This window comes from Zosterops lateralis, assembly GCF_965231275.1.
Source record: "Zosterops lateralis genome assembly, contig: HAP1_HAP1_SCAFFOLD_52, whole genome shotgun sequence".
Taxonomy (NCBI): domain Eukaryota; kingdom Metazoa; phylum Chordata; class Aves; order Passeriformes; family Zosteropidae; genus Zosterops; species Zosterops lateralis.
This window is the reverse complement of record NW_028154612.1, coordinates 683,712-755,566: the sequence shown is the minus strand read 5'-3', so window position 1 is coordinate 755,566 and position 71,855 is coordinate 683,712. Positions and strand designations below refer to the sequence as shown.

The window sequence follows — 71,855 nt, the reverse complement described above, 5'->3', positions numbered from 1 at the left end:
ATTGTTGGTGCTGAAAAATGGAAACCTTTGCTCCTGTGGGAACTTAATTAATGAAGATTAAAAAAAAATAAAACAAAACAACAAAACCCTCCTAATTTGACAGCTCTCTGGCAGGCTTTGCAGGGCTGACTATGTAAAAACTCTTTGACCTCGTAAACTCATCAGATTCAAAACACATCTGAGAGACAGGGTAGGTACCAAGCTTCATTCTCACACTTGCTTAAAACCTATCTGTTCAAACTTACATCTCCAAGTACATAGAAACCTTTATTAAAAAAAAAAAATTGAAGTAGATTTTGGCCAAATTAACTTTTTTACTGAATGGTATCCAAAATACCCATTTTGTGTCAGTATCTTTCTGTAACTACATCTATGTAGTTTAGTTTTCATTTAGATGAAATCATCTATGCATGATTTCAGTTCCTTTAAGGCAAGAATTGTTCTCCTATAGACATTTTGACTTAAGGCATGCAGTAGCCTTCCTTAAACCAGGAAAGTAGGATCAACTCCTAAGTACTTTGTAGCTTTACATTTCAGCAGTGAGATGTCAAAGCAGCTTTGCTTGGCACATCGATTAACTCCTGTGTCAGGGAACAACAAGAACAGACCACAAAAGCTTTAGATAAATACAAGAAGAAAGCTGTTTAATGTGTTCAGTGGATATTTATTTACCTGTGTCAGGGTACTACAAGGCAAGACATACACAACTGTTAAGATCAGCAGCTCTGATAGATAAGTAGCGTGTCACTGCATGTCACAGAATCAGAGATGTTTTGGAGAAGGGTGAACACATCTCATTTATTTTGGAGGAGAGTCTAAAACTGAAATGCTGAAATGTCCCAAAAGCATTAATCATCAGCAAAGGTTTAGGATCCAAAGTGCTTCTCATCTAAACTCATTCTTGCTAATTAAGCTAAGAAAGGGGGCAGAATCCATGAGGCAAGCACCTAATGCTCTTGTGGCAAAAGAAAGGAGTTATTAATTTTCTGCTAGTAATACACAAAGGAATATGTTTCTGTGCTCCAAACTATCAAATCAATCATGTACAAAAAGAGGCCAACAATTCTTTTTCTTTGGGATTTATTCTCTTCTGAGGCTGTCATCCAGGCCTTGGCAGGAACTCAGAGTGAACTAGGACAACCCATCACCTCCCAGGGACATAGATGAGAAAAATACCATCCAACTTTCTTTCCAGTATGGCAGCAGATACTGCAGCAGTTCAGTCACACAAATGGCCCATTTGTAAGCTGCTGATCAATATGAGTTAATGGCAATTATGGGAGAGTGTTTCCTCTAAAACCCAGGGGGAGAACAGTCTGTACCTGCAGATGAAAAATATTTATAGTAAGAGCAATAAAAATACATGGGTTTTGTAGGAAGAATGAGTTGCCCTTATACAGATACCTAATTTTCATACACATAAAGAATTTTTGTATACATTTTTTACCATATCAGAAGTTGACACTGTACATGAAACCAAGCAGTGAGGTTGCTGACATTTGCAGAAGACAGTTTTTTTATGTTTGTTCCACATTATATATGTCCTAGAGAAGGTACAGCGTCACCCCTGCATTTCTTGCTTTCAAGTGTTTGAGTCTTTGCAGCAGCTTCTAATGCTGCTTCATGTAAACAATATGTATTCTTAGAATTTATCTGTATGTTTTGCATTCTTGTTCTCTGAGAGAGAACTTGACTGATGGTCATATTGACCAATGGAGTCAGGAGATTGTAGCTTCTTTGGGCCAATCTTGGCTCTCTGTACAAAATGTATATAAGCCTTTGGAGTCAGATAATAAAGAGCCTTCCATGTTTCACCCTGCTACTGCCTGCTGTCCTCTGTGAGGGTCCACACCACGTCGCAACGTGTTGCCCCTCTAAGGGCAGGGGTAACAGTACAGAACAGCACCATTGTGCAGTTTCCTTCAGGTTTCTGCAGAAAATCTCTCTTGCAGCTTCGGAAAGTACTTATTTTACAACATTGCTGTGGCCTTTGCTATTGCAGCTGACGATCTACTGATTAATTTTAAATTAGTAGAATTTTAAAGCAAGAAGTTCTTCTCCTGTTAAACATGGCAGTTAATAATATGGTATGTGATGACAAATATGTAAGGGTAATTTTGGGTGAAAGATAACAACTTTCCCTCTGATGATAAAAATTATTTTTTCTTTGCATTCTAATTGAATAATTTCCAGTGGTATCTTGTGCATAAGAATCCTCCAGTGTTTCTCTGCCCTTGTTTACTAGTTTCTTCAGGAAAAAGACGATCCTGTTTTGCATCTCTGGGAAGTCCCTAACTGTTCCTTATAAACAGTCTGCAAATATTTCACTTACAACACACTTCCCTTTCATTTATTTCCATTTACCATTTGTTGGATATTGGCAGTGCTGGATGTGGGTGTGGGATGTGTTAGCTTCAGACTACTTTCATAAGAGTAGTCTGTCTCTCCCATGACTTCTCAGGTCCAAAAGCAGTTTGCAATATCAAGATACAGTGGAAGCTGAAAGGGTGGGTGTGCATGCATTGGCTTCCTCTAACAAACACTCTGTTGTGCAAGTATAGCAAAAGGTCTCTGGGTTTAAAATTCTTGGCAACCTGTGCAGCTAAATACACACTGAGAACAGCTGTTCAGGAGAGACTGACTAATTGTTGTGGCTGGTGCCTGCAAAGCAGAGGAGAAATGGGATATGGAGATGGGTATGATAACCTGAGCTCTGTGTGGGCAAGTCCCACTCATTTCCAGGTTTTGTTGTGGGGCTGTGTATCCCGGTGAGTGCAAAGATGTGCTGGGTAGTTTTCCATATGTTTCTCTGACACAGTTCTCTTGCACTGACCTTGTGCTCTCCTGTGGGTGCTTTACCTGTAAATATGAGTTAAGAAAATGGGAGTCTAGACACTGAGGTCAAAGGTAGCATGAACAAGAGAGAAAAGTCAGCAGTGAAACTATGACAGGTTGTAGCAGTGGCGATTTGAGTCACAGACATTCAGGTTGTCCAGCCCACAGATTTAGGAAAGACTGTAGATTGTCCTCCCTGCACTGTGCAAAAGTGACAGGTCTCACACAGGGTCAGCACGGGCTTTTGGGCAAAGCTGGAGCAAAGCTTGCAAAGAAGCAAGAGTATGGAGCTGTACCCAGAGTGGTAGCCTCCAAGGATCCTGGAGCCAGGGGCAGCATGAACAGAAGCAAGAGACCAAACACTTCACTTTCCTGCACACTCCCTTTTCCCTCTGCCTCCTTTATCACAGATAAAGGCAAGTGGCTGCTGGCTGCATAGCTTCATTGTGGAAACCAATAGTAGTAAAAGTTGGGGGTGAAAAAAATGTGTTTGTGAAAATACTCCAATTAGTAAATACTTTAGGAAAGTATTTACTAATTTAAAAGATGGATGATCGTATTTCAGGAAATTAGCAGGGGAGTCTACAAGACCTAAAAGCTACTATGATTTCCTTTAATAGTCTTAACATTTTCTCCTTGCTGGCTAAGAATTGCATTAAGAACTATTGCAGAGCTTGTATATTCAGTATACGGTAATTTAAACTAGTATACACTTTCTTTTGAATTTTGTGATGATACACTACAATATTTTGCAGCTACACTAGAAAAAAGGTGCATTTTTTGAACTAATAGGCTACTTCTGCAGTACCAGCAAAATGGAGAAAGATTAAAAGTTGTTAACTCTCAATAGTTACTATGGTTTCATGCGTATGTTCTTTATGGTTATTGTGCAATGTAACACAATTTTATTATTATGCTTGCAGTACACAACATGTAGTCGATATAGCTATCACAAATTCCTCCGTGTTATTCAGGATCAGTGCCTGCAGGCTGACCTGTCAGGATGAACTCTGGGCAAGTCAGCAGTTAAATATCTGGGAACATCTATCCAGTCAGCAGTAGTTCAATCAAATCAGTAGGACTTTTGCCATGTCCTGCTGATTCTTTGGTAATACCCATAGGCTCTGAAAGACATTTCATCAGTTCTGAGAAACCATGAGGCATATCCAACCCAACGGCTCATTCCTCTGCCTGCTGTAGCCCCTTCATTGCTATGTTAATCTAACAAAAAATTGTGTTGAATCTGTTTCCTGGTCACACACAAAGACTTTGAGTTATTTGGCTTCAGCCAGAGTTAATATTATCCTCTTAGGGGCTGTGTGAATTTGGTATGAGTCATAGTTTGCTGACATATGGCATTGGAAAGAAAATCACTAAGCATCTAGCCAGATTTGCTGGTTATCAGGGAAAGTTTGTAAACCTGTGAGCATTGTTTGGAAGTTATCTTCCCATTTTATACTATGTCACTGTAGCTATGTAAAAAGAGATGCATGATGTACACAAAGTACTATGAAATCCTATACCTGCTCTTTGTAAAGATCAGCTGAACAAGTTAAGTTATGAATAGAGAAAAGAATTTTGATATTGTTCAGGAAAAAAACTCAAGAAACTGCATTTCCAGCTACCTTTCATCTATTTTTCATTCAGGGTAAAATGCCTGTCACTGCAACACTGCAATGTAGTGGGAAGCACAAAACATTTTTGAAGCAAAGACATAATTCACAGGACTGTTTTTTATGTGGTGATCAATCCCCCTCAAAATGGAGGATCAGCAGATCTGAGGCAGCAGACATCACTGTGTAGGGTTGATGTGATCCCTTCTGCTGTCATTAAACTCAAGCCTTCTTCTGAATGTCATAAATCCTAAAAAAACAACCAAAGGGAAGAGGTTTTCCCATTTCCAGAGAAGTGAGCTTAGGCTTTCTGTACTTCTATATGAAGTAAGAAGCCTTGCTTTACTTTTTTAGGAATTGTCATTTGTTTTGCCAAATTTTCATTGTCCTATGTGCCCTCCAAGACACTCATGTTCCATGGCCAACACATGTGACTAGGAACTCTCAGTGGAACCACAACAGTGAAGATTAAACAATTAAATTATACTTTCAGTTATAAATAATCCTCATCTTGTCTACCAAGAGTTCTTATGGAAAAAAGAAATACTTGAATTACCTAATCTAGTTTTCCTACTTCGTCTTCTTGTCCTTCAATTTGATTAGAAATAGGTTATAAACTTCTCTTTCCCTTTAGTTTATAGGCTTTTACTTGCAACACTGCATTTTAAAAACAGATCCACATAAATCTTCAATTTCTAGAGTCAAGTGATTTATCCAAGATTCTCAGTTTATGAGTTTGTAGGCTTTGTGACTGTGATGAAAATCAGAGCACATTGACATGTAATTCAAAGCCTAAAGAGATATATAAGTAAAACAAAAGGATTAGAAATGTTTTTCAAGAGCCCTGATCCATGATTAGTGAATAGGCAGTGTTTGGTTGCGATACAACAAAACAATCACATCATAAAAACTGTGGTTGATAAAGCTCCATTTTCCTAAAAGTGTAATGTTTTTTCAAAGTCTTAAATTCTGGGGTTGTTAAATCTAGAAATGTCCTTTGAAATGTAACATTTATTCCTTATGAAGAATCTTCTTTTTTGGAGTTTTCATTGAAACATCTGAAGACAAGAAGAGTTCTTTTATGCATCACGTCTCTAAGAGTCATCAGGGACCCAAGGATGACAGAAAGACATATAGGGACACAAAGATTGTTGGAATAGGTAAGGTTGGACCTAAGAATTCTACTGACACTTTCAAAGTCTCAGGAGAGCAGATAATGAGAGATCCATTTACATTTATTAAAAATATTACTGAATTACTGGTCTTCTAGAGTAGATAGAAAATAGAAACACTTAGTTTTTATATTTCACAGTTCTTCAGTAAGTTCTGAAGTGCTAATCAGAGGTAATAACTTTAGAAGTAATAATGTAAATATTAATCATTTTAATACCTACCAAGAATATTATTTACAGAAGCCTGAAACTAAGTTGTCACAGGCCACAGAAGTTCAGGTAGTAGCAGAAAGACAAATAGTTGTATCACTGAAATAATTAAAAAGCATTTATTTTTATATATGAGTGAGCATGTCAGGTCCTGAGTATTGCCACTGGTCACCCAGGCAAGGAATGCTGGCACTTAGCAGTTCTGCATGGAAGTAATAACAGGGCAAGTCAGAGCAGATGACAGAGAAAAGTGGGGAAAACAGTTACTCAGGGTGTGTGTTAGTCTGTTTCAAATTTTACACTGAAAATGTTCACAGCCTTCAGCATCCATCTTCATCTAATGGATGAAGACTTCATTAACACATACATCATACATACTGCTGCTGCTCATGAAGGATAATAAATGCTGAATATGGCAGGACCTGTTTCCAGTAAAGCAATAAATTGTATTTTTTGTTGATCACTCTATTGCAGACTGGCACCAGGAAGACCAAAAAGACAGAAGCTGGCAGAATAGGATAAAAATTTTATGAGATAAAACCTCTAATTCTTTACTTTCAAGTCCCTCTAACACCTGTATTTGTACATCTTGACCTAGCTTGAGTGGGGACCTTGGACATGGTGACCTCCAGAGGTCCCTTCCAACCTCAACTGTCATCTCAGAGCTTTTTACTTCAGGGACAAGGGTCAGGCACTTCTACCTCCAGTGAAGCCCTTGGAAGAGCTAAGTTGGGGTGCTCCTTCCATTGGCTCACCAGGGCTCCCCCACTGTAGTGTGGGGTGCCTATTTTCTGGGTCTCCATCTTTAGTACACTGGACCCACATGACACATAGACCCCGAGGTTCAAACCCACTTCCAGCACTTCTTGCTCCTCTATTCAGCTGTGTAGGCCTGTGTAGAATCCTTGTTGCCTGCCCTGGGACCAGACATACCACGAGAGCACCAGGGATTTCAGCCATGCCAAACATTGCCCAGATTTTCTGACCACCTCCTGAAGGCACACGCCCTGTGCTAATCCAGCTGGTGTCTGGTGAAGAGCACGGTGCTCTGGGGGCTTGGAGGCTCCAGCTCTCCCCTCATGTCCCCCCAACAGCTCTCCACAGTTTGCCCCAGGCATCTTGCCTGAGGGGGCTTGAAAGCTGAGGAATTGCTGAGGAGATCCATCTGGGTGTCCTCCACAGCTCTCTGGGCTTTTATCTGCTCCTCTTTTCTCAGCACCAGAAAAGCTCCAGCACTTTGCATGTCTCTCTTGGCAGGACATGACATTGGGCACCATTGAGCCAGACCTGCAGGAGCAAAGAACAGCAGCATGAGGCAGGTGCCACAGGCAGGCCTGGAGGAGCCCATCAATGCCCCCTCTCCCTGGAAGATGTCAAGGACTCGGCCTGTGTGCCCTTCTGCCTCCACGGGCTCTGCTCTGCCTGCATCCAGCACTGGGCCAGACAGAGTGCGATGTGCTCGCTCTGCAGGCAGCTGTTCCAGCTGCTCGTGTGCTCGGTGCCAGCAGATGGCCACTCTAAAGAGTACACGGTCCCCTCACATGACCTCTGCCACAGCACCAGGCCCAGAGGGGAGCCCCAGTGCCCAGCTGGAAGCTGCACTGGCAGAGCACATTGGCAGAGTGCTGCAGCCAGCTTGGCGTTTTGCTGGCTCCCGCCCTCAATAAACACTCAAATGCCTTCCAAGAGTTGTTTTTTGTTTTATTTTCAACACCAGAGACCTACCTATTCTAGGCAATGCTTTCCAACACAGTGAGCTGCCCCAGGGTGTGTATTTTGCAAATGGAGAGCAAGCATTAGGAGCAGAAAGGTTGCACTCCTCCCTGCCACCAGTAGACACATATTAGGGCAGAGCACAGTACATAGGTCTGACTAAACTTATCTGGCTCCTTGAATTCCTGGAAGATGTCATCCCCATAACTGTGGGTGCTCTGGGGCCCTCTGCATCCAAAAAGATATAGCATTCCATTGGGTTCTTCACTTCTTAGCTTAGCTCCACTTTGGGGAATGGACTATTCTTGCAATATTTTTATATTGTGTCTAAATAGCTGTGGACACAGAAAGCCATGGAGCTAAAACTGCCACTAAGACAAGAATCAGATTTATTCAGATATTGTAGAAATACTATGGCATTTTAATTCTATCCTTAGAATCACTCTGAAATGAATGTGTAGTCCAAAGCAGCCACAGTACAACCTCTCTTTCTGCCACCACTCACCATAAGTCAGAAGATGACTATAATGCTTTTTACAGCTTGAAGGAATGACCCAAAGCCACATTTAGATTTTGTTGTGACAGACCAGGAGAGACAAAGAGCATGTCTCCAGCATCTTACTGCAACTGGCTCTTTTCTGATGTCGTTTTCTGACACTTGTTTTATAGCTGTTCAGCACTTTTGTTGCCCTCCAGTTCACAGAAAGGCTATTCCCTGTTGCTTGCTCTAAATGCTGTAGGAAAGGGTGAGATGCTGGAGAAAGGCTATTTACAAAGCTCCAGGGGATCTTCTGCTGCCCAGCAGGACATCTACATGGATATGACCCAGCAGCATGGGGCATGGTCACCCAGAGGTGCTTGGGTGCCCCAAGGCATTTGGTCTGTGCAAAGCAGACAAGTGCAATCATCACTTTTTTATTTATTGGAAAAGTTTACCTGGATTTTCATGAGAATAAAAGGGCAGATTTCTGCTGCACAAACTGTCTGCAGGCAAGTCCAAATCCCTACTTCAAATCTGAGGTTGCTGGAGCTGATAGAAGGTCTTGGTACTTTACATCAGGCAGAGGAAAAGCAGTGACATATTTTTTCCTCAGCCTTGGCCCCAAAAATGGGCAAACTATCTTGACTGAAGCTTTTGGAGTACGGGGGAAAATCAACTGATAACAGATGCTCATTGTGTAAAATTTAATTCCAAGTTGTTAAGCAACTGTAAGCACAACTTTTTCAGCTTTTATAGCTGGCGCTATTACTTTGTATTCATCAAACAATAATTGCTAATTCTGTTTGCCTTCTGTTCTCTCTGTATGCTTTTTGTTCTATTCCAATTTCTAACAACACACAATGCCATCAAATTTGAAGTGCAGCAGCTGGAGACAAAGAGAGTGTCGTTAATGGAACGATTTTCATACAAATACCATGCTCAGGAGCTAATTGGGAAGTTCACTTACCTGAAAGATGGAAAACTGCTTGGCAAACAAATGTCTTCACCAGACATATCTCCCTGCTCACAATAGTTTGACTTCCTCATCTGTCACTTACAAGAAGAGATAGACTATACTGAAGAAAAGCATTAAATCAAAGTGACTGAGGTCCATAACTCCTGCTCATGGGCAACCCACAGATCCTTCTCCAGGCTCCTTTTTCACAATACCTCAGAGTCCCCAGGTGCTGCTGGCCTCTGGCACTGCCAGCAATGCTACATGTGAAGGAAGATGGGGAGGAAGAAGAAGCGCTATCGGCCCAGGGCGACTGCCTACTTGGCTGGCTGTGCTTGTGACTTTTGTTGGACCACAGCTGTAAAGGGCTTTTTTGTCCAGTGCTAATACTTCTGAGACACCTGCTGACTCACTTACAGAGCTAATGTTTTACAAAGAGAAGCCAGAGCCTACCAAAATCAGCTTCATGAACAGGAGATATAAATATTGTGACTGGAAAATGCCATGATGCCCTGAGTCCACCCCACGGCTTTTCTGACTAAACTACCTGTCCTACACTGTGGCTGGGCTGCATCTGATACTGGAGAATCTCAGAGAGGTTTTAGAGATAATGATTGGTGTCTGAGAAGGTCTGGACAGCCAGGGAATTACAGACAACTAAAACCAGTTTCCCTGCTGAATAGGAGCTAATCTGTTTACACTTGGCAAGTTTGCATAAAAATGAGTAGCTCCTGTGAAGGTAAATATCATATATGATATTTATATCATATATGATATATGTGTTATATAAGAATACTCTTATATAACACATTTTTCTATGCAAACTCCAGGCACAATTATAGTAAAATTCAAATTTTAACAGAAGCATAAAAAATATGTGCCATATGAACATACAGTTGCATGTGCTCATGCAGTTGCCTCTGTTGAGTAGCAGTGTATGTGGAAATATTTGTAGAATCCATTAAATAGGACAAAAATTAATATATATTTGTTTAGCATTGCACACTATCGTGACACTCTTCCCAGTAATGTATTTGTTATTTGGCTTCTCAGGGCTGCACTGGAAATGCAGCCCCAGGAAATTAAAGATGTGAATTGAAAAGTCAAGAATTAAACCTCATTTAAAAACATAACACAGACGCTCCTACCCAGAATTTCAGTTTCCTTAATACAATCTGCTTTAGTTCTCCTTGGAAATTAAATAAATTAAATTAGGGCCGCTTTAGGATTTTTTTTTTAAATTCTGAATGAGCATATCCAGATAAAAGTGTAAAGAAATTAAACTAATACACCTTAAAAGACTCATTCACATGCATTTTCTTGAGGTTGCTTGAAGCAACCTTACCTGATTCACATGTGGAACTCAGGGAAGATTTTAAAGACTGACACCTACAGCTCCTTTCTTATCATTTATTTTTCTCTGTGTGTTTTTGCCCACAGTCAGCAGATGTTAAATGAGTGCCCATTTCTCAACTCACTGACTTAATTAAAACTGCAATAATTTGCCACTGAGGTACTGATTTTGGGAAAGTGTGATATAAGGCTGGATACCTAGCAGGGAAAATGTTGCTTAATATGTAATATCATGGGGTTTTTTCTTCCCTCAAAGACACAAAAATGAGGTGTTGTTTTATATTCACAGTGTATATATACTCGTGTATATATACACTTGAGTAATTTCACAGGCAAAGAAATGAAGGAACAAAATGCCAAAAAGGTCTCCCCAACAACAGAAGTGTTTTCTAGTTGGTGAATAAAGTAGAGGGAAGCAAAGGCTTAAGAGGGGATGGAGCTTCAGTGTCCAACATGGCAGTGAGCGGCTTAGCCACTGGACTGTCCAGAGAATCATAGGGAGGATTGCTGGAGTCCAGGGCATCCCCTTGGATGACCTGGGATCCGAGGAAAGGAGCTTGAACCCTGGACAGGAGGGTGTGGAGCCAGTCCAGAGGGGTTGGAGACCTTGGCACAGAGCCCAGGAAGACACTGGCTTTGATTTTAGTCCATGGGAGAGGCTTCCAACACTGAGAGAGGAATTACAAACCACAAAAGTGTGAAAACAATAATTTAGCACATCACAAGATGAAAAATTTAGTAGTTTTGGGGTTCTTAGAATAGAGGTAAGTGGAGGGACAAAATGGAGGAATTAGGGTGGTTCCTTGAGTTCCTCTCCTTCTTCCTCTTCCTCCATCTTCTGAGGTGATGATGACAAAAAGTAGTCTGAGACGATTGGGTCAAAGTAGAAATGACCCTTCTAGTATAGGCACTAGGCATTGGTATGAAATTGTAAATAACCAACATGTAGTTATCTGTATAAAAGCAAAGCGACACTCCATCAGCAGTCAGTCGCCTGGTGTCCCAGTCACTGTTCAGATCTTGGCTGGTGTGGAGAAAAATTTTGAGATATCAAATAATAAACAACACGAGAAACCTGAAAACGAGACCTTGAAGACTCCGCTTTTTTCCTTGTGACGCGACTCGGGGCTTTTAGAGGGCCAAGGACTTTTAATCATTTAATCACCTGAATCACCCAAACTGAGAGAGGATGGTGATGTGCCACCCAGAATTTTGTGACAACGTACTAGGGAGCACCTTCTGGGACTTCCTCATACAGTGCTGATGGGAAGCACCAAGCCAATTACCAAGCACACAGACCTCTAGCTTGTTTTCAGGGATCAATATGTGAGAATTTTGCAAAACAGGTCATGTCATGGTGGGTATTTGCAGCTTCTGGGTCACAAGATAAGGAGCTCAGTGTAGAAGGAGGTTTTGCAGGGGGTGACTGTAAGGTAATTTTGTGATTAAGCTTATTCTTGGGTAGCTGATCCTGGTCATACCCCATGCAAGTGAGGACATGCTGGGGAAACACACAGAAAGGGAAAATTGAATAATGAATTTTTAAAAAAATCTACATGCTTTGCATGAATGTTCTTTGAGGTATGGGTTTGTCTTTGACACCACAGCAGGTCAGTTACCCATGTGTCTGTCACCTTTACCATTTTTCTTACCAACTCCTCGGATTATGGAAGAAAATATTTATATTTTGTACTATGAGGCTACAGACTACCATTGTCAATCCTGTTTTTCAATGAGACATCAAAACTCTCTCCTTAACAGCTATTTATCATGAACTGCAGAAAAGAAGTTGAAATTTGTTGTCTGTGAATGTTGAGTGAAAATACCATGTTCACATCAAGCATTCACAAGCTCATTTTTAAACGTTAAAACACACTATATTCAGCATAAAATACAGTTTACATTAGAAACTTCAGTTTTCATTACTTGGAAACAAAAGCGATGGGCCCTGAAATTATGACAGCATAGAGCCGCAGCTATAGGGCCATAAATGAAGTGCTACAGGGAGCACTGGTCTGTGGGATGGTTTCTGAAAACTGATGAACTGCAAAAGTTGATGAGGACAGAGGATGCTATCTTGTTAAAAAGGTCTAATAATTAAAACAGATATGGAAATAACCACTGTGGGTTTGCCTCACACTCTGAGGGTCCAGCCTGGCAGAAAAGTGCCTGTAATTAATTTCAGTGAGACTGCTTCTCGAAGGTGTTTTGTAAACCAAAAGGTTTAATAAAGAAAAAATAACAAAATAACAAACTTTGCAGAAAACAAATAATAAGTTGTGCATAGGCACCTGAGAAACCTCAGACACCCTGCTAACACACCTTGAAAAGCCTAGAGTTCCCTTTTGTGCTCTTTCTTAAATTCTTAATATTTTAGGAGGGATAACCTGGCTTAGAGCCAATAGAGAGGGATAGAGGGTTTGAAGAACAGTGACAAGATCCAATAGATGCTTCTTTCTTGGCCCTCAGCCAACCCTTGTCAGAAGGGTAGGGAACAATCTGGGCTCTTTACCTTAAGGGGTGAGCCTTAAACTTTCCCTGTATGGAAAACACTTGCTGGGTGTGAGAAATGCTTTACTACAAACTACCTTTCTTTGCACTTTCCTTTTTGTTCTAAGGCTTTCAAGCCAAATGTTCTGGCAGTGCAAAGCTGCAATTCTTTGGTGTCTAGGAAGGTGGTGCTAAACTACAAATTATGGAAAAAGCTGAGGGAGCTGCATACCCTGCAGCTAAAGGACTTAGTGATGGTTGTTGCCGTTTCTTAAAATCCAGAAAGATTGCAGAAGGAATGCTGTAGGAAGTAAAAAAAAAAAAAAAAAAAAAAGGAGAAGGTGAATAAGCTTAGGATACTATTATTTATTATCTCCTGATAAGTTCCCAGTCCAGTGTCAGGAAAGCTCAATCCTTCCTGCAGCATCTCTTACTTTTATTATGTGAGAATCAAGATCTGCTTTCAACTTTGTGGCTTTTAGGCTGTTTATAATGTAGAGTGATGTATGTGCACATAGGACTGTGCCTGCTGTTTGCATCATAAGCAAGCTGCATCCAGCTCAGGATAAAATATATTTTATTCTTCATATGCATAAAGAATTTCATTCTGTCCTCAAGTGATGAGTTTTGTTCTGCTATGCATAAAATTCTTCTGTTTGCTGTTTTTAACCTGAGTTTAAAACTGAGCTTCTGCTTCTGGTCACGTTCTTTTTCAAGTCTGAAGATGTTTTCACTAAAACCAGAGATTAATTGCAGTGCAGGCATGTGGGATGTCCAGGAATACCAGGCTTGGGCTACTGGACACTTCCACCCTTCATCATCAGTGCTAATATTCTCAGTTTACTATGAAACTTCCTACATAACAATGGATTTTTTGGAGGAATGGCTTGAGATAAAGGTCAATAGTGTTTGTTTCCCTAATGTTGTGACACGTTATCAAACAATTTCTTTACTCATCATTTTGATAGACAGAAGTGATGAAATCTTCTTCCTGGAAAAATGGTTTCAGGTACTGACTTGAAATGTGTTTAGAAATCAAGGGTTTCTGAAAATTGATCCTTCTGGGGTCCTCAGACTCATTGTTTTCTCCTGCTTACCTGACCAGGCTGTCTGCAGCTTCAGTTCCTTACCTGATTCTCACAACATTTGCAAGAAGTGATTATTATAGCAGAGAAAAAGACAACAATACTCACTCCTGGTCCACAGAAGAGAAGGGTGATAGAATTTATCATACAATCAGTATTTTCTGAGTGCCATCTGTGCTCACTACCTATCTGTGTGACGAAAAAAAAATAAATCTGTATCATTACTAATATGTCCTTATTTCTACTAAGTAAATTATTTCAGTGTGAAAGTGTGATTTGCACATAACCCTGTATGAAGCAGTGGTAATGTACAGGCTGTTCCAAAAATACCCATGTTATTTCTGGTCTTTAAAATCCAGTGACATCTGCATGGAATTGCTTCAGAAAGCATGGCCTGAGGGACATGTGTGGTATGCAGAGGTCTGAAAGACCTGCCTGCAGTTGGTCGCTTAATAAGAGGCCAACCAGCAAACGGCTTCTTATGCCTTAAGAAGAGATGAATTAGAGAAGAATTAGACAAGAACCATTCCTGGGGCTCCAAGGGTGAGGAGAATGTATTTTTAGAAAGCATCAGATGTCTGCCATTTGAAAGCTGGAGACTCCCATGAGCAGGACACCAGCTGGCACAGCAGCAAAACCCTTTATAAAAACCATCACAATCACCTCAACATGGATATGTATGTGCTGGTTGCTCCTGAACTCTGTGACAAGGGACAGCAATGTAACCACATCCAAATGGGCACATAGCAGAGTATTTAATCCTCTCACAGAGCAAGATTGCTCACTGATTACAGCATTACCTGGTAATGTTCACAGAAGTGTGCTAAATGTAAAAACATTGATTTCAGTCCATGGAATCCATATTGTTTTCTTCATGTTTCATTTTTTAAAGCATTAGTTTTCCCTTGATTTTGTGTATGCATTGGTATTTATGTTGAGGTGTACAGTTATTTTAGAGGCATTATGCAGGAACACTGTTTAGGACGCACAGAGCTTGTCCTCTGGGAAAAGGAAGTCCCTATGTCACATCCCTTGTGGGAGCAGTACAGCATGACAGCTATAGCCTGTGGATAAATGGGGCTGACTGTGACATTGATGGTTGCTTTAGGATACTTCCCACACGAAAAATGCATGTTTTTACAAAAGCACAAAAGCCATGTTCACATACTTCCACTTCTAATCCCATCCCAAAGGCTGACAAGCTGACAACTACCAGCAAGGCAGGACAACTTTACTGGCCTTTACCATTATAATGCAGGATGGCTTATCAAGAAGGAATTGCCATCATGATTCACTCAGTACAGAAGAGATTAGAATTGACTGGCTCTAATCTTAGCACAACTCACATCCTTTTGCTTATCTAATTTCTTCATAACTCACCTTGAAGTATTTGCCACTGAGAGATACCTGGAGCTTTTGTAGCTGTCAGTCATCCAACGCTTGGATGGGGTGCGGGATATCGGCTAAAAATGAAGGTGTCAATCGGACCCACCACCCAGAATTCAAGAGTTGTTTGTTCCAGTTCCATTCCTATGAGGATCACAGTGCTCTCAGGACCATCTCTGGAGACCAGCTCTGCAACATGACTTGGTCAGTAATGGGAAGTGTCTGTTTTGGAATGGCCCTAGAAGCTGGTTTATTTTGATGTTACCTGAAAAGCTTTCAAGATGAAGTCAGGAACATAAATATATACATATATGGAGATATGTATTTTTTTAAATCTGTGTAATATATATTATGCAACATATATGCTCTACATTATATATTTATAATGTTTTTATGCATGGGTCTATATATGTATAAGGGCAATGAAGCTGACAAAGGGTCTAGAAAATATCTTACGATGAGAAGTTGAGGGAGATTAGCTTTTATTCTGCTAAATTAAATATAGGTAAAGGAGAGACATGCAGACACACAAGTTAAACACAGTAATTTGAAGGAAAAGAGAAATACATGCAGATGCTGGAAGGAGTCCCCACAAAAAAAGGTGTTAAAAGAGAAATTCAAGGAAAATAAGTGTGAAAAATACAAAAAAGTTAGCACAGCAGGACACTTTGCATAGATGTTTTCAGGGAAAAATAGTTGTAGATTATGAGGCTTTTATGCTCAAGGCAGTTGATAGAAAGCTGCTGTTTTAAATCTTGAGATGTCTCAGTTATTTCTCCCCAACACTATTATCCTAACTCCAGTGTCAGACCTCTGAATGTGGTTCTTTGCAGCCACACAGAGGAGACAAGGGCATCTGTACCTCACCAGGTATCACACCAAAAAGCAACTGGTGGCATTTTGCAAATCTGCACTCCGACACTGGGATTTGTCTCTGTTTTATTAAAACACAGGAAAATGCATGGTCCCAGACAGCATACAAGATAGCAATTCACTTCCAGCTCCTCTACAGAGGTTGTAGCACTAATGAAGCAAATCACATCTCAGGGAATATAGCCATGATTTAGTACGTGTATAACTGTAATAAAATGTTGTTATGGCTGAGATTGTTATGTTTTTAATGGAAAAAAAGAAGAATTAGGATTGAAATTGAAAAACAACCCAGTTCCCATAAAGGGTAAAAATGTGCTTGGATAAAAGGTTAATAGAGTTAATTGTGGGGAGTAATACAAGACAGCAACTCGTGCTAGAGAAGATAATTGTGATTCTGATAAAGGGGAATTGTAATTAAATAGAGGTTGGATAAACACGATTATCCTGAAAAGGTTTCTCAGCACAGTACGGGAAGGTTTTAAGATGTGGAGGCAGACGCCTGTACGTGATCTGGAAGTCGAGACACCACTGCTGCCAGCCCTGCTAAGTGCTCACCACAGCGGCACACTGCCCACGCTGCTGCTCTGGCCAGCAAAAGGCAATAAATTGAGCTCATTTTGAAGTTTAGTTCACCTGCAACACTTAACTGGCAAGTGATGTCCCTGTCTTGCTCACAACCCCCAAGATTTCTCATTTCTGCTGGTCCCCATTTCCACCCCCATCCTGCTGTGGGGGGAGCAGCTCTGGGTGCTGGCCAAGGTTGATCTGCTGCAGGGTGGCTGCGGGCTGGAGCAGGTGAGGGCATCCCTCCCATACTACGCTTTTTCCAGAACTGACAGAATTTTTTTACATGGATATTAAAACGAAATGCAGTAGTTTGATACTGAACCCTGAGAGGCAAACAGAAGCTTTCCACACTGATTTCTTTTACTGAAATGGGTATTTGTGATAAATATTTTTGATTAGCTGAGTTACAAATGTTCTACAATAACCTATATAGAGGAAGGGAATCAAATACAGCATATTTCTCCCAAGAAGAACAAAATTCCAAAAAGCTTTTTTGTTTCCTTTGTTTCCTTTAAATTGCAAAACATTTTCGCTACATTTTCAACTTTTAAGTATATATCATTAAAAAATATAAATAGACTGAATTTGAATACAGGATGGTATTAATTCACATTTTTCTAGAATTCCTATACATTATTTTACAGAACACATACACAATAAAAAACCCTGAGAATTTACTAAGAAAAACTATCAAATACTTCTGCTGTTCAATTATTTATTGTACTGTTTGGAATCACTGTATACCATAACAACATACATTCCCAGATGCCTAAGGAAAATTTCTACTGGAGTTCTATTATTTCCTATTTGGAGCAAGTGAACATCTCTCTAGGGACTCTCTAGGGCCTTTTTTCCCCCTCCCAAAAAAAGAGGGTGAAGATCTTTTTGCTTTCAAATTTTTTGGCTTTGCTTTCAAACTTTTGTTTTTCCAGTGCCAACTGTACCCCAGATCTTCAGACAGACTTCACAACCCCATATGCAGAGACCAGTTGTGAGCCCTGTCACCTTTAAGCTTGACTTCTATCAGTTTACAAGCTGGAGTGAATCATAAAAGTGGGCTTGGGTTCAAAATGTGTCCTTGATGATTTTTGGGCATAATCTGCAATGTTTGGTTGCTGACAATATACACAGTGGAATAATCCTGTAAGTATTAGGGTGGATAGCATCTGTTGTGATAGTGAATGAGACTGAGAGCAAAGTGAAAGCTGAAAGCAAACTCCCAGCACATTTTCTTTGGCTTTTTATCTCTGCATCTGGCACGTGATACAGTAATTGTCTTACTCACATTCCTGTCTTGTTTGTTTCTTCGCTTGTTAAATGAGTTTGTTGAAGTTTCTTGTATCAGATATGCATTTATTCACAACCATTTCTAAGATCATGACTCCATTGCCTAAATCAGTTGCTGAAACTTGAATTCTGTGCAAGAAATATTTAGGTAACAAGGTTATTTTTAAACTCAGTCATGCACAACAACACCTTTGCTTCCCAATCTACATTCATTTTTTTTTACAAGAGCTTCTGTTTATCAAAGCTTATTGAGTGTTTTTTTTTGTTATTGGTTTTTTTAATTCATTTATTTATTTAATTTTCTTATTTATTTATTTATTTATTGTTTGCTGCTGTTGTTGCTGTTTGGATTTTTTTTAATATATATATTTTAAAGTTTCCACTCAGTTCATTTCCTAGAGGGATTTTCTTTTTGTTGCTATACAGCAAGTATACACAGGATCTAGAATCAAACACAGGTCATAGAGATGACACAGTAACATTATTCCCATAAACCACCTCTAAGGATATTGGCTGCCTATGAAGCATACATAGGGTTTGGCATCCACAAAAATGAATGCAGAGATGGGAAACTTAAGACCAAGTTGTACACCTACTTAAAAGACATTTTGAATAGTCTGCCACACAGTGTTTCTGGAAAAACAACCTTTCACTGGTGAGTAACATATTTCCGATTCCTAAAGGAGGGGTTTTAAGAATACTACTTTTATTTATTCTGCAACAATCAAAACTGAACTCTGAAAAATGTGTTTAATTTCTATGAAAACTTAATTTCTTTGGCTCTGACTTGCTAGCAGTGATTTTTTCCCCAATACTTGAGTAACAATAACATGACACATTTACTTCAGAAAGTAACTGGCAGATGCTGTAATTTTGTTTTCCCAAGGGAAAAAGAAGTGAGAGCTTTAAAAAGGAAATAGTGAAATGGTTACTGCTTGTGTTTACCGACAACTGAAGGTGAATCTTTCAGTTATTTTGCTGTCTCCCCAGCCTAACAGCCTCCAGTGAGAGGATGGAACACTGAGCTCTGCCATGGAGAAGGATCTCTGCACGACTTTCTGGTAGTACAATGATCCAGTGAAGCAGGGGCAGCTCCATATGGAAAACTGAGGCTAACACTCTTTGGAATTACCAAAGCGGTGTTCTAAAACATTGTTTAAACTCAGTGAACACAGCTATTCCCCTCCAGTGCAAACTACCACCAGGAAAGATGATACTGCACAAGAGATCAATGTTCAGTATTCCAAATGTCTTGTTCAACTAATCTTCACCTAATTTTGATTACAGTGTCTCCATAGATGCATTTGTATGAAACAGAATTTAAGAAAGCTTTGTAAGCATGGGTGCCAGCCAAGTCCACAAAGAGAACTTCAGCCTCAGGAGAAATATGGAAAGAAGTAATCAGTTCACATAAGACTTCTGTTAGCAAAAAATGTTTGACTTTTATTTCTGCAGACAATCTATATTTCTAAAAAGCTTTAACACTCCTGAAGTTTCAAGAGGCTTAAATAATCTTGCTGGTGATAGGTATCCAGCTAATAGAAAGTTGACAAACAAAGCTATGAAGTGGTTTTTTTTTTCTTCACTGATGAGATGTTCCTAGAAAAAAGATTACAAAAAGCTTCCTGCAATGAGATTGGAAAGCATTTGAGCCTTGTATTTGTAATTCATTCAAATTAAGAACATTAAGGTCAGATAAAGGTGGATTTCTTCTGCTACTTTTTCTGTCTTAATTTTATCAAGAATATTCTCAGCTTTTTCACAACACAGGAGAAATTATGTTCTTCACAGCTGTGTCCCTCATTCATGAAATATAAAGAAGCATCCTGGTAAATCTCAGCTAGCAAGGTGATGCAGGCAGTAAAAGAAAATAATGTGGAACATTTTACAGATCAAAGATGCCATGATAAACACCACAGGTGTTTATCAGATGTAGATACAGACAAGGTGGCAAAGAGAAGTTTAAATTAAATATTGTGGTTTTCAAAACATTTTGAAGGTGATGTCCAACCCAAATCTCCCCTGACAGAGGTTGAGGCCATGTCCTCTTGTCCTGTCACTAGTTGCCTGGGAGAAAAGGCCAACCCCCACCTTGCTACAACCATGCAGAGCAGCATGGCAAACACCGGAAAGAGCAGATGGTAGTGATGTTCTGCTTGCTGGTAATTTATTTAGAAGACACCAATATTAAAGTGTTTATCTTCAGTTGTTTGCCATGGGTGTGTGTGCCTCCACCATTCCTACCCTTACATGCCTAGATCTCTTTTGCATCACTAACATTCTTACTTTACCTTTTTACTACAAAGGTATCCAAAATGAAAACAGTAGAGTTCTGTCTACAGTTAAACTACCTCTTTCTTTATTGCAGTGGTAGTGGGAAATCCAAGCCAAGGAAGACAAAAAACTCCCCATCCAAACCTAAATCCTTGAAAAACTCAGGTTTTGGGTGTGCAGAAGTATTATCGATCATTAGACTGTTCATTAGGAGGCATTATTTTCCTATGTCAAGAATATCTTCCATGATAGTTCTGCTATATTTCATTGGTTTCACTTTAAATCCCTTATCTGTTATTATCAAAAGTCCTTAGTGGAGGTCCTGAGAGGCTACTTCCCATAACACAGCCCTGAAGCTGTGAGACACAATTGGCAACACCACACAATTCATGTGTAGCCTGGCTACAACATCATTATCCAATGTGAGATAAGGCAGCAGCTTTGACCGTTGGCTATCTGTTGTCTTCTATAACAATGGTTCTTCTTGGATAGGTCTCAACGTCCACAATAATATAGTGAACCTTGAATTTTCCTGTTTCAAGATTCTGCAAAGAAAAAAATTCAGAGTGTTTTTTTCTCTTTGGTAGTTTAAATTCATGACTTGTCAGGTTGTCAGGTGTATCAAGCAATTGTACATACCTCTTTGACTTCCACATGGACCGTTCCCTGTTTCCCTGATTCAATGCCCTCAATATAGAACTTCAAACGCATATGTTTCAGTCCGTCCTTTACGTATTCAATGTGACTAAAAACAGCAACAGAAAACAAAAACCCAACCACCCAGCAAGAATACAGATTATATGCTAGTTAAGACTTCAAATTTAAACTTACTTAGAGGAGTTGCTTACTTATTTTGTAAGAAAGTGTATTCCAGTGGTGTCCTTACTCTACCTTGGGTTCCTTCTCTACTGCTCCTCTCAAGCTTTACTGTCAGTGCCTAAGGACTAGTGGAGTTAGAAGAGCTAATTAGCTGCTGAGGATTAAGAGATGAAATGCTTAAATGTCCTCACCCCAGTCCTCCCCTCAAAACTGAAAAGCAATCCAGTGCTGAAGACTATGGAAATGCCTTGTATTAATTCTAAAAAAACCCAGATTTGAAGCCTGACATCTAGAAAGGGACCCCACATCACCAAGAATTCCAGAGTTATTTTAGGCACCTAAACTAAGTTATCAAACCGAAACACACAGAGCATATTTTTTCAAATTAATTATTAGGTTGGTTAAACCACATCAAAACAAACAGTTTACTATGTGCAAAGTTACTTTGGCAATAATTTTGTTCTGCTGAAATTGTGTAACTTTGGCACTGATATGAGATCTCCAACCTAAATGCTGGTATTCAGACTGGAGTTGGGTTGCGCTCAAGTATTAAATAAATAGCACATCACTTTCAAAGTGACCACTTTGGGAAACTAATGACCCCATTAGAGTTCTGGTTTATGTTTCCTACTGAAAATATTAACTGCTGCTTAGCACCAATCTCTTATTTCCATCAGTCATGCCCAGGTACACACTGTGAAATAAACTTCCAATATAGTTTAAAGTGACATGATGGTAGAGAGAACAAATATGAAAGAAGAGCCTTACTGCAGTAAATTTACATTCAGGGTATTCATACACAAAAAAAACCTGTAGATTTTTGAGACATTTAAGATCATTCTTATACTGCAGATGCAAACTCTACAATCTTACACAGTTCTCATCTCAAAAATTTATTTAAGATACTAGTCATTCAAAATAATGGAAATTAAATACTAGGAAAGCTGATTCATAGTACATTTACTTATTTACAGACAGGTGCTCAAGATGTTTGTGCACGTTGATTTCATTTAGCAGCTTTACTTTAAACATTTTTTCACTGAGTCTGGTGAAGAGATAGAGCTTCAATGATTAAAAGCCACTTTCCTCAGACCTTACAAGGAATCTCAATTTCACGGTTCAACCTCTGTCTGGGCTTATGTGTCTCATCCTATATGAAACCTCATTGAATATATTCCTGCCAAATAACCCAATAAAGGCAAAGCAGGGAGGACTTACGTTTTGTAAGAAATAGTTTTCTTGTTTCTTTTAAAAGGAAAGTAATAAAAAGACACACTCATGAGAGGTTAAGGTGATAGACGTTCTGTTAAATATGCAGTAGAGATGCTGCTTCAAGTACCAAAAAGCATCCTGTGTATCAGCTCAGTATAGTTTCAGACTGTAAACTTCTGTCAGATTACTGCTCTCCTCATGCAAGCCTAGGCCTCTGCACTACTGTTTTCAGGCTCATCCCATTTTCTGGAGAGCTCTATGTTTACCGTGATGACCATTGCTTGTTCTGAGGCATTCAGAATTGGCATTTTATATTATATGTACACTGTACTTAGTGATATATGGCACACAAGAGGCACTGCAAAAAAACTTCTATGTTTGATCAAAAGTGACAGGATATGTTACGTACAGTTCATCACTCTAGAACTAACTTGTGATCCAAAAATATCTTTGCTGTGCAGAAACTGATGTCTTTATGGGGCAAACACCAAGGGGTATCTGACATGCTGTCGTCTTCCTCTTCTTGTTGCCTCTCCGTAACCTTTGATAGATTCACCAAAAACACCAATTATCTACAAGAGAAAAGAGGTTTGAGCTGTCAGAAGGGATAACATACAAACAGGTATTCCAGTATCAGCTCACGCCTCTGCTGTGAATACACCCTCTTTTAACAAAATGCCCCTGGAGAATCTAACATGTCAAGAATAGGAGTGTTTATGAAAAAAAAAGAGTTTAAGAAAAATGCCTCTGTATTCCAGTCTTTTTTTTACAGTTCTGTATTAAATGCCTAAAATAAATCCTATTGATATCTTCTATTTGTACTGTTCTCTGAGATGAAGATGTGGAAATTGACATTTTGTGTAAAAAGAAAAAAAAAAAAAGCACAAAATATTTGCCTATGTCTCCTCCAAGAGAATGTTTCAAAGTTTAAAATGCAAATGCATTCCCCTTCCTATTATCTAAAAACCACGACTGAATAAGAAATTCAGTAATTTTTTTTTTCAGATCTATAAAATCAGAGTAGATCAACATAGTCTTAAACTTACTTTAAATTTGGTTAGAAGAAGAGAAGTTTTACTGTGCAAGTACTGGAAAGAAGTATTAATTCTACAAACTTGTTCCAAAGCAGTCTTTTTATTGTTACTAGAGCAACGACTTGTCACTTCATTTCTAGGTTACCTTCAAAGGCATCTGCTACAATCTTTTCTGAAGGATGTTTTGTCTGAAGTAGTGTTTTTTAAAATCTAGTTTCACACTGATTTTTTTGTTTACACCTAGCTATGATGACTGTGTGATCCCATGACTGTTCTCTGCCTGTTTTCCTGTTAGCCAAAGGAATGCTAACTGTGCTTCAAATGAAGAATTTCAATTCCTGGGTATCAGTGCAGTGCTTCACAGAATGACAGAACCATAGGGAAGTGTCACAATAGAGTAAGAGTGTTGAGAAAAGGCAGCAGGTTAGATCTACACAACTTAGTGGGACTAGTTGCCTCTCTGACATGGAGAATTCAAGTTCTATATTTAGCAGGCACTTAGGTAAGTCCCTAAGAGTTTCTGTATGGTGACACAAGCCCAGGCTCTGAAAGACAGACTGTATTTCCATCAGTTTTTATGCTGTGGCACACTCACTTGGCTTCTAGCAGGCTAGTTCAATGCTTGCACTGACATGTCCTGATGAAGGCTCTGCTCTGGAGCTGACCCACCCCATCCCAGCTAAAAGCACTGGCAGAACTGCTAAAGCACCACACGGGTCTTCAAGTAGCTTGTGAGATTCCTAGTGTGAAGTTTTGACTTGAAGAAAGGCAGTAACTACTGAGAAACACAAACTGATGACTGAAGTTCAAAAACCAACCTCGGGGTGAGATCTGCATTTCTCCAAGGCATCTCCATAGATCTTATTTGGACTAGAAGAAGAGAATAGCTCTTTAAAAATCACATAGAACAAGCCACCTGTAACAGAGACAACAGCAGATGAAATGAAAACTTATGAAACCAGATGGAATTAACGAAAAGTGTCTTCTGATAAAGAATGTAATTTAAAAAAAATAACCTGTAACACCAATTCCAACAAGCACCACAATAAAATAGGTAAAGTCTCTTCCAGCTTCTTTCACTGAAATAAAAAAGATAATAACACATAAGTTGCAGCCTTGGATAACACTTGGATGCCTTTCTTACATAAATGCTCTTCTGTTAGTCTGTAGTTCAAACAACGTTTTACCAGAAGAAAAAATTCCAGTAACAGTTTCCATAATGCCACATTGCTGTAAAACAGGCCAAGGAACATCTCTTACATTGTACAGGTCATGTTTACACGTCAGTGTTAAGCCTTATTACTTTCAGTTTGCCAGATGTTTGCAAGATCCAAAGTAGCAATTACTGCTACTTCTTGGGTACATGAGAGCTAGATTTTTTAGGAACTAATGAGGCATTTAGCACTGCAGTATTCACACTACCACCTAAACGCACAATCACTGCAATCCTTATGCAAAGAAAAGAAGTAAAAATAAAAAAGTGAAAGCTTAAAAGTCACACACACTGAAAATAACCGGTTTTATGAATTAGCAATCAATAGAACAGTAAAAGGGGCAATATTAGCCCCAAAACAATATTTTATTTATTAACAAAACTAACTGCTGTTTGATTAGTTTTTATCTTTCAATTTTGATCTAAAGTACAAGTGTCAGTATATACTTCAAAGTAAGTCATATGAGAGTCTCTCTTTCAAAATATTTGAGTATTTGGAAAGAGACTACTATCTTTTAGTGGCAGTGTGCATTTTAGTGGAGTACAAGTTAAGGAGGAAACGTTAGTAACTATTTCTCCTGCAGTCTTCTAATTAGTTGAAGGCGTTTTTTGTAAATCATTTCAAAGTACTTAAACTTTCTGAGGCTAATTATGCAGTAATCACTTTTCACTGAAGTGAATGAGTGAAGGCAATCCATCACGTGTAGTGACGATTTGGTTGGAGGTGAATTTATCCCAACAGCCCTACAGTCAGGCTGCATGTGATAGGTTTTCCTTCTGAAAAGGAAAATGAGAGTCTGCTACACCTTGTGCCTGATAATTACTTAAATCCACAGATTATTTAGCAGAAATCACATAATTTGTTCTGATTGTGCAACGCATACATAGAAATGTAATAGCTGCTCCAAACAATATGATGCGAAAAGAAACCGGCTCGGTGTGCTGAGATTTTTTTTTTTTTCCCTAGATACTTGATGTTTGGAACTACAAAACTTTAGCTGAGCAGCGTACAGCATCCTGCGCCTTACCTTTCTGAGCCGCCGACACCAGCGTCTCCTCGTTCAGTGCCCTTTGCACGGACACATCTTTGCTATCGCCGCCAGGCTTTGCAGCTTTCAGCCCTCCTGCCTGGGTCCCGATTCCCCGACGGGCGGCCCTGAGCAGCAGCGGGGGCTGGTGCCGCCGCCCCAGGCAGGAGCAGGAGCAGGCCCCGGTGCCGGTACCAGTCCCCAGGATCGCCCACCCGCGGGTGGCGAGCAGCCAGCGGCCCAGGCAGCGCCGCCCGAGGGAGGCCCGGGGCAGCATCCCGGGCACAGCTCCGCCGCCTCACAGGGGCACGGCCGGGGCAGGCCCGCCGGATGGAGACTCTGTGCCGCTCGCCACCGCTCTCCCGGGGAACCCTCGGGGAAGTGCCCGGGCGGCCTCCGGCCCCCAGCGGCCGCTGCCCCAGCTCAGGAGCCCACCCGAACCTTTGCCGCCGGCCGCTGCTGCCTGCCCCCGCCCCGGCGGAAATGTTTGGGGCGGCGGAGCGGCGGGCCCTGGGAGCGGTAGTTTGAGCGGGCTCCCTCTCCCGCCCGCCGCCGGGAGCGGCTCCCAGCGAGGTCACTACAGCGCCCGCCGTGCCCAGCGCCGCCACCGCCAGGGCCACGGCCCGCCCTCCGCGGGTAGGGACACACCGCCCCTCACAGGGGGGCTGCTGGCGGCGCCTGCCGTGCCCGTCACGCCTTTAAAGCTGTGTTTTCATGCCTGTGTTTTTTCTTGGTCTTGTACACGCATATGTGTTAAAGAGATGCAGTTGACATTTCCACAGATAGGGCCGGCTAGAGTGATCTGGACAGACTAAATGGGTGGGCCGAGATGGACGGCCCGAGGTTCAACAAGGCCCAGTGTCGGGCCCTGCCCACAACAGGCTGGGGCAGAGGGGCTGGAAAGCTGCTGGGGGAAAAAGATCCGGGGGTGCTGATCTACAGCGGCTGAATATGATAATATGATATCAGTGTGTGCCCAGGTGGCCAAGGAGGCCAGTGGTGACCTGGCCTGTGTCAAAAGCAGTGTTGTGAGCAGGACTGGGAGGTGATTGTCCCACTGTATTGGCACTGTTGAGGCCACACCACTGAGAGTACTGTGTTCGGTTTTGACACCCTCGATTTAAGAAGGACATTGAGTTGCTGGAGTGTGTCCAGAGAAAGGCAGTGGAGCTGGTGAAGAGTCTGGAGCACAAGTCTGAGGAGTGGCCGAGGGAGCTGGGGATGTTTAGCCTGGAGAACAGGAGGCTCAGGGGGACTTGATCACTCTGCACAAATGCCTGAAGGGGGGCTGTGCCAGGTGGGACTCGGCCTGTTCTCCAAGAGGAAATGGCCTCAAGCTGTACTAGGGAGGTCTGGGTTGGATATTAGGAAGAATTTCTTCACAGAAAAGGCGATTAGACATTGGAATGGGCTGCTCAGGGAGGTGGTGGAGCCACCGGGTCTGGAGGTGTTTAAGGAAAGACTGGAATCTGCACTTAGTGCTGTGGTCTAACTGCCGTGGTGGTGTTTGGTCATAAATTGTAAAGTAATCTCAGAGGTATTTTCCAGCCTAATTAATTATGTGATTCTGAGACCCGAGCCCACAGTGCCCGAGAGCTCGGAGCTCGCCGTGGAGCCGGGGCGAGGCTCAGGCACCTCCGCCGTCCCCGTTACCGCCGCCCCCGTGCCCGCCCGGCCCCGCTCCAGCCCCGCCCGCCCTCAGCCAGCGCTCCCGGCCCCGCTCGGCCCCGCCTCGGCCCCGCCCGCCCTCAGCCAGCGCTCCGGGCGCCGCCGTTCCGGCCCACCCCGCCCCAGGGCGTGCCCCGGGGGGTGGTTGCCCTTGTTCCTTCCCTGCCCTCCCCGCGGGCGGTGCGAGGCCGGCGCTGTCCCGTGCTGGAGCGGCCATGGCGACGGGCCGGGGCAGGTAACCGTGGGCTCTGCCGGCCCGGGGCCGCCCGCTCGGCCTTCTTCACCTTTAACGGGGAGGGGGGTTTAATTGTTTTCCCTCAGCTCCCATTGCTCCTCTGAAAAACTTATTTCACGTGTTGCACGGCTCTGGTTTCCAGCTCTCGAGTCTTCGCGGCGAGGGCTGTGGGCATGGTACTCTCCTCTCCTGGCCCAGTGGACGCCTTGCAGTGGAGAACGCTGGTGTTGCCAGGTGCACAGAGGCCTGGGGTTAACACTTTTTTTCCTGCCTGGGGAGCCTAAACTTCTGTGTCCTTCAGCTTGGAGGAGATGCTGTAATGGGTACCCACAAAGTTAGTTTAGTGGCTGCTTTATACGTCCAGGGCGGTTTGGGTTTTGTGATAAATAGGAGGGTTTCGCTGTGGAAGGTGTGATTACCATAATTCTTACAGTACAGGGTAGGCTTTCAAAATTTTAAAGCATCAGTCTTAGAGGCAAAGTTGAGAAAACAGATTTTTCTGCTAACCCATTTCTACAGCCTTAGGTTTCATAGCAGTTTCATTCCCCCTGCTGTTTTTTGGGTGGGTTTTTTTGCCTTTTTTCAACCTGCTAATGGATTGGGGTAATATCCACCCTTTAAAAATTAAATTGAAATAGACAGCTGAAGGAAAAAAAAAAACCCACAACCAACCCATGCCAAAACATCATTGTAATTTTTCTTTTTCCCTGCATACGCTTACAGAGGTGGAGGAGACACGTTTTTTCACTACTTAAAACTTTGTGTACATCATCTGAAATGTTTCTCAGAAGACAATTGTTTGCTGACCATCAAAAAACCAAGGCACATTGCAAGTATTATAGGGTATGAAAATGAAAATACTGGAAAAGTGAGCCCCACAGGTTGAAAGCTAATGAAAAAGCAATTGAAGTTGTGCCTGTTGAGTAAGATCATCTCAGTTCTAGAAGTCTCTAAAGAGGGGGTGTAACAGCTGTCATTGACTTTCATCTTAGGCTTATCTGCCCAAACTGTGTCAATGCAACCTAAAAGCATTTTGTTAATGCTAATTTAAAATCTTAGCACACGCAGTACTTGAAAAGTAATTTATGGATTCGGTTGCTGTTTGTTTCTTCACACCTTGAGAATATTTTTGTTTTGGCGAATACAAAAGTTCAGCAGATTTTTTTTAAAATTGAAGCTTACAAAAACAATAGCTATTACATTAAAGTTTTCAAGGAACCCATGGGCAAAATGTTTCTTCCCTCAGATATTTCTCCCTGGAGTGAAGAAGGGAGAGGTTAGTGGTTAAAATGAGCAAGAAGGACAGTCTGTGCAGTTTATGCTTGTCCAAGGTAGCTTATTTTAAAATCCAGAATCCAGCTTCGTATCTGAATTATTTCTGTGCCTGGAGTTTGTGAAATTGCGTCCCTAGAGAGTATGCCCAAACTCTCTGCTTTCAGCATGGATTTAGGGCAGAATAGCCTGGGATGTGCTGCCCTGGAACATACAGAAGTGATGGCTCTGCTGCTGTTGAACACAACTTGTGTCTCTAAATCCCTTTAACAGCAGTTTGTTACTGCTTCATCATCTAAGTGTTTAGGGCCTCATCATCTAAGTGTTTTTGATAATGATACATTAGTAAAACCCTTTGTTTGATCTCCAGATTGTATTTATTACAAGACTACTTTTTTGTAGTTGTTAATGTAGTTGGTTAGCACCCAAGCTCAAATGTGCATGTCTTTTTGTTAAGCTTGTAACAATTCTTAGTAAAGTGTCTTGGATATTTTTGTTTTGTTTTACATAGCACAGTTGACAATGTAGGCCAGCGCCGTTAATTTATTTTGATTTTTTTTTTCTTTAAGCATAAATCAATCTTAAATCAAGAACTTATTAAATGTATATGATAACCATATACTTCAAAATTAGCTATTTCCCCCCCATATGGATTGGTTGCCTAGAAACCCCGAGCTGGTTTGACCAGGTGTTGGAAATCTGCTGGCAATTTAAAGCGTCAGTAATGCAGTGAATGGGGAGCTCTGCTTGTTCAGTGGCATCCGAGGGTATGAAGTGTAAGGATTTGGTTTAAGATTGAAACTCTGTCCCCATCTTTCTCTGTGGATTAATGATAGGATTTGTTTGCAATTACAGCTGACAAAGACCTTTCTATCAGAAAACTTGGAAAAATCTGTGAGCAGTTGGATTGTAAGAATTTGTGTTAGAAATATGCAAAGTTTCTTCCTTTTCTATCCCAACTGTGATGTGGAAATGTTGCCAGAGCAGGTTCTTTCACCATGGTGTGCAAGAGACCAATCCAGACATGGAGTTATTTGATGTATTTACAGTTCTGCACAGTGCTGGGTGGCATTTAGCAAAGGAAGGAATTAGTTCCTTGGCTACAAGCTACATAATTCTCTTATTAATTAATTTTCTATCTTCTGTTGGTTAACAATTCTCTTGCTTCTCATGCTGATTAGTTTGCATGCTCAGTCTTTCTCTTTTTTGAGTCAGTGGTGGCAGTCTCACATTTCTGGAAGCTGTAGCTGATTTCAGCACAATTGCTGAGTTGGCTTTAATAGTTTCTTCCTTATCTTGGGAGTTGTTCCAGGTATCCCTCTGGCCTGTAAATTCTGCATTCTTTGTGTCCACTCTCAGTGGTCATCCTTCTTCCCAAGCTTTGTTAACCTCTCACTACATCTGAAATCTTTGAAGCGTGTCAAGCCATAAACCTTACTAAAGCAATTCTACCGACAAGTAATTTGTCTGTCTAACACCTAGACATCCCTTAGACCTTGTTAGCTGCTCTCTGTTTCATGGGTTAAATCTCCTTTCTTTTTGTTTATGCTTGAAAGGATACAAATTCTTTTTGAACCTCAGCAGTTTCTGAGGAAGTTTCAACGTATTGTTTTTATCTGGTATCTTTTAATTGCTTAGCAAAGTTGAGTGGCTCAAAAATGTCTCTGGAGTAATGTTGTGAAACAGAAGAATAATCAGTGAGTTTGACTTGCTGCAGGGGCCTCAGTGGAGCTTGGCTGTAGTGGCCACAGGGGTGCAGCTGTCTAAGGGTAATAAACCTCTACCAGATTCAAACTGATTTGGGGGAGCAGCAACACTATTATTGCCTTTGCCTGCTGTGAGAGATCAATCACAGGGTTGACAGCTGTGAGTTTAAATCTGAATCTTCCTGATGCCAGGTATTTTAACTTGGGTGTAATTGTTCAAATCATAATGATTGCCACGTGGTGTATTCCCTGCATCCTGCCTTGGTTGAAGTGTTGTGTCTAGGTGTGCACAATATGCGTATTTCTTCATTTTGTGAATATGTGTTAACAGCTTTTCCTTCTTACAAGTAGGTTAAGGACCTTTGCTGCCAGGCCTGGGGAATGTTCTGAAACTGTAAATGCTGGCATTGAAAGTCTGTATTTGACACCTCCCAGAAAACTGAAACGAAACATGAGCTTTGAGAGGTGAGTATGTCTGTGAGTAAGTCACCCTGTAAACTGCCTTTTGACTGCTTGCAGTAATTGTATTCATATCTTGGAGATTTCTATGTCAAATATTCTGAGTTGAAAAGATTTTCTTTCCTGGCCTGCTTTGGGATCCTGTGTTCACCTTCTAATGTTTTCTGGCATGGTTCTCCTTTGTGTTATTTGCTAGGTTCATAAGGATTATGTAGGTTTTCCAAGCCATGTGAAGCCTTCAGCAACTTCTTTGGAAGTCATGGGCAGTGTTGTTCCTTGAGAATAAAAATTGTTATTTTATTACTTCAATAAAAGCCAGATTGGAATTAAACTTCATGTGTTTCTCTTGGTTATTGGTTGTCATCAAGTGTATCTTAGTGTATGGAGAGGCTGAGAATGGTGGATTGGGATAAAAGGAGGGAGGAATTACTGGCTGCTGCATATTTACTGCAAGGTAAATGTTTCTCTTCCTGCTTGGCAGTGAAAGAGTAGTTTCAATATAATTATGAGTTGTTTTCTTTTTGAAAATTAGTTACATTTTTACAAAAAATATTCTAAGACTATGTTACCTGAAAAAGCAATTAGTTTTATACATTTGATCACTACTGTGTAGTGATTTCTCTGTTTTGCATTGGATGGCCAGTTCAGCACCTCTATGCTGTCTGACTGGTGTGATAGTGAGAGAAAAAAGAAAAAAAAATCAGCTTCCTTCAAAGGAGAAAGAATACAGCTGTAAAAACTGCTGTTGAAAATTCTGGATCAAGTATATTATTTTAGCTAATTTGCAGCTTTTTAAGGTATCACTTCTAAATTGTCTCTGGAATGAGTGCACTAATTGCTTTGGACTTAGAGTTTATGAGTTATTTCACATAATAACAGTGCAAGTTTTTGCATGTTATTTCTATGTCAATGTAACTAAGATTGTGAGTTTAATACAAACATTGAGGTATTGGCGTTGTTGTGCTACCCTTTAAAGCTCTCTGCTTCTGAAACAGTGTCATAAATCAACAAGTGTTGCAAATAACCCCGTAGTAAAAGGACAAGAGGCACAGATGGGGTGTTGACTTTCACAGCACCTTTTATTTTCAGCAGTGATTTTGATGTGGCCATACTCAATGCTCAAAAAAATTAAGAGTATAAAATGCGTGTATTTTAAACTCTGCAGCTATGAGCTACTGCTCAAATTGTATGAGGTTCATGTCTGCTAATGCAAAAATCACTTTGGCTCAATCCCAGGGTATGTTCTGCTTGTCATGCCTAGACTGGCTCCTGCATTTCAGGCAGCCTTCCAGATGCAGAGACATTGGCATTTTCAGGATATCACTTGGCTCTTACTTTGAAGTTCACATCTTTCTGCTGACATAAATGAAAACTGCACAAGACCCCTGAGCACGTACAGTTTGGAGATGATGATGAGGTAGAGCATGATCTTGCTGTTAGACTAGGACATTTCTGTCCTGGTGCGTTCTCAGGCCAGACGCGGCAGTCAAAAGGGAGAGTGAATGTATCTGCAGTTTTGCAAATGCTGGTGATTGTGGAATAAACGTTAAAATCATGGTACAAGCAGTAAGGAACTGAAGCTAAATGAGATAGTTTCATATCAAACATAGTTAAAGTTAACAAAGTCTAATAAAACCTCAAACTTACAACTTTTTGTGTAATCGTGCTGTGCCACTGGAATAAGTTGTGATGAATTATTTTAGGCAAATGCCACATACCAAAGAGTGAAGTTACAGCCCAAACTCCACAATTTAACTCTTTAGGTGATTTTTTGTTTCATCTGTTTACAACCTGCTGCTTTCCACCTCTTCTGTTTTTGTCTGGTTTGAAATTAAAATTCTCTGCCATTGTAATTTCTGGAGTTTGCAGGCAAGTCTAACAGAATTCCTCTTTCTCTTCTTTTCTAGCATGCCATCAGAAATGCTGCTGAAGATATTTTCCTATTTAGATGCTGTGTCCCTACTGTCTCTTGGTTGTGTGAATAGACGCTTCTATGAGTTGGCCAATGACAAGTAAGGAAGAGAGAAGGTCTCAGTTTGTGCCCTAGTTGTGTTTACCTGAATTATGAGTCTTTCCAGTTCAGTTTCTCTGATGCCAGAGCACCTCTGGGCAGTTACTCTGCTGAAATTGCCCTGCACAGCGTACAGTACATGTTGCATGCAATTCTAGCTGTGCAGGGCCTGTTGTTTATTGGGGGTTATGAGGCAAAAACTAAATCCAGTGCTTTGAAATGTTGGTGTTAGCACTTTTTTAATTTTAAAATTTCTATATATTTATTTGTATTCACATGGACCTGCAGAAACTTTTCGGTTCAGGTGATCCTTAATGGTGTGTTGCCAGTAGCTTTATGGAATTGTAGCTTTGACAATTTTGAAGTCCTGCATACTTTATTCTTTCATTAGATTTTTGAAGAGGAATTGATTCAATCAAATGATCCACTAGTGGTTTTTATCTGTTGCTCTGTTTGTGAATCTTTGGTGACGTCTAAATGAGAACAAAAGAGACAAAGATAAATACCGACACGTTTTTTAATAAGGATTGCTTATACAGAGTTCATAAATTGCTCCAACCAATATCATGATAATTTTGTGAAAGGGTAAAGAGGAGAGACTTGGGTTGGTGTGTGATAACTAGGATCTGGGCATCCTTTTCTTTGTAGGATTCTACTGCATTAGTGTTGTTTGAATGAGAAAATGTCTTCCTCTATAGGAAGTTGCTGTACCAGGTATGAATCTATTTCTCCCTTATTTACTAAAAATTGTGTGGTGAATTAGTTGGTTTACCTTGGCATTAATACCTTTAGAACTGATGAGTTTAAAGGGAAGATCTGTAATCCAGATTTAGGTTTTGAGGGTAGATAAAAATTGCATAGTTGACACAAATTACCAATCTTGGTATGTGTTTTCCACTTCAGGATGGTGAAGCAGGATAAAATCACTGTGGCTGTCCAGGGGAAGATGATTCATCTGTCTCCATCTCGACAATGTCTGTTTCCATTTTCTAATCTCAATAGAGATTAGTGTGCGTGCACAAATGAGACTTTGGAAAGAGTTAGTTTCCCTTATCTAGGAGCCTGACTGGTTCAGGGGGGACCAGGTAATTTCTTCCTGATGGATTTTCCTGGACCTTCTCAAGACCCTGAATCTTGCAGTGAATGAACAGAAGTTTTAATGGGAGTCACTGCATATTTCTGTGACAAATCTGACTGTGGTTTTTAGGATATTTCTGGTGTCCTGGATGTACAGGGAGCTGTCCTTGTTGCAACAGGACCATCAGTCTTTCATTGTGCTATGTCTGTGCTGCCTAATGCAGTGGTTTGTCTTTGGGCTGTTCACTTGAACAGTTCTTGGCACTGATGTCTCTCCAGTGTAACTATTGAGGACAAGGAAATGTTTATGACCCTCCCTTTCTGTACCCTCCTTGTCACAGCATGGGATATTCCAGCCTTCCTACCATGCAGTGTGGGAAGTTCATGGGTATGGTCTGCCTGTGAAGGCCTGAGGATTCTGATCACCAGCAGAACGTGCTTGTGTGAGAGGAAGTGAGAGCACAGGGCAAAGTCTTTGCCACTGTGGTCAAGTGATGACTGATGATGATGTGTCTGATTCTGGCATCTGAGTTAGCAGTAGAAGATTTGTTTGGTTTGTTGTAGTCATGTTCAGTAAGAGACCTTGAGATGAGTATTAACAATTTGAGGCAAGAAGGGCAGGGCATGTATTCTGCTGTGAAAGAGGCAAACTTGTGCTTCCCTGTTGGATGCCTTTTTGATTTATCTGCCCTGACTTCTTCAGAAGTTGAGGATGAAGGGGAAGTGATACCTTCCTAAACACTTGTGATTCCAAGTCCTCCTTCATCTTCTTCTCTGTCTCCCTGCCCTAGCTGAATTTTTGAGTTTCTTGAACTAATTTCTTTGCTTGCCCAACACTGTTTTGGGAAAGGAAGATGCAATATGTTTCTGAGAGTGAGGATGAACATGGTAGGTATTTGTCCTTAGTCTATCTTCAGTCAACTAAATTGCCTGAGCCTGCAACTTCAAAATGCAGGAAATGCCTAGTACTAAGCCCTGTCTTTTCAGCATCATACAGTAAGGTGCAGAGTATCTCTCTCCATCAAAGGATATCTTTTTTTGGGAAGGAGTTTCTAGTTATCAGGAAAGTTTTATAGGAGGTTATTTTACTGGGTGTTTTAGGCTGGTGAAGACCAATTGGATGATACACAGCTCAAATTCCCCATGTGATGTTATGTTAAGGACATCTCTCCTTTTTTCATGACTGGACAGTTCTAAACTGCTTTGGAGTTAAAAAAAGAACTTTCCCCCTCCATCAGAAATGTTTTTATACTGTCTGGTAACTTGGCTACCCTTTATGGTCTTAAAGTAGAAGGATTTTAAAACTTTGTTTCAGTTATGGGGATTGTTCTTTATGTTACCCTTCCCACTCTGCTTTTGGTGAATGGAAGGTTGAAAACTCATGTTGACTGTGAACCCACCTTTACCAGTTATGGTAACTTATTGGTCTGTGTGTTTTAGACACTTTTGTCTTAAAAAATGGCAGTGGGGAATTCTGTATATATCTGCAGAGCAGCAGGCTGGAAGGTTTTTGCGAAATTCCTGGGTCTGCTTGCATCAATAACCAGAGCTGGCTCTCAATATGTGGGGAGTTATTCTCAGTAGCTAATGAATTGAGAATGCTTTTGATGGGTAGGAGGCAGTGTGGGATGGATCTAGTCCTTGAATACTTTAAGGAGAAGGGAAGATGCCATACCATACATGCTAGTGTAAGTTTGCCTGAGGATAAGTGAGAACTGGTAGCCTTGCCGATAAATGGTAGAAAATGTCTCAACTATTTGTTGCCCTCACTAGTAATTTTCTTCAGTGCAGTTATGTACACTGTGTGTCTAGCATTTCAAAATTAGAAAACTTATTGGCAACCTATATTCACAGATTATTGATTGAATTTTTGTAGATTCCTGGACTCAATGTTCTGTGAATTGTCCTAGAGATACTGGGGTGTGCTAGAGATACTGGGGTGTGAGGGGCTAAAATGTGAACTAATAGTTTTCCTGGCATGAAAAAGATGAACCCATCATTACAGTCACATATTTCTTTGACTTCAGAAAGTCATGTCTTCTCTGGGCTTTTCCAAAGAGAGTGCAGAAAGGATTGAAATTACATTAGTACCACCAAACAAAGGTGATTCTAATTGTCCTCCTCAGCTGAACTGAGAAACTTGAAGTCTACAGATGGTCTTTCTTGAATAGGAGATATTAAACCACTTTTTCCACTAGCTGATTTTCTATGAGGAGGACACATCATTGTTTTAGGGTGGAATTTTCAAAAATTTCTGCTTAACCTTTATCAGTTTTCACTTACTTGCTGACTGACTGTGCTGTCACAGAGCTTCATCCTGGATCCCATATTTTTGAGAAGACAGACAAGACTGGTTTTTTGCTAACACTATGCTCAGTGGTAGCTGAGATGTGCATGTAAAAATGAAGTGACTATTCTTGAAATTTACTCCTCTTTATTCTATTTTTATTTTCAGTGGAATTTGGCTGAAACTTTATTCCAATTATTTGCAACCAAAATGGAAAATGAAGTCTAAACAAACAGAAGCTGTTTCTTTGGGCTGTGCTGCTCTACATGATAAAAAGCCTGGGTACTGGAAGAAAGAATACATCTTCAAACAAACGTGTGCCTTCAAGACTAGAGTAATGCGACTCGTTAAATTTCTAGATCCTTACACAGGTCTTCCATGTAAAAACAAAGAAGCTATGAAGTAAGCAATGCCTTGTCACAAAGATTTACTTCAGAACAATGTACAAAACATTAATGGCTTGGAGTAGTATAGAATTAGAGCTATAAAATGTATATCATAATGGAATGATGCAATGATAATCTATAAATGACTGAAACTGAGTCGCAGTTAGTAGAAATGTAAAAATTCTGTTGAAAGCATAGTTTAAATTTTATCACTTTGAGAATTTGTTTTTAAACACTCCTCTCCCCTCTCAATTCCTAAATAACAGAGTCTCTGGCTTGAGTTGGATAATTGTTCTAAAGGACAAAAATGGAAAAGAACATGTAGTAGAGAATCCAAAACTATCATTTAAGGACACATCTGTTACCATACTTTGGTATGGTACAGACTGGCCATGCTTGGACATCCTGTCAACCCTAAAACTGTTTGGAGTTACACCATTGCTTCCTGACCAAAACAGACCTCCCAGCAAGAATGGGTGAGTTTTAATATAGGATTTTTGAGGACTTTTTGGGTGTAACTGATTGATAATATGTCTGTAGGACCTATCTGACATTTGTTTGATTCAATAAGTTAACCCTTCATTTGAAAGCCTCCCCGCAGTAGTTCTTTCTATGTTCTTCTCTTTGGTAGAGCTTTTTAGAGAGGAATAGTAGAAATAGTATAATCCAGCAAGCTATGGCATTAATTCATAGGTTAATTGGCATGTGATATGCAGGCTGATAGGTCCTGACTTGGAAAGCTGAATCTAAGCCCTAGAGCATGAAAGAAAAATGTAAATCTAGAAGACTTTATTGTGAGAAATTTAGCTTGGAAGAGTTAATCAGTATTTATGTGGCTACAGTCAGGTATTCTATGTTGTTAAAATTTATTTTCTGTCTGGTAGGTGTGTATATGAATTTAGGGAACTTGATGTTTAACTATGTGTGCAGTCTTCAGTACATGCATATGAAGTCACACAGTCCACAGCATGTCCCTTGTTTTTTAATTTACATGTGTACAGTGGTTTTTGTCATTATATTCTAAAAAATAAATGAAAAGTGTTTATTTGAGGTATTTGGTTGCTGTCAAGGAGTTTTGCCCACATCTGGGCCTGTGTGTATAGTAGGTACAGAGTCAGCTGCCTGCTTCTTACACAAAGCCCCTGGCCATAGAGCTCTGAAAAGAGGGAATTGGTCACCTACAAAACATCTGGTTCTTCAACCATAAGCAGAGTATATACTTATAAAACAAATAAATCAAGAGAAGCCTTTTGTATAAAGTTAACTGAACAAGTCTTGCAGTCAAATTATGTGGGAAATGTAGTTGTTTTACCGAGATGATGATTCATATGTAGAAAATAAAAAAGCTTGCAGGCAGTTGATGTGTTTATTTCACAGAGTTACAAGTTTTAGAAATTGTGACTAGAGATGAAGTCAGTGGTTTCACCAATTTCAGTATGTCATTGTTTAGACTATAAGGCAGTAGTGCAGGGACAGGCCTGATTGACTTAAAGATGGAAAAGGTTGATGTTGATCAAGAAGAAATGTTTTACTGTAAGGGTGGTGTGACACTGGAATGGGTTGTCCAGGGAGGTTGTGGATGCCCCATCCCAGACAGTGTTCAGTGTTTGATTGTAGGTGGTATTACAGTGATACTATGTGGAAGTCTAGGAACTGTTTTGAATATAGTAAGAGCCTGAGTCTGAAAAGGATTTGAGGAAGACTTCTTCATTCTGAGTAGGTAATGCAAACTCTTACTTACTGCCCTTTTTTAAAATGCATCATTAGTTAATAAGAGTGTTCATGAACTTATATTTAAGATTTTTTTGGAGCTAATGGCTTTAATTATAGGTAAAATATAGAAAAAAAATCTAAAAAAGGAAAGCTTCCTGTAGCACATACTTTTAATTTATTATATGTACAGTTTGATACTTTCCTTTGAATTTTGCTTCTCAGTGATTTCATCTAGTATCAATAGAGTATGAAAAACAAGTTATAAAGTAATTCCGTATCTTGAAAAATTGGGCAAGTACGTAAGTTCTTTTTTTAAGCATGTTTTAGAAGATCGTAGTGTTTTTTATTTCTTTTCTTGTTAGGGGTTGAGATCCTGCTAGTACACTGTGGTTGTTCAAATGTATGGTTTATGATTCTGCATGGCAAATGCTTTCAAAACCATTTTCATCATGTGCTGCTGGTCAGACTTTACAGTTAAAAATGAAATTAAACTGAACTTTTACATGAATAAGGAGACACAGCCTTTTTACTTCATTCTGTATGTTCTTTTCAAAGACCTCGTCGATTTTCCTTGATTGCTGAATACCCTCTTGGCAACCTGACTGAAAGTAGTGTCGCAGTTGGTGCTGATGAGCTTGTCCAGCTCTTCAGTCTGAGTCCAGGACTGTTAGTAGGAATTTGGAAGGTAAGATAACATTTTGTTTCTGTATTTTATTATGATTTGAATGAAAAAAAAAAAAAAATTGGCTTGTAGTTTGGGTTTGAGGAGGGCTTTTTTTTTTTAATCTTCCTTTTTTTTCCCCTTTGGATTTTGAAAGATCTTGTCTAAACTAGTAACCACAAAACACATGTAGGGACAGTAAGTGGAAGATTTATTGTATCCTGAAGAGCTGTCACAGGAGTATATATACTTTTTTAAAAAATCCACTTCTAATTAAGAGATCAGTTATCTATCATTCCATATTAGATGCTGTGTTCAATTTTATTTATTTTACAGTCTTCACATGCCCAAGTTTGATATGCTAGAATAATTTTAAATGGAATGGTTTGAGAAAAGAAGTGCTTCTTCCTCTGATTCATGCCATTACCTGCCCATGCCACTCAAAGTGATGAGTTCCCACATAGCAACTTAATTTTAATCTACATCACCAGGTAGCTGTATCCTGCTCCAGCAGCAGGAATGCTGTAAATGGTGCCCTTTTGGGGGTATTAAATTCTTGGTATTAAGAGTCTAGGTTAAGCAGTTAGCCTCTGTAGGGTAAGTGTAGACATGAATGTCTTTAGAGGGCAGTGCCGAACATCTGAAGTCGACTTCAGAAGGAATCTGCATCTTTGCATGGGATGCACTGGCACCTCTGTGTCTGCCTGTGGCTATGTAGGTCTGGGTGCTATGGAGGCCTGTTTCAGGTGTTCTGCTCTTGGTCTGAATTGAGAGGTGGTAGCCCTTTTTTCCTCCCCTCAGCCATGCTCTTGATGTAGACTTAGGTTATTTGGAACTTTCCTAAGGGAGGCTGTGAGCAGTTCCTCAAAGTTGTGTCTAATCTCCAGCTGCAAACATGCTGCCTCAAATGTACACAATCGCCAGAGGCAATGTTTAAAAGTGCAGAAGGACTATTTCTTTCACTCCTACTTAAAGGTAAGAGTGAAAATCCATTTCCTGGAAAACTTGAAAACCTGACTGGCATAAACCCATTATTGGTTGTTTCAGTCTGTGAAAATCTCTGCTAAGTGAACAGCCATTTCTCTCTTATCTTCAGACGTTTTGTAGATGGGTGCCCCTGTATTGTTGGCTCTCTGGTCTTGCTCATGCATTGGCCCCATCCATGCTCAGAAAGAGAGATCTTTCAGCACCTGGAAATGGTTCAGTCATAACCAAGTTTCACATCATTGTTAAGAATCGAGTGCCTCACTCCAGTATATTTTCCCTGCTTGCTTTTCTGAACAGCAGTTCTTATTCTCTGTGTAGGCAGAGTAATATGAGGTAGTTAAGTGTCAGTGGGTGTAATAATTATAAATGCCACACGTCTTGTTTTTTGCACATATCTGCATAACAGAAACCAAGGGCAGGTTATGTGGGCCTTCTGGTATTTGGACAGAGAAAGACTGAGAAATTATGAGATTGATAGATCTCCCTAGTTAAATCTTTTATAGCTGTAATTTTGCACTTTGAAAATACAGGAGCAGTTAAAAAGCCAAAAGTTTGAATAGAGGATGTCATTTTCTGGTAACCCAGAGAGATGAAAACAGTAGTTGCCCACATTTCAGGAGAGTAATAGACTTCTGGCAGGGAATTATTTTCCTATTGACTTCTGTGTTTGGAAATGCAGGATTTAAAAAAAATGCATTTAAAGAAAAAAAAAACTTGATATCCTAGTATTGTGTTCTTGAAGTAAATATATACCTCTGTCTCTAGTTTTCGCATTGATGTTTTCTCTGTATAGCATCTGTAGAAGGTTATGTTTTTAATGTTTTCCTAGGACTAAATAGTCTGGTGAAGACATGTTTTTTACTTTGAAATTCACAGTTTCTATTGAATAATTCTGTATTCCTCACTGATGTTAGCCCTCTTTGGAAATAGTTCTTTACATGGGAAGATAATCTTGATGTTTCAGCAGTTGGGAGTAAGTGCAGTTTGATTTTGTTTAGGTATCTTTTTAAAAGTGGTTATTAGAAGCTAGGGGCAATTCTTGGAGCTCTCATAATTTTTTGCCTAGACATAGGTAGTTTCCCTCTCTTTCCCTGTAATACAGAAATTCTGTAATCTTTTATATATATTCTGTACTCTTGTGAAAAAACAGTAAAGGTTTTAGGAGTCCAAGTATTAAAGCAAGCCATTACTAACATTATTACAGTAACTGGCAGAGTAATAAGCGGCAGCATTTATCTATGAATTTTAATGCTCAGAAAGACCTTGTGAAAAAAAGAATTTCCAGATAAAAATACATATACTTTAATTAACTTTTCAGGAGAAAAATGAAATTGCTTTTGTTATGGCGAATCTTCATTATAATCAACTTCTTGAGAGAAGCATTTTGGGTTCTGCTACTGTGTAAGTTTGGTTTTCCTTTGTGGGAAGTAAAGATAACCTTTTGAATAAAGCTTTGAGTTTTACAATTAAAATTGCCTGCTGGTAAGATGCTTATGTTTAGGCAGTAATTAACTATTCTTGTGTAATATAAACAACAGTTACAGTAAATACAAAAATGTAGAAGCATTTTCATACTAAAATATTGCCATCATTATGCTATTGTGGAGATAATTTAGTTAAAAAAGTGTACTAGTACTGGCTGTATTGAGAAAGTTAGAAATACACTGCCCATACTTTCTCCCTTTTCATAAGCAGTCTTTTTATTTCCTCTTCCTATCTGAAACAGTGATAGAAAAGAGGGAGACATTTCAGGAAGTAGAGAAGTAATCTTTGGCTGTGTAAGAGGGGAGAAAAATTCTGGTAAACTGGTGAGGTGCTTGCAATTATCTTTTAGTCCTATTCAGAGAGTAGCAGGGTTTCCTATTAAGTGTTTGTATATGTGTATATTGCAGTGTATAATGTAATACCTGTTTATACATTATAAACTGTTTAAAAATACAATTTTTTTTTTTTTAGCTTTAGAACAGTATTTGGGGAATTTATTTGCCACTCCGCTTTCTAGTCAGATACTTTTGTATCTACCAGTAGTCTTAAATGCCCACTATAACTCAGTGTGGCTCTTCTCTCACAGAATGTAAGATTTAACACCTTCTCTCTTAGTACCAGATTGGATCCTGTGTAGAAGTTGCTCAGTTGCCTCTGGCATGTGGTCACTTCAGGTCATTTATGTGCAGTAGTTATTTAGTTAGGCACAGGCAAAATAATTTCAATATTTGCTATTTCAGAGAAGTCTCTAGAGCTAGTGGGCTTTTAGATTTGTAGTTAAGCTGATGCTTTTTTCTTTGTTGAAGACAAATCCGTGTTTTGAAGTTTAACAGATGTACCTTTTAAAGTTGACTGCCATATTTTCTCCCTTTGGCTGGGCTGAACAGCTGATCAGCAGTTTTAGACACTGTATTAGTTTAAAAGAAGTGTGATGAACTAGAGATGTTTGATTTCAAAACTGTCTTAAGATGACAGTCTCAGTGTAGGGCTGTATGTTACATCTCTATTAAGTCATGTTCCCCCTTGCTAAATTCTATTATTTTTCTTTTTTTCAAGTCAATATACTCCTCCACCTAATCAACCTTTACTGGATGATATTGACTCAGAGTATGGACTGCATGACTACAGCCTGCATCTTGACCTTCATGGCAGAACCTGCATGTACCTGTGTGGATCATTCAAGCGCCTCTTCTGCAGAAAACGTAAAGTTGACAGAACAATAATGTTTGTTTTAGAAATGATCCCTGTCTTTCCTTCTTGTATCCAGTTTCTCTCTTTTAAGGGGTGAAACTGAAATGGAATTTTAAGAGTAAGATGTCTGTTAGTTGTGTGGTTTCTTTATATCTGCATGGTGCTTTGTGTGGCATCCTAAGGCTGCTCTGTAAGAAGTCTGCCCATTGTTACATTTTTATAGTGTCAGGCCTGGGACTGAATTCTTCAGATTGTCAGGGTCTTTTCTTTTAGTTCTCTGCTGCATTAATAATGCGGTGGCATAGCTCTTGGTGCAGGCTGATGTTTCTTTCAGTTGTATTTTATAAAGGAGAGACAGTTTGTCCTCGTACAATTTGGAAGCTTATTTCTGTAGAATTCTCCTTGAGTATACTTTGGATGCACAGACAGATTGAAAATATAGATAAATTTGTAGAAGTTACTGTGAACTTTAAGATCTATAGGGTTTTTTTGGTGAGCATGAGGTTGCCTGTTCTGGCATCTCGTCATTGTGTGGTAAACAATTTCAGTCATTTTTTTTAACTGCTGCTTCATTCTGTTTTCAGCACTTCTTTCCATGAGACGTGATTGACCATCCCTGTTATTCTCATACAGCCCAAATTCATAATTGTACTGAGGTTTTGAAAAATACATGTGTGATCTCTCTTTTGACATAACTTCAGCATAAATTCCTACAGCTACATAGCTGTCTTTCTGTAAGCAGAGACAGATTAAAATATTAAAATTAGACATTGTCATGAATTTAATTTAGAATTAAGTACTGTAAATTAATTATTGCTCCCAAATAATTTTTTTTTGTATCGGCAGTAATTTTTTTTATCCACACTCCTGAGCAGTGCGGATTGCAGAACATGTTGTTTTTCGGTCAGTAGAGGGCACTGTTGTCAGACGTGAGCGCTTTTACCGGGCTACAGAATTTCCCCGTGATTTGGTTTGGTTTTTCTCGTTGGTGTTTGGTGATTCCAAGAGCTGTCATTTAGATGGCAGCCTTGTGCAGTGTGGAGTGTAGTAGTCCTTGAACCTGAAATACACCTGAAATACATTTTTCAGATTCCAGAAAAGTTGCAAGCTTAAACTAAATGAATAATTCTACGGCTAAAACTTCAGTGAAAGTCTATGCATGTAGCAAGAAATCTTACCTGAAGTGTTGTGTAGTACAAGAATCCTCTTTATATTATCAGAAAAAACCCCAAAACTTCTCAAAATTGGCAAGAGGATTGAGTTTTTGGAATTGTGTTGGTTGTTCTGGTTTAGCTGAATGTCATATTTTGTTTTCTAAAATGAAAATGTTATGCTCCTAGCAATACAGTTGCACAAGAAAAAGTATTATGTGGCATACTTCCTTTCTTGATACCACTTTCTTGCTGCTTAGAAGCTACTTCCACAAAAGATTAAGCTGATAAGCTGATCTTTATGCAAATTTTAGGAAATGTCCCTGAGCTACAGTTGTGATGCCATCTCACTTTGCAAGTTACAGAATCTGTTTTATGCTCACAAGTGTTTTCTGAATTACTGGTTTTGTGACCTTCAGCAGTGTGACAGCCACCAGATTCTGGTCTCACAGGACATCAGGCAGCTGAAGCCATGGTTCTGCAGACAATAAGCTCATTTGTCAACTTGTCCCTTCCATGTGCTCACACAATAATTCCTTGTGGAAAATGCTTGACTTCCTCCTGAAATGGTGTAGTGATGCAGCATATGGTTGTCTGCTGTCACATTTTTCATTCTAAGTTGTTGTTCAGTTTTCTCATTTTGGTGAACATGGTGTTGCTGAATGTAGTGGCCAGGTTTGTCCAGACTGGTTGTGTTTGCTGGTTTGTGTTCTGGTTTTAGGCTCCCTTCTAATAATATTCTTTGTCCCTTCCTCTGGGAGGACTCTGAAGCATGGAAGTCTGCAATGTTCTTGTCTTGCTATTTTTGAAAATTCTCTACTGAGTCCAGTTTTATTTTAAATTATAGACATGCCCATGGCAATTTCTACAACTTGAGGCACAGATCAGTTGTCAGCTATTATACTGTTCTTTTACTTATTTATTGGTTTTCATTAGGGAGCTCTAGGCCTTCCTAGGTTACCAGAGAATGCCCATTTGTATTTTGCAGAATAACTGATTTATTTGTTCAATATTAATATTTATCTGCTTTTTGTTAGTGTCTATTAGTATTGAGCTTCATTTTGCTACTCTGTTTGCAATTCTTTTTGCAGAATTCTTAATATTAAATTAAAAAAGTTATGTCACACTTCATTGAACCAAGTAGATGGAGTGTATATGGCTTCAGATTTTTTTTCTGTTATTAATACTTACATTACAGTAATTAGCTGGTTTGCCACTGTTTGGGCTGGGGTTTAGCATTTTGTTTTATTCTCCTTTTCATGTAAACAGAATTGGCAATATGGTCTCACTGGCAGATAGTGTAGGGTGAATATGCTAAATACTTTGTAACTGAATTGAAAATATTTAGAAAACTTTCCTTGTTTTCAGGAAGGTATGACAGGCTTTTCTCCCAGAAGACTCCCAGAAGCTATGAATCCAGCTTCTTAATAAATACTTTTGAAGTGTATTTACCTAGGTTTTCAAGTTTTTAAGCACAGCTTTGTACCCACATGGTAGTTTAAGCTTTGACTTTTCAATGTCATTTCTTGTTGATGTAAACTGATGTGATGTGCTTGCAAAATGTGAGAGTTGATTTTTGTGTATTTAGAGAGCTTTTAAGATTTGTTTGTAAAATTTCATATCAGGCTTTTGAAATGTTTTGCTTGACCTTGAAGATTGATTTGCAAGTTTAAATAACCATTTCAGTGTCTTAAGGCTGGTTGTTGGCACCAGAATTAGTGTTAAGCACAGCTTTTCCTCTGAAAATACCAATCAAATGACAATTTGCAACAAAGGCTTGGTTAGCAAAACAAACTTCCTTGGCTTTTAGCTAAAATAAGTACTCCGGAACTATTGGTCTATTTGTTTCTTTCCCCTGAAGTTTGTCTACATGATATATGTTCTTTATTACCTTTACTTGGAAATATTTGTTCCCTATAACTTACTCTGCTGCTTTGCTGCTATGCGTGTCTTGCATAAACCAAGGACTAGAGATGTTATAAGGGGACAATGAAACAAAGTCTGGATCAGGCTGAAGAAAGCCCTGTCCAATTTGCTTTCTCTGTGTTTCTCTTCATATGTTTAACATAGCTTGTTCTGTCCTTTAATTTCATTTTCTTATGTGACTGGGGTGAGGAAGGGAAGACTTCAGTACTTAGCCTGCAGTTTTGCTGGCACTGCCTGCTGGATGCAGCCATTTAACTCACAGCCAGCCTTTCTGATGTTGCTTCTTCTGTCTGTGGCCTCATGCTGCTACTTCAGCTTGATCGAAGGAGAATCACAGGCAAAACACTTCCTTTTTCACTCTGTCACTTCCATCTTAAACCTCTGCAAGCCCCTTAGCTTGTTACCTTACCATCCAGGACCTGCTACTGGATCCTGACAGGCATTATATTCCTGGGAATTCCTTCTCGCCCTTCTCATTTGTCTCCTGCAAGTCCTAGATATTTTCTTTTTTGTACTGAGGTCTCTAGTGCTTTTGTTTTGCTCTTTTGAGAGAGAATCTCTTGTTCAAGGAAACTTGTCTAAGGGATGTCCTACCAAGAAATCTGCTTGTGTCATGTGATGCTTTTATTTTCACTTTTCTTTGTAGTCAGATTGTGTTCATTATAATGTTCCCAAACTTATAATTAGAATGTTGGAGTCCCTGGTTCCTCCTCTGATAGCAAAGGGAAAAAAAAAAAAAAAGTCAATCTCTTCTGAGAGAAGAGATACCAAAGAAATATGGATATACGTAGTAGTAAAAAAATCACAAATCATAGTAGTTCTGCCAAAAAAACCCCAAGAACCAGGAGTTTTGGAAAGCTACTTTAAAAAAAATTAAATTCATAATTTAAAAACTTGATTCAAATCAAATCATAATGCATGTCAATTTAAATGATGCAATATCCTTTCTAAGGAGAAATTGTTACCTGTATACCCTTTTTATTGGGTTGAGTTTCCAGTTAGAGATGGAAGTGTTGAATATGAAATTTACTCCTTGCATCCTTGTGTAAGTTCTTTAGGTGCCATTCCTATTTTTATGCTAAAAAATACAAAAGAATTTTTAGCTGCTATTTCTGCTGTGGATCACAGAATCAAACTTCGAACTGCAACTTAATTCCTCTATGAAGTGCTTGATATTTAGCTGTTGGTGTATGGCAGGGTTTCTTATTGGTGAGTGAGATGAAAAAGACATGAAAAGGAGAACATTTACAGCGTACTTGGACTGAATTTGATTTATACTGCTGTAATGTTGTATATTGTTTATATTTTCAGGTGACATTGAAAATGGATACCTGAGGCTCAGAGTTGTAAACTTGAAGGATAATAGGAAGCACTTTCCTATTACTGGGACACTTGGCATATGCTGGGAAACAGATGTGTTTAAAGGCAATGTAAAGGTCAGAAATATTTTTTTGTTTGTGGAAATGCTTATCTCAAAACAGAATTATGTTTGTGCATCTTAAATATGCTAATTTTAAAACAATTTTTTGATATGTAGAAGGTGTCTGTTACTAGACAAAGACCTGTGTTCCAATATTTTAAAAAATAAGTGAATTTTGAGGAAAAACATTTTCTGCTTTCTCTCATAGTGTGTGGATTGCATGCTAGACTCATTCATGTAATGTGTGTTATCACTCCAGTGCTTTCCACTCAGCAAAGATGCTGTGGCTGACCAGCCTTGCTTGTAAATGCTGGACAAAAAAAAAAAAAAAAAAAAAGAAAAAATACTGCAGATGTACTTTTTGTGAGGGCTTTTTTTGGGTTTGATGTGAGGGTGGGTTGGTTTTTTTGTTTTGTTTTGTGGTTTTTTGTTTGTTTTGGGTTGGTTGGTTGGTTGGGGTTTGTTTGTGAGCAATAAGCCTTGAACCTCTGGGGAAATACTCTGCAGTTCTGTGGTGTGTATGCAGTGAAAGTTAGGAACTGCTGGGGAATGTTAAAATGCCAGTGGCCACAGGGAGAAACTACAGACCACATCCACACAGTCAGCACCTAGCTCCAGTCAGGTACATCAGTCAGCTGGATTAACTTTTTATTTTTTTAGAGGAATGCTCACACATTCTGTTGGATAAAATTCCTGAAAGAGTTACTTCAAACAAAGCTTCAGATTATTTCTGTACCTTTTGCAATAGTGGTGAAGGCACATATTTTTAAATGTACTTTATCGGCGTGAATGTTTCAGAAGTTGTAAAAATTCTGATGAATGTAGTTTAAGCACTACTGAAAAATCACTTAGTTCAACACTTGATTTCAAATTTGGCACGTCTTTTGAAAAGACCCTCAAAATTAATAAAACTGCTGTTTCTGCCAATCATGTATAGATGTGGAATGAAATATTGTTTGATAAGGTGAGACTTTTTTACTGAGGCATGTGTTGACAAAACAAGGGACAATATTTTTAAACTGAAAGAGGGTAGATTTAAATTGGACATTGACAAAAAAAGGCAAAAAAATTCTTTCGCCCATGATGAGCATGGTGAGGCAGGGGAGTTGGAATTAGATGACTTATGTAAGTCCCTTCTAACCCAAATCATTCTGTGATTTTAACCCGAGTCTAATCTGTGATTCAGCTGCTTGGCAGGATTTTTTTTTTCCATGAAAATACTCCTGAGTAGTATATAAGAATTTAGGAAGTTATCTGACAGAGGAAACAGCTGTGGCTGTAGTCTTTAGTTTTTCAGTTTTAGTCTCCCTCCTATGTGCATACGGCATAAATTATATTGAGTGTTTGTTTCTACGACAAAATAAAGAATACAATTTTTTTAAATGCCTCATTTTGGGGTGACAGATAGAATTTGTCAGCATATAGCCATGGGTTGAATTCACTGTGGTCTTTACCATAAGTGTCTAAAATTCTTAAAATGTGTGGAGGCCGAATAACATCAGCCACAGAAGTAGGACATTCCACTACTTGGAATTTATTTGAATTTTGTTTAATACTCTTAAGGAAAACCAAAAAACCCAAAAGCTTTCTTGGCACTTCTGGGTTTTTTAGTAAAAAATTTAATTGCTGAAGTACAGATAGTTGGAAATTGTCATGGCTTAGGAATGGTATTCTCCAATTTAATGTTCTCACTGTAACCACTCCAAATCACACTCTCTACTGGCTCTCTCCCCTTCCTCTGCCCTGTGCTGAGCTGGAGGGGAGAACTGGAGGCACAAAGGTAAAGGTCAAGGTTGAGATAAGAGCAGTTTACTGGAAACAGCAATGGGAGAAGAAAATGGAGAGTAGCAGCAACAAAATTAATAATAAGAAGGTACAAGAGAGGCGAGTGATTAACATGCAAACATGCATGTGAAGGGAGGAACTCAACCTGACCATGCCACAATAGCCTGACTGAGAAGAAAACCTTTTCCTTGCTCCTGGAAATGAGATGAGGTGGTATAGAACAATGTCACTGTGTTAGCCATGCTACCTCCTGGCTGCTGCAAAAATTAACCTGATCCTGACTAGAACCAGGAAGGAAATGCATGGAAACCTCACCATCCCACCACCCAACACCATCCCACTTTACATTTTGTAATTGGCCTTATATATGCAAGTTGTCAGACCAGAAAATTGTAATTCTTTCTGGTTTCCAGTGATTCTGTAGCTCATATAAGTTTATGATACCATCATTATCAGGTTTGGTTTGAATTTTGTATTTTCAGCATAGTCTGCATTAAAAGGCTTAGGGAAACTGTGTGTATCATACTGCCTCATGTTTGTGCCATCTGCCCTTATGTTGTTTGATTGAAGTAAAGTAATAGTGAAAGCAATGTTAGAGCAACAGAAACACAACTATGTAGTACAGAGAAATAAAGCATTCCAAATGAATTTTTTTGGCATGGAATATGTTGGTTTTGGTTTATTTCTGCTTTTGGACCACAGATACAACATAATTAAGATAATTTGATTCATTTAGTGATTCAGAACTCAAGAGAATAAGGAACAGCTGATACTAACCATGACAGACAACTCCTGTGCTTCTAAGGGATATGGGAAACTATCAGTTTGCAAAGACAAAAGAATTGGCATTAACATTTTTAAATTATCTAGTTGTGTAATCTTGTAAAGAAATATTTTCAAGAATTTGTAAGAGGAGGAATTACATCAGGATTATTACTATTACCTTTTTGGGAACTGAAGCTGTGAGCCTTTCAAAAAGTACTGTATACAGCTGGCTTGGAAGGGTAATTTTGTGTGCTCTGCCTTGAGTGGTCCCTGAGTATCTTTGCAAACATTGCTACATTCACACAAGTTTAGCAACTGACATTAAGCTTAGGTTGCTTACTCATATTGAAGGGACTATAATCATTTGAATGGTAAAGTAACTAATAATTGAGAAAAACAGATGTTAAGGGCTGAAAAACGTTCAAGAAATAATGTCTGATTTGGTTTGGCAGTGGTACCTTCTGTACTGCAGTGTTTCATGTCTGTGGGTTGCAATTTTGATTTCTGTAGAAAACCTCTAAGTAAGTATTTCTTGCAATAGGTCAGTGAACCATTATCAATTTTATTTTGAGGTTTTAACCTTTGTACAAAACCCTCTGAACCCTTTATATTTCTTCTAACATCAGGGACAGATCTACTTACTGGGCCATGGGGAAATAATCTCTTCTGCTTGTGTTTGTAGGACTGCTTTGTGATGGATCTGACTCTCTTGGATGAAACTGGAAAGCCCTTCTGGTGTTTTAGTGCTCCAGTCCACATGGGATTGTCTACCAAGTCATCTGGCCTTTATGACTACATGGGTCATATTTATACTGCAGACTATGCAGATTCAGAGGGTAAAGTCTGTGTTGAGTTTGTGTGGTTGGAAGAAACCAAGGAATATATTGTGGTCAGTTTGGTGCTTTATGTAAGCACCAAAAAGGTAAATAGCTGGTATGGAACAAATTACTGACTTAATTAGGTCACTAATTTCCTTGCTTTAAAAACCAAACAAACAACCCTCCCACAATAAAAAAAAACACAAACTGATATTTAAGATTGACACCAACGAGCAAGACTGCAAATTTTCCAGTAATAAGCGCAATTGCCTAAATTTTTTTAATAGGCAACTGAGGGATCAAAGAGACATATTGATTTATGTGAGAGGCTTTCTTCTCTGTTGAACATTAGTATGTTTCTCGCTGGCTATATTTAAATTATTTTTAGGAAGATTTTTCTTTATAGACACATGTTACTGTCATTAAGGAATTGCTTCTTTTGAGAGCCATACGGTGGAGATGCCTTACCTTACATAAGCTGCACTGGTTTTGAGAACGTTGACTTTTAATGCTTAGTAATAAAACAGCATGTGTGCTGTTTGCTCCAGGTTTGTTGGAGTATTACTGGTAAATTACAGGCTTTGTTAAATGCTTTTTCCAGAAAAACGTCACTTAAATATATTTTAGTAAAAGATTGAAAGGGTAGATGGGAAGTCAGGTTTGAAAAATATGTCAGTCAAGGCATTTGTTAAGGAAGTAATGTGTAAAACCTATTTATGACGTTTCTTTAAATTCCTGTTTGTTCTGTTTTCCCATGTTCTAACCTTGTCTGATTTGAGCCTAGATACTTGCCTCACATATTGGCCTATGAGTAAGTGTCCCAATTATAAGCTAACCTCAGCTGGTGTCTGTTCATACTGAATTTATGTAACATCCAGTTGTTTTGGAAACAATGTATATCTGATAGTTTATCTAACAATATGAATACAATTGAAAATTGAATATATGTGCCTGGTCTTTCCAGTTCCTTGGAGTAAGTTTAGGATCAAATTTTCTACTTCCTGTATTTAAAAAACAAAAAAAAAAAAAAAAAAACCACAAAAAAAAAAAAAAAAAAAAACCAAAAAAAACCAAACAAACAAACAAACAAACAAAAAAAAAAAAAAAAAAAAAAAAAAAAAAAAAAAAAAAAAACACCAAAAAAAACCCGCCAAAACAAAAAAAAAAATTACACGATACTGAGAGTCCAATGTCATTACCTGTCAGGGACAATTACATAGCTGACTGCTCTGACTTTATTATGGTAATGATTTCCTTAAAAATAAATACTCTTTATTTGTTTACATACGTTAATTGGTTTGTACAATGTTTATATGTAAGCATGTCTTCCATGCTACAGAGGTAGATAGATGTTACAGCCACAGAGTTGTATGTTAATTTGACTTTCAAAGGCAATAAGCTGAGGCTGTTACCGTTCTAGTTCACCTTGTTAACTTTACCCAAAGAGACAGTGGAAATGTTTCTACCTTTGGTCGTTAGCCAGAACAAGAATGATCAGCTGCATTTTGTCGTCTTTCTTACTGGATGCTTCTCGGGGTTTCAATCCGGTTGTTTCCTCACCCGAGATTCCAAGGCTGGCTGGTGGTTCGTGTGGGCACGAAGGGAGTGATTTTCCCTCTTGACCTCTGAAGGATTTAGGGTCTGCTGTCTGACTCTGTGTCTCTGTGTTCTGTGCTGAGCTCGGTGCTCGGTGTTCGGCGCGAGAATGATGAGGAGTCTCAAGGTCTTGCTTTTCTGGTTTCTCGCGTTGTTTATTAGTTCTTATCTTACAATTCTCTGTGTCCGGCCATGGTGTTCACAGCAGCTCGGACACAAGGCGACTCCCCTGTGTCCGGCCATGGTGTTCTCAGCAGCTCGGACACGAGGTGACTCCCCCCTGTGATGGGAGGTCGCTACCTCTTATACAGATAACTACGTACCCATTGTTTACAATTCTATGCCAATGTCTATCACCTATACTAACACGGTCATTTCTACTTTGATCCAATCCACTGAAACTATTTTGTGCCCACGTCACTGCAGAAGATGGATGCCAAGGGAGAAGAAGAAGAACCCAGGGCACCGCCCTAAAATCACCATCTTGTCCCTTTGCATCTACATTCTAAAAATCCATAACTACAAAATCTTCTGCACAGTGATAACTACACTACTCTCAGTAACACCTTTGTGACTTGCAATTCTTCTCTCTGTTGGATGTTTTTCTCATGGACCAAAATCAAAGCCTGTGTCTTCCTGGGCTCTGTGCCAGGCAAATCCCCCTGCACAGACCCCAGACCCTCTTTTTTGGGTCCCAGGCCTCTCTACCGAGGTCTGTGACTTCCCAGGGTGCCCAGAGGGATGCCCTGGACTCCAACATCTCCCCCCTTTGTTTTCACCAAAAAACACCTCTTTGGCTGCTTTGCCATATGCATTAAAGCAAACACAACTTGATCATGAGAAGAATTACAAGTCTCAATAAAATACATACAATTTTTTTCAAAATTTTCTTCCACAACCGTGAAAGGTTGAAGAAATCAAACATGCCATTCATCCGTGATCTGGTTTCTTCTCTGAGTTTGTTCACTCCATTTCCCAACCGCTCTGTGCTCTCGTGAATTGATTCTGAACCATCTGACAAATTCATGCAATACAGAAGGAAAAGAAAACGCAAGATATAAGTCCTTGCACGCAGAATGAAAGATGTCTGCAGTCTTGACACTGGTTCACATCTGCATGCTCTCTCCTCTACTCTTGAAGCCGTCAGAGCTTCTGCGCTTGACATGATTTCCACACTCTTTGCAGAAATTCACTTGTGTTCTGTATCTGCAGAAACAAAAGCTACTTCTTTGCCATAGGTTAGTTAAAACTGTACTTTGATGGAAAATGCACAACTCTTGTTAAAACCTGAAATCCATCAGGAAAAGTTTCACATGCAACATCTGTGCTTGTTGATGAACACATCTCTCCTCTAGTTAAAGCCAAAGTGTGGCCAAAACCCTGGCCTTATCTAGAGTGATATCCTTTAATACATTTTTGGAACAAAGCTCTTAACAACAACAATTATGAAATGCTTAAACAACTAAAGAACATAAAGGAGAATTTTGAAATGTATCATGATACAATTAACAATACTTATTACTTAAAACTTATTATCTTAAACTTATCTTATTTTACCAACTTATCTTACTTATTACCTTATTATTTTAACTTTTTTCTTATCTTAACTTTCACTTACTTAACTTAAAACTTAACTTATCTTAAAACTTATTCTCTTAACTTATTTATCTTAAAACTTATTTAGCTTAATATAAAATACATTTAAAATTTACATACAATAAAACTTTAAATTTATAAAATATAAATCTATCACTTAAACTTTATCAATCCTTATCTTAAATTCAACTTTACTTACTTAACAAATCTTAAAACCACATAGAAATCCCTTCTAATGTCAATACAATACTAAAACACAAATCAACTTGGATCCAAATACATCAACACTATAATCAAAAATCCTTTTCCATGTCATGACAATAAGTCTTTTGCTCCTGATCATGCAGCTGCTTTGCAAACATCCAATGATTTCCAGATCTCTGCTTCTGAATTCACAAAACCTGTAACTTTAATTGAATTCTTATTTTGCCTGAATGCAGCCCCTCCTAACCCCGAGGGTTACTGCCTTCCCCGGCATCCCTCCCTCTCCTGGATGAGGAGTGGAGACTTTAAAACTCTAAGAAAAGGGTAAACCCAGCATGTAGCCGAAGGATAAATGAAGAAAGGGTGTGTGCAGTGGATTCAAGGGAAACTTGGCTACCTTTTGCTGAAAGGAAAACTTGAGGGAACTGGACTGTCAATGTCAAAGTGCCGCTTGTGGGCGGGGTCAGGCTCTGCAGCACTCGCTCTGAGGGGGTGGCGCCTTGGAGAAACTCTCCGCCCTGGCCACGCCTCCTCCCTGCTTGCTCTGCCTTTGCCTGCCCCGGTCCTGCCTGCGCTGGCACCACCTGCCTCGGCACTGCCTGTGCCGCCCCGGCGCTGCCCGCGTCTCGCTCTCTGTCGGGGTTTGTCCCGCCTGGAGCGATCCCACTGCTCCAGCTGCATCCCACTCGCTCTCTGCCTGCCGCAAGGCCTTCTGGGATTTGTAGTTTCTAGCTTTGCACTTGCGCCGTCCATCTTGGCTCTGTCACTGCGCATGCACCAACCGCAAGGCTTTCTGGGGTTTGTAGTTTCCAACTCTGTACTTTCTCTGCCTGTTCCGGCTCCTCACTCGCGCTCCGCGACACAGGCCCTGCTCCGCCCGCGCCGCCCCCGCAGCCCGCGCTGTCCCGACACGGGGCACTCCCCGGCCGCCCCCAGTCGCGATCGCTTTCGCGCGCACACGCCGCAGTGTTATCTCTCACCACTGACGCGATCTGGGCTTGTTTTCCCTGTTTTCCTGGTGTCTCCTCCACTCCCCCTTCCCCCCTCTCTCTGTCTGTCCCTGCGCTGAAGGGGAAAGGGCAGTGGAAAACTTTCAGGCTGTGTCTGAACGCGCTGTGTCTGAGGGGGGCTGCAAAGACTCCTGGATGCACTTTGTCTCACCTCTCCCTCCCCCACTGCTGCGGCAAGTGTCCCGTGCTCACGGAACACGCCTCGAAAACAAGCATGTCCTTATCTCGGGATGGATTAGAAGTTTTGACTTTCCCGAGACGAATTTCTGGGACTGAATTCCTGAGGACTGTGGCGAACCCAGGGAAAGTTGATGACTTTTCTGTGCTAAACTCAAGGAGACCTGCTGACTCTCCTGTCTCGAGGGTTTTTTTACCTCCCTGCGGTAATCCTGAGGGTGCTGGTATCTCTCCTTTCCTATTAAAACTCAGAGGAGGCTGATGGCTCTCCCCTTCCCCACCTCCTGTAAGAGGTGTATGAGACCCGTCTGCTGATAACAGACGACAGGACCTGCCTGGCTGCCGGCCAGCAAAAGAACCCGCTGCTCGCTGCTGGCCACAGACAAACCCGGTGCTGGCTGCAGGCCAGCTGGTAAAGTGTTTCTTCCTCCCTCCCCGCTACACTGCTGCTGCACGGAGAAGGTTTTTCCCTTATTTTTCCCGGGAGAGGGTCTCCTCCCGTGTTCTAAATTTAACTGTTCTTACCAAAATCGAAGAATGCAGTGCAGGTGTTCTCAAATTCAGTTCGGAGGTTTCCTGATCACCGACCTGCAGATTTCAGGAGACGAGTCCTGGGCCCTTGGAACTCGTCGGTCCGAGGTGAATTTGCAATCAGCTGCCGTCTCTGGTTAGAGATTTCTTCCCCTGTCTTCTCAGCTTGTCTTCTTTCCTTCAGAGGTCTTGCTGTGTCCACTGGAAAGCACCGATTCTGCCCACACCGGTGTCCATTCGTGCCCGTTCGTGCCCATCCATGTGCCCACTCGTGTGCCCACCCAGGGACGCCAATTCTCGGGGTTTTAATTCGGTTGTTTCCTCACCCGAGATTCCAAGGCTGGCTGGTGGTTCGTGTGGGCACGAAGGGAGTGATTTTCCCTCTGGACCTCTGAAGGATTTAGGGTTTGCTGTCTGACTCTGTGTCTCTGTGTTCTGTGCTGAGCTCGGTGCTCGGTGTTTGGCGCGCGAGAATGATGAGGAGTCTCAAGGTCTTGCTTTTCTGGTTTCTCGCGTTGTTTATTAGTTCTTATCTTACAATTCTCTGTGTCCGGCCAAGATGTTCACAGCAGCCTGGACACGAGGTGACTCCCCTTCCCCTGTGTCCTGCCATGATGTCCACTGCAGCTCGGACACAAGGCGACTCCCCCCGTGATGGGAGGTCGCTACCTCTTATACAGATAACTACGTACCCATTGTTTACAATTCTATGCCAATGTCTATCACCTATACTAACACGGTCATTTCTACTTTGATCCAATCCACTGAAACTATTTTGTGCCCACGTCACTGCAGAAGATGGATGCCAAGGGAGAAGAAGAAGAACCCAGGGCACTGCCCTAAAATCACCATCTTGTCCCTTTGCATCTACATTCTAAAAATCCATAACTACAAAATCTTCTGCACAGTGATAACTACACTACTCTCAGTAACACCTTTGTGACTTGCAATTCTTCTCTGTGTTAGATGTTTTTCTCATGGACCAAAATCAAAGACTGTGTCTTCCTGGGCTCTGTGCCAGGCAAATCTCCCTGCACAGACCCCAGACCCTCTTTTTTGGGTCCCAGGCCTCTCTACCGAGGTCTGTGACTTCCCAGGGCGCCCAGAGGGATACCCTGGACTCCAACAGTTAACTAAACCAGCTCAGTTTTCTTTCCTACAGATTAAGAACCTAGGTATTTTCTTCTATCAGGTTCTTGGGCTCCTTTCTTTGCTGCAATGTATTACTCAGCCAAAGGATATCACAGGTATTATTCAAGTAATACCAAAGCTAACAATTCCTCTCCTGCTGTCCCCAAAAGGAGTGTTTCTTAAAGGTTGGCAGACAACCAGTGAAGCAAGTTTATCTTTTGTCCTTTACTCTTACTTCATATTAAAAACTATCCCAACATCTCTGTTTTCCCGTCAAACACTGGTATTACTGTTGCTTTCCTCTTACCAAAAGTGGAAGGAAAAAATTAAAAAATATGTTTTCTATTTATTTGGAAGGTATTCACTCTGTCCTTTCTTCTCTTTACTGAAGGACCCTGGTGAGATTTTTGAGGATCTGAACCAACAAAAGCTCTAACACTTATCAATTGACAAGATTCTTGTTCCACCTTTTTAAGGAGCAGGCTGACTGAGATGACCACAGGTAATAAGGCCAGCAACATCTGCTAAGAGAAAAGACTGCCCAGTTCCATCCTTAGTCAGCTCCTTCAGGGAAGACTTCTAGCAGGAACAGTAGGGCTAAAGAGGACTAAAGAATTCTACTAGAAAGGACAACTGGGAAAGAAAATTAGATTTGGGAAAATGAGTTCTAGAAATAGGCACAGGGAAAATCCAAACTGATATTCTTGGAATCACTTAATAAGGGCGTGAACTTATATCACTTAATGTACTGACCCAAGACTTGTGAATAATCATTGTTCTCATGCTAATAGGATGCATGATAATGTGTCTGCCACTTGGAGCTACCTCTTAAATGGCCCTGGAACCGGTAATAACTGCACGAATTTGTATCTGAAGCAATTTAGTTATTTTTATATTGTAGTGCTCCACAAAATATGTTTTATGCAACTAAGCAAAAGCTGTTTGGGTCTAGTCACTTATTTGGAAATCCAACCCTCTGCCTCCATCTGATGACAGTGGCTTTTATCTTCTCGGATATTTACATACCAATTACATTGCATAATTAATTGTGACATGTTGTAGGTCCTTCAATAAATGTTACACTATAGCTACTCAACTGATTTTTTATTTAGGGTTTATTCAGCATGCAACATTTCATAGACTGTAGCTCCACATGGGATTGTCATGGACTATACAAATCCTTTTTATGTAGAATACTGGAATGTTTTTCAACACCTCTGCCAGAAGCAAAACCTACCAAGTCAATTTATGAATGTGGGTGTGACAGTATCATTTGTACCCCTCATTGGATACATACACATGATATAGAGCTTAGATGCATTTTGAAACTCTGGTTTTAGGCCAGGAATGAAACATTTTATAAATCTCCATCAATATTTAGATGTCAAGAGAAAAACATGGCTTGCTGAAAAACAAAAAGCAAACAGAAAGAACTGCAGTTGATTTCCCTACTCTTTTTCCATCTCGCAGAGCTCTACACGAGCTTCAGCTAGTTTTCCTTCCAGGTCTCGCAGTCGACATTTCAGTTTGCAGGCCAAATCTTTCAGCTGTAGCTCTCCTCCATCTGGATCCTACCAGGAAATGAAGTCACACTGCTTGAATGTTCTACCTTATAGATTCTCTCAGCAAAATACTATAGCATTATGGGCAGATGTATTTCTAAATATTTCATCAACTACCATTTCTAAAGAAACTGAGAACAAAAACAATTGCACTCTCTCTGAGACATAAGAAATACTTTTCAAGCACAGCAAACAAAGACTCAGTTATATAAAGAAATAGATTCACTTATTTTATACCTCATGGTAGAAATTATGGAAGGTCTGCATATGCAGATTTACTGCCTGAGTCATCAGAACAAAGCACTTTGCAGATGTATTGCACAGTTGGTTTTTTCCAGTTAGTCAACTTCTGATTGACTACATCACCAACTCAAATAAACTTTTTGAGAATTCATGTACACAAAACAACAGAAAAAGTTATTAGAACACAGGAGACAAGTATTATCATTCCAGAAAGCACACTACTTACTATACATGCAGCTGCCTTTTACAACCCATAGAATGGCCTACTAGAACTGGAATTAAATAAGTAACTGAGCAACAGGGTTTTCTTTAAATTTTGAATGTCACGTGCAATGACAAATCTGTAATTGGTATGCCTGGTGTACTGTCATTTAATTACATTGTTATTTTGTGTTTTGGGGACGTTTTGGCAGAACCCTTCTACTGCATTATACTAGACTCTGACTCTTAAAGGATATCACTTTTTATTCATCTTATTTTAATTGTGAAAGGTTTTGACAGAGCAGGTGTAAAAATGAGAAACCAAAGAACCTGGAGACATCACTCTCAAATCTCAGGATCTTGAAGATCCTCCCCTAGCCTGAATTAGCCAACTCTCTTATTTTTTTCAAAGCAGAAAGCCACAACAGATCTGTCTTTTCTGCCAAACTGTTAGTATTACAACCCCTTCAGTAAACACCAAATACATACGAACTCCAAATATCATGGCAGCAGCACGATGGTATTACAACACACATGAACACTTCTCTTTTTTTAACACTCCAGGAAATAATATAGTGTTAAGATAATCTTAGAGGTTTTTTTCTTTAAAAAAGAAAATAAAAGGAGCTCACAAATTAATGCATAGAGTTTATGCACACCTTCAGTTTACACATGTATTTCCACAGTGTTATTTTTTCTAAAAGACATATGGCACAAATATCTCATAAACATTTTAAAAATGGCATTTTTATGATGTCTCTGCAAATGTAAATGTAAATGTAAATATCAAATCTTTACCTAGGAGAGGAAAGCAGTATAATAACACAGACTTCTTCTTATACAAAGCAAATTCCTCCACAAGCAACTAAGGATATATTTCATTAAGTAAAATCTGAGAGAGAGGCTAATATTAACAGAAAGTCATTAAAGATCTTCTGCTGGTATCAGTTCATGTAGTTCTATTCCCTTAAAATAAGTTTCTTACACACCTGACCTCCTGAAGCAGAACAGCATACTTTTGGCAGGAGACAGCTTTTTACTGCTGGACAGTCTTCTAAAAAAACACACACATTAAGAAATGGTGAGAACACTTACAGAAAGAGCCAGAGTTGGAAAAAATGCCATATGTGAAACATGTTCGTAATAAGACAAGGCACTGATTTACCTTCTTGAGATGTTTCATTGAGAATTGAGAAGAGCTGCTTTTGAATCGCAGTGTTGAGTTCTAATAATTTACAGCATTGGGTCAGATTTTCACCACTGGAAATCAACTGTAAATGAATGTGCATTTGCCGCCGTGCGCTTGCCCTGTGTGGCTAGCCCGGAGCGCACGTAGCAGTACACCTGATATTTGTGGTCCTCCACCTAGGCCAACGACCTGAGCTGCAGCCACGAAGCCGGTGATAAATGAGAGAAGGACTCTCCGGGAGCTTGGGGTCAGAGAAGTTTATTCCTGCCCGGGCACTCCAGGGAGAGCCCCGAGCAAACAAATGCACCGGCTTAAATACAACACAGAGTGGGTGTGGGGAAAGCGCAGAACAACCAATGAGCAGGAACCAGGGAGTGGCAAGGGTGAGGGGTGATCCAACCAGGAGTGACCAGGGAAAAGGCGGGAAGGGACCCAGCCAATCCCTAGGCCCAGGCCTCAGGGAGATTGGCATGGGGGGTGAGGGTGATGGACAGGGCCTGTGGCGGGAAGGACGGGCCAATCAGGGACTGTCTCCAGGGAGGGTAGGCAGAGGGTTATATAACTTAAGTGGTAAACAACAAGATGGAGTCAGGGGAACAGGGCCCAGGGAAGCCATTTTGGGTACATAAAACTGGGGTACACTAAACTGAAATGTACATAAAACACAGACAAATGTACATAAAACTTTACAAACCCCAACATCTCCCCCTTTTACTTTAACTAAAGAAAGAGCGAAAGCTCTTGACAGTCTTTAGAGAACCGTTTCTTCGTCAAAAGGCGCCGACCGGAACTCATCTAGCTGGCGAAGGGCGTCCTCCAGCTCTTGGAGTTCGATTTTCACCTGGGGGCTCTCTTCTAGGTGGTTTATTGTGGGAGAGGTGTTGTCTGAAATTAACCTTAGAAGCATCTTTTTAATGACTGCAAAAGCAACCGAAACAATAACTAAAACAAAAACAATGGTCAAACAGGTTTGAATCACGGAACCAGACCAAGAGGACGAAGGGACCCCCCATTTGTCCAGTAGGTTCCCTAGCCAGCCTCCAGTCTCTTTTTTGATCTCTCCGACCATATCTCGGATTTTAACGATGGACTTGTGTATGTCCTCCGCCCTGCTCGAGAGGTTGAAGCAACACAACCCCTCGAACTCTTCGCAAGTGTGTTGATGAAGCAGCAGGAGATAATCAATGGCCGCCCTGTTTTGCAGGGTGGCCTGCCTCGTTATTTTCTCCTCTGCAAGGAGGTCCGATAGCGCGTTAGACGTCAAATTCGCTTGTTTTGCCACCCAACACTCCAATTCGGCCAATTCCCCCATGTTTTTTGCAATTGAAACCCAGGGCAGAAAAATCGTGACGGCCGTAGCCTTGGCCCTGGACCAATGCAATATCTCCGATTCACAATCAGGGTGGAGGTTTGCCAGGCCTCTCTTTTTGATTGATGCATGCTGAGTAGAATTTTTCTTGATCCAATGAATAATTTGAGTTTTGTTGGGGGTAAACAGCCCTAACTGCCCGAGTGTACATGGGCCTCCGTACACAAGAGAGGGGATGCCGCTGTAAGCCCTATCTCCACAAATCAAAAACGTTTTCAGGGGAAGTGCAAGGGGTTGGGTGCTGGAGATTGTTGCTACGTGGGCCAGGGCAGAGCACCACCGACTGGCCCAGTAGTTATCTGATACCTGCTTGATTTCGCGATAGTGCTTTCGGACGTTGGCCGCGGGCTGGAAGGAAAAGTGGATGCAAAAGGTTGCAGGGGAAGACCCCAGGAGATCCAGCTCCTGGGGTTCTTGGGTAACGACAGGGAGGTGGGAGGTCCACTCCTTCCAGAGCGCCAAGGGATTTTTGATTAGATGGGAATCGTGGCCTATTTCCTTCCAATGATTAACCTGGATGGGCTTACGATTATAACTTGCTCTGAACCGCAAGAGTTGAGGGGGGAACTCACTCTCTACGGACGGGATCCCCACGAGGCACGATGACAGGGGATCTCCTGCTGAGGCGGAGGACAGACAGATATGGTCCTGCTTTAGAGACTTGGCCAAGGTCCTCCATACGTTTGCCTTGGGCTGGGGGACCATCCAGGTGGTCGCTGGTCCCGCGAGGCTGGCTAGGAGCATCATCCAGATGGCAATGATGATGCTTGGGGGCAATCCTCTAGCGAAGGATTGGGTGGTCTGGTCCGCGGCTTCCCTGGGGGGAGAACTAAGAACACATACTTTAAGTCAATTAAAGAGCCACTCCAGGGTTCCTGGTTCGGGATCATTGACAGAAACTGAAAAAGGGAAGGAGTCTTCCTCCTCTCCCTCGGGGGGAAACATCCAGTGGGGCAAGGTAACTGCAGCTGTAATTTCTGCCCCTCTTGCCGGATCGTCTTTCTGTTTACTGCCCTCGGTACCGGACCTCTTCCTCCTTCTCCAGGAGGCAACTGTCACTTGAGCCGGCCTGGAACCCTCCTTGGAAACCTTGGGGACATAAGGTCTCACATTGCGGGATGGAACCCACCGAAGTCCGGTGTCAGTGGAGACGCAGGCGTACCCGCGTCCCCAGGTAATTAAATCGTGAGGTCCTAATGTTCTCAAGGTTTCTGGATCCCTGACGAGGACTTTTGGCCTTTCGTGGGGCGCTAACTGTGCACTCCCACGAAAGTGCCTCGTCACTGGCGGGTTCATGGTCTCGAAGGAACAGTTTAGAAAATTGATTGTAAAGAGGGCCCGGGACAACCTGATAGATGGAGGTTCGTTTCTTAGGATGCTAGACTGCTGGCTAAGGACCCTCTTGATGTTTTGATGGGTCCTTTCCACAATTGCTTGGCCCGTTGGGGAATAAGGGATGCCAGTCTTGTGACTTATTCCCCACTGCTGTAGGAAGATACAGAACTCCCTGGACGTGTACGCTGGGCCGTTATCAGTCTTTAGAGACTTGGGGATGCCCATGAAGGAGAAAGCGTGTATCAGATGCCGAATGGCATCCGCCGATTTCTCCCCTGTGTGGGCAGAGGCGTACACGGCTCCCGAAAAGGTGTCCACCGTGACGTGCACAAACTTCTGCCTCCCGAAGGGGGCATAGTGTGTGACGTCACTTGGCCACACCTCACAACTCGACAACCCTCGGGGGTTAACCCCCGTGGCCATCGAAGGGACTGAATTTCGGTGGCAAGTGGGACAAGAGGCCACAATCGCCTTGGCCTGGTCACGGGTAAGGTGGAACTCCCGGACCAAGCCCGGGGCGTTCTGGTGATGGAGTTGGTGGCTGAGCTTTGCCTGCTCAAAGGTGTTAGGCAATGGAATCACCTCCACAGGGGCAGCAAGGGCATCTGCCCTTCTGTTTCCCTCGGCGATGACTCCTGGCAGGTCCGTGTGTGATCTGATGTGCATCACATAAAATGGCTGCTTTCGGTGGGAGATCAGTTTTACAAGTTTCGAAAGCAGCTCGAACAGGGCAAGGTTGTCCACCTCTTGCAGTATGGAGTTCTCCGCTCTGGATACTACCCCAGCTACGTATGCCGAATCTGTTACAATGTTAATAGGTTCAGAGAACCTCTCAAACGCCCTGACGACTGCGGCCAACTCAGCAACTTGAGGCGATCCCTTCACCTCCGCAACATCTGACTCCCACTGCTGAGTTTCTGGATTCCTCCAAGTCATGACTGACTTGTGAGTCCTCCCGGACGCGTCAGTGAAAACTGTCAAGGCATCGAGGGGTTTTTTACTCTGAATTGATTTTAATTCCAATTGGAATGTAGAATCCGAATTAAAAATTTTGTGGGCAGGCCGAGTTATTGAAATTTGCCCAGAGTAACTGTCCAGCGCGAATTGGAGTGACTCATTCTCCATAAGAAGGTGTTCCAACATTGCCTTTGTAATTTGGCCCGATGATAGCCTAATTGGCATGTGAATGCACTCGAAATCACAGCCGGCTAGGTCCCGAATTCGGAGCCTAGCCTTCCGGATAAGGTCAGCCATCAACTCCTGTGGCCTTGTCATCCGTTTGGACCGGTGATGGCCTAGGAAGACCCACTCGATGACGAGGAGCGGGTCGTTGCCATCACGGTCCCTCTTAGGGAGTTTCTGGATGACATTGTCCCACTGAAATATCAGTCCCTGGAGGTGGGGCAGCCTTCCGAAGATTGCGAATCGGAAGGGCAGGTCAGGTCTGCACCTGTGGGCCTGCCTGGTGGACATTACCTCCTGGACCTTTTCCAGAGCCTGTTCCGCCTCTGGGGTAAGGGACCTAGGGGAACTGAGTCCCTCTTCTCCCCCTTTCAGTAAACTGAAAAGGGGGGCCAGGTCCTCCGTAGAGAGACCCAGCCAAGGCCTCACCCAATTTAACGTCCCACACAGCTGTTGGACATCCGCCAATGTCTCAATTTTGGTTCTTATTTCCAATTGCTGCGGCACAATGGTCCGCTGACTGATGACGAGTCCCAGGTACCTCCAGGGGGGCATCTTCTGAATCTTATTTTCCTGTAACTCGAACCCTGCAGCAGCCAGTGAAGCCACTGTAAGGTCAAGCACGTGGGCCAGCAGGTCGTCGGTGGGAGCGCACACCAAGACGTCATCCATGTAATGATGAATGACGGCTTGGTGCGTGGCTGCACGCACAGGAGCGAGCAAGGAAGAGACGTACCACTGGCAAATAACTGGAGAGTTCTTCATTCCTTGGGGTAAAACCCGCCAGTGATACCTCTTCCTCGGGGCTTCTCGGTTAGTGGTAGGAACCGAGAAGGCAAATCGTGGGGCATCGTCCGGATGCAGCGGAATTTGAAAGAAACAATCTTTTATATCTATGACGGCCAATTTCCAATTTTGGGGGAGCATGGTCGGGGAAGGCATCCCTGGTTGAAGTGACCCCATATCTTCAATCACTTCATTAATTTTTCTGAGGTCGTGGAGGAGCCGCCATCTGGTCTTGTCTGATTTTTGAATGACAAAGACCGGGGAGTTCCACGGAGAGGTGGACTCCACTATGTGGCCTTTGGCCAGCTGCTCTCCCACGAGCTCGTTGAGCGCCTTTAATTTCTGTTGAGACAGTGGCCATTGCTCTACCCAGACTGGTTCGTTAGACAGCCAATTCAGCTTCAAGGTAGGGCGCTCGTCGATGGCCACTGTGTTAACCTTGGGGGGGTCTGGAAAGCCAATTGTGACCCCCCACTGCTGCATGAGGTCTCTACCCCACAGGGGTGTCTCGTAGTTCAAAACAAACGGGCGCAGTGAAGCCAATTGCCCGTTTGGCCCCTCAATTTGGACCACGTCCTTCGATTGTTTCGCCAATTGAAGCCCGCCTACACCCGAGACGTGCTTTCCCACGGATTGCAGTTCCCAATGTGACGGCCACAAACTCTCCGGTATGACCGTCACATCCGCCCCCGTGTCCCAGACCCCTTTGATGTTTGTACTGTCCCCACCCACACTGATCCTGCATGTGTCTGTTGGTTTGCTGCGCGTGATCTTCCTTACCGAAAGGATGCTCATTTCTTCATCTTCGGTGCAGCTCATCCCCGTTGTCTCATTTTCGTCCCCTATTTCCTGGCAGATGGCGAGAAGGGGTTCTGGGATGAGCTGCGCGATAACTTGGCCTTTCGGTAGGAATGTGGGTGGGTGGTCTGTGTGCAGCCACAATTCGAACCTCCTGGGGTCGGTGGTGATGACCCCGGGGGCTATGTGTATGTCAGGTGGTGTATGTTTACAGTCTCCCACCACGGCAAATTTGCATCCTATTTCGTCCCAGGAGCCCCTGTCCTTCGAGACCACGACTGTGTGCCAATCGCGATCCCGCAAGTGAAGAGGCTGCGCCAACTTGAGCCTAAAGGGCTCATACCTTGAGTCGGTCGTCAGGGTTCCCTCGGGTTCCCGGACGAAGGTCTTAGTTTCCGGCTCAGCGTCCTGGAGAGGAGCTCTTTCGGTCTCAGCAAGTTGAAGTGTCATGTCCGGTATTTCAGTCATTGTAGGTGTCTCGGTCATGCAGGGCACAACCATCCTTCTGTGGAGGGCAGAAACAGAAAGATCATTATTTTCATGAACGTCACCCTTCCCGGCAGTGTTGCCCTCCCTGTTGGTATCCGCACGCCGGGGGGCGCCGCGCTCCTCATCTAGTTTTTTGAGGAGGGATGTCCCCCCTTCCCACCTCCCCCCTTTTTCAAAAATGTTTGGAACTGTGCCCTTTGGGGGCATTGGCTAGACCAATGCCCTTTCTGGCCGCACAGAAAGCACGGGCGATTGTCCGGTGGTTTCTTAGATGTTCTTGGCGTCTTGGGCGTTTTTTGTTCTTCCTTCTGCGAGACTGCGGCGACTCGGGGACCAGACGGCCTCTTCTGTAGGGTCCGTGGTTTTCCAGCGGCGACTCTAGCACTGACGGCCTTGAGCATCTCATCTAGGGTGGGCTGCTCCCCAGGTAACTTCGGGATCCTGAGGATGGCCTCGCGACACTCCTCGTTAGCATTCTTGAATGCCATCTCCTCGAGGAGGTCTTCCCTCGCACCCACCCTATTGACCTTTTGCTCAATAGCCGCCGTCAGCCGCTCGACAAAAGCCACAAACGGTTCCGCCGGACCCTGGAAAATCTCACTATAGGATGTTAGAGGTCCCGTGGGCCGCATCTCACAGAAGGCTTGCACCGCTTTTTCCTTGATTACCGTCAGCACCCCCTCTGGTATGTTTTCTGCCTGATCGGAAGCAGATTTCCAATCACCCTCCCCCATCAGGTGTTCTAAGGTGATGGGGTCCCCACCGTTATCCGTGGCAGTTATCGGATCTCTTAACAAGCTAGGGAGTGCTCGTCCTAGCAGGTCTTTCCAAGTGCCCTGCCAGAGCTTGTACTCTGTTTTATTATTGAGGCACCGGAAGAGCTGCTTAAGATCCCAAGGGACGACCACATGCCCCGCAAGTGTTGACTCCAACATGCCCTGGAAGTACGGACTCTCTCGTCCGTACTCCTTCAGGGTTTTCATGAGATCCTTGATAGCCGCCTGCGGAAACGGTCTCCAAGTGGCTGCCCCACCCCGGCCGCGATAGGTGACAGGGGCGACCATGGGAAGACCACTTGGTTCGGGGCTTCCGGTTTCCAGGCCCTCCCCCTCTGGGCTCCAACCGTGGGAACCGGAAGGGTAGGCGTGGGAACCGGAAGAGGGGCGGGACCAGTCGGTGGGCGGTGCTGAGGGAAGGGGCGTGTTTTCTGTGGGCGGAGAGTGGGCGGAGTAGGAAGGTGGGGAAATGGGAGGAGAAAGGGGAGGAAACTCTTTGTGGGAAAGGGGAGGAGTATCTAAAAAGGGGTTGGTGTTCCTAGATGACGTCCTGAGGGTGGGGGGACGAGGGTGGGAGGGGAAAAACGAAGAGAGGGACGACGAGCGGGCAAGGCGCCCGCCGCCATTTTGTGGAGAGGGGTTCAGGGCGCCATTTTGGACACCAGGGGAATCCGGCTCTGCAAAGGAAAATCTAACACGAGGCTTAGGGGACATCTGGGGTAGGAAAGATGTCGTTACCGGCGGGGTACACCGGCTCCGAGAGTCCTGAGCCGTCTGGCCGGGACAGCCCAGGCGGGGGGATTTGCCGTCCCTCAAGGGGCCGGGGCTAGAGGACCCCTTGAGGATTCCTGGCCGGGGAGAGGGAGGACGGGCAGGGGGATTAGGACGGGAAGAACATAAACTTGTCAACGAACCCCGGGAGCTCCCTTTCTGCATTCCCTCTAAACTATTACATGCAGCTCGTAGCTGTCGAACCCAATAAAGGAATTTAAGTGCATTTTTGTCGCCCGACTTGGCCAGATTAGCAAATTTGACGAACACTGCAGCCCAAAACACGGCAGTGTCCACGGATCGGGCAACTGTCTTAGGGAAATGCAGGAAGAGAAATCTTACAAACTTATTTAAATCTCCCTTAGAAAACCTGAAATTTGTAGCAACCAACAAACTCTTAACTTTACAACGCACTTCTCTCTGTGGCGCGCTCAGCCGTGCACCCATGGCTATCCGATATCAATTGCGCCCACACCACAACCAACAAGCCTCAAAACACAAGACAACTCAAAAACCAACACCGTCCGCACTAAAAACCGGCAAGGCCACGAACCTCTGAACCGGGGCGGGATCAACGAAAGACCAAAGCCACCAAGGCCACAACACAAACAACGAAAATCACAAAACTTAACTGAAAAGCGAAGAGCCCTTGGAAACCAAAACCCGAGAAAAGCGAGAGAAAGGACCCAAAACGCGGCAGGCTCCCTCCCCACTCCCCCAGGGGCTGCGCAGCCTAGGAATCTCGGGTGTCACCCCGAGACTCCCTCCCCCTATTGCGGAAAGGACCACCTCCCCCCGGGTGGCGGTATCCCCTTTCCTTCCCACGGGTAAGCTTCCTCCCGAAACCTCCTCCCCCCTGGGAGCGAAGGGCTTTTGGGGATACTTACCCGTCCAAGGGTCTTCGGAAAAAGGCTTGAGGGTAGACCGGCCTCGAAGAAGACTCCCGGGTGCAGGGAGCTGCCTTCTTCACCCTTTCGGAGCGCTCAGCCTAAGCTGCTGCTCTACGAAAGGTGCGCAGACTGCGAAACAGCCTGGAACTGTAATCCGCAACGAACCCGATGGTTCGCTTGTCGCTTCCTGCGCCGCTGCAGGAATCAGGCGCTGACACTGAGGGGCCCCACGTTGGGCGCCACCCCTGCCGCCGTGCGCTTGCCCTGTGTGGCTAGCCCGGAGCGCACGTAGCAGTACACCTGATATTTGTGGTCCTCCACCTAGGCCAACGACCTGAGCTGCAGCCACGAAGCCGGTGATAAATGAGAGAAGGACTCTCCGGGAGCTTGGGGTCAGAGAAGTTTATTCCTGCCCGGGCACTCCAGGGAGAGCCCCGAGCAAACAAATGCACCGGCTTAAATACAACACAGAGTGGGTGTGGGGAAAGCGCAGAACAACCAATGAGCAGGAACCAGGGAGTGGCAAGGGTGAGGGGTGATCCAACCAGGAGTGACCAGGGAAAAGGCGGGAAGGGACCCAGCCAATCCCTAGGCCCAGGCCTCAGGGAGATTGGCATGGGGGGTGAGGGTGATGGACAGGGCCTGTGGCGGGAAGGACGGGCCAATCAGGGACTGTCTCCAGGGAGGGTAGGCAGAGGGTTATATAACTTAAGTGGTAAACAACAAGATGGAGTCAGGGGAACAGGGCCCAGGGAAGCCATTTTGGGTACATAAAACTGGGGTACACTAAACTGAAATGTACATAAAACACAGACAAATGTACATAAAACTTTACAAACCCCAACATGCATTACTACATCTGTGTGGGCTTTCTTACTTAAAGCTACAATCACGACGTTTTCCCCCCTGTAATTACATCTTTCCAACCTTTCCTTACTGAATGCATTAGAATACTCATTTTTTAAGGTTCACATTTTTAATAGGCAAATGAACAATGCATCAGGACTTCTATCACTCAGATAATTCACTACTTGAGAAAACATACTCCTTTTCAATTATAAAGATGCTGCAACCACAAGTATCTCTAAAAGAAGAATCATAGAAATTATGAATCTGGGTTAAAATCTTTCAACAGTTATTAAAATAATAATCTAGCAGATTGTCGGATTAAAAGAAAAAAAACAAAATCTGGTTTTCCATATTAGCTGAAATAACACATACAAGGAAAAGGCTCTTATCTTGCTTTGTCAGCAGTCACATGAAGTCTCCACGCAATTTCACCTGATTTTTAAGAGTTACAAACTGAAACATACACTACTGAAGGAGCAAAACCCAGAACTATGCCTAGGAAACAACAAAACTACATCACGTTCAGCAAATGCAGTTTTGAAAATTTTGCAATTTAAACTACACCTGCCAGAAGAATACACACTTTTTTACTTCCTTCCTTAATCTTTATCTGTAACCTGTGTATCACCTTCCACATAGATCACTCTCTAGGTCTTCAGGTTTTAATGACTCCGTATGGTTTTTACAAGCTTCCAAAAGAGCTGAAAATCCCACCCATGTGCCCATCAGCTTGTGTTTTGATTGCTGCAATATGCTTTCCTCGGGCCTTGGGGGAGCACTGTCAACCTGCTCACCTTCACAAGAACACAGCTACAAAAGTGCATTTTTCCAGCTCATTACAGCAACATAACACAGTGTTTCCATCTGCCAGCTCCTCTTTTCCTGCAACAGCAGCCTGAAACTGTTCATCTTCATTTTCCAAGACCTGAAAGACTATTCCCAACCAACTCATGATGGAGGGGTCAGCCCCCACTGCTGCTCAGCCCTCCTAAGGTCTACCTCACCATCCATTTGCAAGATTTTGAAATGCACGGCACTGTTCCTCCTCTGTGGTAGCTTTACCAGCTACTCTCAAACTCCCTAAAATTGTCCTTTGTCATGAATCCTGCAGAGAGTTACACTGGCTATGTAACTGTAACTCCTATCCAACCATAAAGTAAAAGAAAATAGCTGATTTTCCCTGGAAACGCTGCATCTCTTTCCTCACCAAGCACAGCACACAGCAGGTGGTTACAGGCTCCTGACCTGAGCACAAGCCCCATCTACATCCTGAAGGTACAGAAACCTGGGGATGCAGGAGTGAAAACTCTGTCACGATTTTCCACTGAGCAAAGTCACACCTGACAAGTTTCATGTTCCTCCGCCTCCTCTTTCCCTAATTTCACACCTTCTCTATTTCTTCCACTGTTTCACCTCCTCAGTTTCCTGTCACTCCCTGGATTCCACTACATTCCCTCTGCAGCCGAAACTCTTCCCTCAGTCCCGTTCTGACCCCTCGGGGCCGTGTGGCCTTGCAGCAGCCTCTTTCCCCTCCCAGAAGGGCTGGGGTGCTGGATAGCCCGTTCTCCGCCTCAGCACCTCTTTCCCCCCCGTTCTCCTGCCCGTTTCTGGCCCACGGCCGGTTTCTCCTGAGCACAAGCCCGCCCCGGGTCCTTTTCACCTGCCGCTCTTTTACTCCAACGCTCTCTCCTGTTTAGAGCCAGTGTGCCTCAAACCTCACTTTCAACCTCCGGCCCTTGTTTTCAGGGAGCCTCGCCATGGGCAAAGAGGCAAAAAGCCGGGGCTGGCACTCAGAGGTGTGTGAGGGGCGCCAACCGCAGGGGCGCGGGACGGGGCCCAAACCGGCCACTGCAACACCCGGCGCCGGCCGCCCCGGCCCGGGAGCGCCGGCACCCACCTCGTACTCCTGATGCCAGTTCTCCAGCTTCTCCTGCAGCTCCCGGGCGCTCCCCGCGCCCACCAAACTCTTTAAGTCTCTGGCCATGGCAGGATGTTAGCTCGCTCTTGGGGGTGTTGCGTTGACTCGATGTCGCTCCGGGAGCGCTCCTCGGGCGGCGCGGGTGTAACAGCGATGGTACAGCGGGGCAAGATGGCGGCGGCCGGCCCCGAGCAGGTCCGTACGCGGCGGGACACGGGCACGGGAGGGCGGCGGTGCCGTCCCCGCCGGGGTCAGGGGAGACCGGGCCCGCGGTGAGCGGGCGGGACCCGCTCGGCCGGGGAGGGGAGAGGCGGCCCGAGGCTGCTGTCCGGGCGGGGCGGGGCGGGGCGGCCCGCAGCGGCGCCGTGCTGCCCGAGGCGTGGGTGTGCCACAGACGGCAATGGTGCGTGCCCGGCACTGCACTGAGGCGCAGGGTTCTGGCCGGGGCGGGAGGCGGCGGGTGCCCCGGGGCCCGCAGGTCGTGTGTGCTCTGCAGGGCCACACGGGGCCCGAACATCTCCATAAACTTGTCAGGTCAAGCACCTTTCTCAGTACTATCTCTTAGCTCTTCAGCAGCAGAAGAAAACACGGTGTTGCTACTTCAGCGTAGACGTGCAAGTGCAGTCACTTAAGTGTAGCTTTAGGATTC

General features: G+C 42.2%; 2 protein-coding genes and 1 pseudogene across 3 annotated transcripts in view; 2 read left to right on the top strand and 1 right to left on the bottom strand.

Annotated features, from left to right (window-relative positions):
- Positions 1-19,437: 19,437 nt before the first annotated feature.
- On the bottom strand, positions 19,438-27,115 carry LOC310923415 (mitochondrial import inner membrane translocase subunit Tim21-like; the record flags this gene model as incomplete). The annotated part of the gene is made up of 7 exons (XM_083885431.1): positions 19,438-20,839; positions 20,934-21,041; positions 22,826-22,897; positions 24,178-24,275; positions 24,376-24,438; positions 25,601-25,897; positions 27,094-27,115. The coding sequence occupies 7 exons, from the start codon at positions 27,113-27,115 to the stop codon at positions 20,747-20,749; spliced, it is 753 nt and encodes a 250-aa protein (XP_083741557.1). The 3' UTR covers positions 19,438-20,746.
- A 329-nt stretch (positions 27,116-27,444) lies between these two features.
- Positions 27,445-51,876, top strand: LOC310923421 (F-box only protein 15-like). Its single transcript, XM_083885435.1, has 10 exons — positions 27,445-27,503; positions 30,833-30,946; positions 32,848-32,952; positions 36,484-36,717; positions 36,968-37,177; positions 38,970-39,099; positions 41,381-41,463; positions 42,604-42,749; positions 47,127-47,251; positions 50,468-51,876. Exons 1-10 carry the CDS (start codon positions 27,484-27,486, stop codon positions 50,735-50,737), a joined length of 1,437 nt encoding a protein of 478 aa, XP_083741561.1. The 5' UTR covers positions 27,445-27,483; the 3' UTR covers positions 50,738-51,876.
- Positions 51,877-71,374: 19,498 nt separating this feature from the next.
- LOC310923419 (beta-sarcoglycan-like) overlaps positions 71,375-71,855 on the top strand; it is a 4,396-nt pseudogene continuing 3,915 nt past the window's right edge. Inside the window, exon 1 of the transcript in view lies at positions 71,375-71,401. The product of the transcript in view is annotated as a beta-sarcoglycan-like (transcript). The remainder of the gene's footprint in view (positions 71,402-71,855) is intronic.

Coding starts and splice junctions, on each gene's coding strand:
- LOC310923421 (XM_083885435.1), top strand. CDS start 27,484: ATGGCGACGGGCCGGGGCAG. Junction 30,947..32,847: donor CGAAACATGAGCTTTGAGAG/GTGAGTATGTCT, acceptor CTTCTTTTCTAG/CATGCCATCAGAAATGCTGC. Junction 32,953..36,483: donor TATGAGTTGGCCAATGACAA/GTAAGGAAGAGA, acceptor TTTTATTTTCAG/TGGAATTTGGCTGAAACTTT.